Below are 60,948 nucleotides of genomic sequence, written 5' to 3' on the forward strand. Positions count from 1 at the left end.
AAGATGACTATATCTAGACCCTGCAAAATAAGCATCTACCCAATATTTGGGTAGAATATTCTTAATCCAATCATATGCTTCTGGGTCAACACACTGTATACCAAACATTATTTTTTCAAACCCACCAATGGTCGCTTTACGAGCAGCCTTCCAAAACAGCATCATCAATACTTCAGTATTTGCTGACCTCTTTATAAAGCCATTGAAGTTCTCTCCCATATGTCGCATGCAAAATGATGGAAAACATGTATGGTTTTCTCAATATACATGGGGAGCTCATGGTATTGTTGTTTATGTGATCCATCTATCATCTCTTTAGCAAGTCAAGCTTGCATGTAGGAAAGCTTAACCACTCGTGATCATGTTAAACATCCTTTATAATGTCTTTTGCTTTAATTTTTTGTTGGTCAAGAAGGCGGCCTTTAATTTTTTTTGCCACACAATCACTACGAGCTAGTGGCTGATGGACCCTCCCCATTGGGCCACTACATGTGTGCTCCTTAATCATAGACTTCACGTTAAAGTATGCGATCTTGCCAACTCGTAAGCATCGCACTTGCCATGTGCATCCATCTACCTTGCAACTTGCCTATACCCGTCCTAATTCACTTTTGTCAAACTTCAAAACAAAATTGTTGTGGATTGCAAAATCAACTAGATGATGCCGGTATTCATTAACATTTTCAAAAAATTGCGCAACATTCAATTGAACCTCGTTACCAACTCCTCTACATAGACTCTCTAGTGGTTCAATGTCCTCCATATTACGCTTTGGTATGAGCTCAGGTTGGACACCACTCCAATGTTTTGATCTTGCTCAGGTAAAGCGTTACGCCGACTGTTGACAAAAAATAGAGTGTAAGATGAAGCAACAATTTCAGCACATAAACGATTAGAATAAAGCAATTTACAAATGAAAAAAATAAATTGTAGATATACATATTCCTTGAAGATGGCCCCTCAGAAACAGATTATTGTCATGCCTCAGCAATATACACTACAATTCTCGAAAATTCCCTTCCCAGCATAAAAGATGCATCTATATCATCACTAACATCAATTAAATCAAGCCCACTAGATAGACTTATGTTGTGGTACATAATAGCTATTTTGCTTGGATTACACTTGGTTTAAATTGTAAAATGACTTTTTAGTTTCTCCAAGTAACTATTCCCATTATACTTGGTGACCTTCAATTTTTTTCATTTATAAATAACACGTTCGTCATCTGCATTCGTCTCAAATTACCCCCCATATCGGAATACCAGTTGCACTCCCTCAGTAGCCATCATCAATACTATTGTATTAAATGAATAGCAAAGTTAGTGTTACAAAAAATCAATACAAAAAAATTATAAAAAATTGGTATATTTTTAGTACTTTAGGGTTCATAAAATCTGAGTATTGCACAATAGATTGAAATAGTGTACTACTAAAATTCCCAGTAGCCATCGTCAATACTCATGTATTAAATGAATAGCAAAATTAGTGTTACAAAAAATCAATACAAAAAATTTACCAAAAGTTGGGATATTTCTAACTACTCCAGGGTTCATAAAATCTGAGTATTACATAATAGATTGAAATAGTGTACTACTAAAATTGCGAATAATAAATATTAAACAAAAGAAAACAATAAATACTCATATAAACACAAAATAGACAGCAAATTTTAATACAAACAAATAAGTTTAACAATTATTTAGCCAAAACAAGGAATATAATGTATCAACATGATACAAACAACAAATAATTATATAAAAAAACAACTTCATCAATATTAAACAAATTATATTTATTAATAAAAAAATACACAACAAATTTTATTCACGAAATAATAAACAAACTTTAATTAATCAACCGTATAAAAAAGAGTAAGAAGGGTACCAATCATGTCCAAATAGCGAGTCAATATCTTCAGCTCTGTGGTTAACTGTATTAAGGGACAATAAAATGATGCTTCAATGATCGGTTTTTCCCAACTTTATAAAAATAAAAATATACAAATTTTCGCCTATGCATATTGGCGCGCAATATTTCAGATGTTTAACATCTGAAATTTCGGATGTTCAACATCTGAAATTGAGAAAAGTCACTGTTGTAGCCATGGTTGTTTTCGGATGTTGAACATCCGAATTTTTCACAAATTCGGATGTTGAACATCTGAAAAAAGATAAAAGTGCCTTTTTAAAAAAAAAACGTTATGGAAGATAAAAAATAGACGGGTGAGTAATAACATAAATTACTAGGTGTAACTGTAATATCGTTAATATAACAGATATGTATTTATTTTTCTCAAAGTTTTTTTATACTTCAAAGCATGTCCGATATTACAAACACAACCGCACTAAAGTATTTTCACTCTTCAAAAGTAGTTCGTTATTACAAACATCCGACCACTAATACATTAAAGCAAAACCTAAGTTGAGATTTGATGTTTGTTATATCGAATTACCCTATACATAATAGTGGGCCAAAAGTGTAGAGCAGTTGGATTGCCCCAAAATATTCAATATTTTGTACACAGGACAGCTCTGCAAAAGTTTTTTTTTTTTTTTTTTAAAAAAAGGTTTGACATTTGAAACATCTAATTGGACAACCTTGAAAAAATAAGAAAATTTGAGGGGGGTAGGATTTAGTGGCGAAATTATCAAACAAAATGAACCAAGATGAAGTAAGTTACATGCATATACCTCTATATTCTGGCTATTTAAAACATCCCCTCCAACCCTTTTACATTCATACCAAATTTTTTTTTTTTTTTTTTTTTGACAAAATTACCTTTATTTCGGACTTTAAAAGTATGAAGTTCAAGTTGGTTAAAAAACAACCTAAAAGATAACCTTTGGATCTTGAAGTTTGGAAGTTTACGCTAAACAAACAAGCTTTATTGACGGTTAACAACGTCAAAACCAAAATTCAAAACTACAAGTTCCAAAGTTTATTTTCGGGTTAACCTTTTTTGTAACAAAGTTCAATTTCGAACCTTCAAAGTTTAAAGTTTGTATTGGGTTAATTCTTTTAAGCGAACAAGGTAAATTTAAATAGGGGCAATTTAGTCGAAAAAAAAAGTGAAAATCAAGATTAGAAGGGGATGTTTCAAACAACGAAAATTTAGAAAGATATGCGTGTAAATTACTTGGAAAAAAAACCCCCCGTAATTACAACACAATTCATCCACATCTTGCTTCGTAGTTCAAAGGGAGTGTGTGGTAAAATAAAGATTTACGAGGACTGAGCTGGTGCCCGCACGTGTCGAATGGCAGGCGATCTTGGCTGTTCTGCTCTGACTCCTCCCTATAAATAATAAAAGGCGGGAAAATTGCTCACTCCCATTCGCTCTAAGCTCCCTCACTCGGTCGATAGACTCTCTCTGTATCTCTCGGGCTATGCTGAGACTATCGCCATGGGAATCAAGGTAACGCAGTTTCTTTCTTCTTTCCTGGTTCCCTAAGTTGAGCTTCACTAGTTTCACCCCTGACAAAGTTAGGGTTTATCAGCATTTTAAGGACTGCGTCTTGTTGCTTGTGTATCTAGGGTTTGACAAAGTTATTAGCGGATAATGCTCCCAATGGAATGAAGGAGCATACGTTCGAGAGCTATTTTGGTCGCAAAATTGCAATAGATGCAAGCATGAGCATATACCAGTTCTTGGTAATCATATTTGGTTTCAAATAATTATGCTATTCTTCTTTGGTAAATTTGTATTATATGGCATCATGTTTATCAATTAGGGGGTTGTGGTTTTGTCTGTTGAGTTTGGCCTCAATCTCCTTGAATCCATGGGCATTTTTTCATTTCATTGTGCGAAATTCCTTGTTTTCAAGTTAATGAATTTTAATGGAGTTAGCTTCTTCTTTTTAGATTGTTGTAGGAAGAACTGGGAGTGAAATGCTTACAAATGAAGCTGGTGAAATCACAAGGTGAGTTATTTTAGTTTGATTTGTTCACTTAGTTTTATCTTTCTAGGAGTACTTCACAGGCATTGACTTGTACTTGATATGTTATGCTGAACATTCTATGGATTTATAAAGTAATCACGAGATGCATGCTGTTCATTTGTGCAGCCACTTACAAGGCATGTTCTCTAGGACGATAAGACTATTAGAAGCTGGAATTAAGCCACTGTAATACATTTTCTAGCTCTGGTTGATTGAATGTCCACATCATTTTACTTAATGGGCTTTCTTTTTCTTTTTCTTTTTGGCAATTGAATCATTATGCTTCCTTGCTGCTGATTGATTGGTTTTGTTTACAGATATGTGTTTGATGGGAAGCCTCCGGATCTAAAGAAGGAGGAGCTTGCGAAAAGGCATGTTATGCTCTTACTTTCTTTTTTTGTATCTGTACAATAGCTCATTTAGTTGCCAGAAGGATGATTGATGTTAGTTTATTTGCAAAAATATCTCATGAAATACATGTCTGGACGTTGATAATCATTTATTCATTAGGCTCTCTAAGAGGGTGGGTGCAACAGAGGATTTAGCGCAGGCCATAGAGGTAGATTGTGGGGATTGAATGTGCTCATATGGTTTATCATTTTTTTATACCGAATTTATTTGACTATCCTGGCAACTTTTTAAAATTGCCTCTTTGGTTTTATAAATTTTGCAGACAGGGGACAAAGCAGATATTGAGAAATACAGTAAGAGAACAGTAAAGGTGATATTCTTTGTTGTTGTTTTGAGTCCTGGTTGTGATATTGTTATTTTTTGAGAAAAGACAAAGAACTAACATGAAAATCTCTAACTGAAATGCATCAATGGGACCATAGACAGTTAATGAAGCCAGTGACCTTGTCCCTAAAGAATGCAAAAGATTGGATAGCTTTACAGTATTCTGAGACCATTGGTCATGAATTCTTTTTGGAATCCAAATCCTTCCTGTGTGTTGGGATATCTTGTGACCATGTTCGATTTATTACACAGAGCATGCCTTTTTACGCATTGTTTTATGTCTACAATCACATGATCTTCAAATCCTGGCTACTGTAATTTCTCTTCCCATTGAAATATATTAAACTCTGAAAAATAGAAATGCTCATTTACTTCCTATTCCATATAGCTTGATAGAAAACTCTTGAGGTTTTATGTAGAAGATATTCACCATTTCGTAGCTAATAATTTTCAAATGTGCATGTAGTTGTTAATTTTGTCCAATGTGGTAAAGAAATTTTGGAGGCTTGGCATTTATAGGTCTAATAGGGGTCGTTTTACTTCGTTGTATACACTGGATAAACAATCAGGTGAACATTACTTAGTCAGTTGAAGAGGAAAATGTAAACAAAGTACTGCTATATTATGTGCATGTTGGAGTTGGAAGCTGTGCAAAGAAGCAATAATGAAGACCTTGTAAATAGTCTGTGATAGAGTCTATCGCCTCTCTTTTCAGTTATTCACTTTCAAGTATAAAAATCATTATTTCTGTCGTGGGGAATTCCATCATGGGACTCATTCTTCTATTCCTTCTCTTATTATTTGTGTCTGTCTTGGGGAATTCCATCATGGGAACAGAATATTATGTGCCTTCTGCTTTTTGTTTACGTCTCCTCGTTTTAATTATGCGCACCGTAAATAGTGGTATTCTTCTCGCTGTATGAGGTACAATAATTAACCAAGACAATAGTTTGTTCCTTGCATGGTCGAAATTCTTCTTCTTTTCTCTCTCTCTCTCTCTCTCTCTCTCTCTTTTCCTTTTTTCTTTTACATCTCACTTTAAAGTTGTTCTCTAAGGCCCCAAGAAGTGCAATTTTACCATGACTGAGTTTTCTGTGGGTTTTTCTGCTGCTGGTCTATATTTGAATATAATTAAAGGATGTTATCCTTTTGCACAGTTGGATATTTGTATCCGAAGTGTGATTTTCTTTTCCTCTCAGGTCACAAGGCAACACAATGAAGACTGCAAACGGCTTTTAAGACTAATGGGAGTGCCTGTCATTGAGGTGATACAATACAAATATATTCATGCATTTTAAAGCAAAAGTCTGCTTCATACTCAGTTTTATTGACTTTGAAAAGCACATGTGTGATTTACACTAATTCATCTTTTCCCTTGATGTATTTTAGATGATCTGTTATTTCATATTAGCTGATTCATAGGTCTGTTTAATTTGCAGGCTCCATCCGAAGCAGAGGCAGAATGTGCATCACTTTGCAAAAATGGCAACGTATGTGCAAACTTTTGCATGCCATTTCATTTGTCATGACTGTTTTGAATGATTTTATATTTTGTTATACACAATAGGTTTATGCTGTGGCTTCTGAGGACATGGATTCGCTTACTTTTGGAGCTCCAAGATTTCTTCGGCATTTGATGGATCCGAGCTCAAAGAAGGTCCCTGTGATGGAATTTGAAATTGGGAAGGTGAAACTTTTTCCCACGAGTCCTATTACCTCGAATGCTCAACTTGAACATTGCCTGGCTTTGTAACGGAATGAACTTGTCAGCAGATTTTAGAAGAGCTAGACCTCACCATGGATCAATTCATTGACTTGGGCATTCTTTGTGGATGTGACTATTGTGAGAGTATCAAAGGTAATACTATCTTGTGTTGTATATTTAAAGCTGTCTTTGCTAAGGATACAAAGTCATTTTCATATCAATTTGGTTCTTCCATTTATACCTAGATTTGCTTCTCATTGTACATTCTATCTCTTCTTATTCGTAGAAAAAAGAAACGATTTTGTCTTTTTTTCATTGGAGCAAAGGCCCTTAGCTATATGGAATATTTTTTTTTTTGTGTGCATTAAAAATTACATTCTTCCAATATGGAACTACTCCTTTTTCGGATGCTTCCACATTTACTTCTCCGTACTCTTGCTTGTTTTAGTTTCAATAGAGAAAGCCTTGCATATTGGCTAGTAGTTAAGATGTAGAAAGCTCAAAAAAGGAACTCTTTGATACTTGAAAACTTGTGTGATGAAAGCACAAAGAATGCCTTAGCATTCTGCAATTCTCACTGACCTTGTTAAATATGTTCTGAAAGTTTTGAAGCTTTATGAGAAACCCCCTATCTAATAATCTACTTACTTTTCTTCGTTCCACTAAGCGATAGCAGAGAGATGCATACTGCACTTTTCAGATAAGCACTAAAGTTGTGTTTTCCAATTTGCAAATTTACAACCAAATAAAGCTTGAGTTCTTGATGGAACTTGCCTGTTGATTGCTCTTGTATCCTAGACAATCCATGACATACTGCACGTTTGCAATTTAGACTCCTATGAACTGTGATTCTGGAAGTTTGAGATACACTCCCCATTTTCTTGCCATCTGACATAATTTCTTTGCTCTCTTGCCATGAGATTTTTATTAGTTAATGTTGGGAGATCCGTTCTTGAATGCATCTTGTAGAATCCCGAAAGTTGTCTCAATTCAACTTGTTCATGATTTGTTGAATTCGTACTGATTGGTACTTTTACTTGCATAGTCCTCGATAGATGGGATCTACATTAGAAATTGAATGGGTTCCCTAAGATAAATCAAGACTTTCAATTTTTATCTTATTTACATGTATATGTCGTATGCCGTGGTACATTTCATAGCATAAACATAAATAAGATCATGAGCCAGTATGAAATTGAGTGAAATTTTGCAAAAAAATACCCCACCTGTTTTTGTTTCCCAAGAAGAGATGGGGAACATGCTCAATATCATTTGATTGAATAGTTGCCTCGGCTCCTTGTTTGAAGAAACCCTCCACTTCAATTGGTATTTTTTCACAAAAAACAAGCTTGAGATAACAAATAAAGTGTTTAACAAAGATTTCGAATTTGTCCCGAATTCAAGTTGATTATGTTTCGCTTCTTCCCTAGAGAAAGACGATCAAACAATTCCAAATCATGGTCCTTGCGGATCAGATCCTCTGTATCCCTATAGGATACAAAACGATACTCCAGATATTTGATATCTTTCCGTTTGAATGAGATCTCAATTCCAGCTGGTAAATGGAATATACAGAATTGGTGATCGATCAAATATTGCAAAGCACTGGTATTTATTACAGTTCAGAATTGGACCAAAACTGGATTTCTGTTTATTCTGGCACCATATTATCAGATTGGGGAGGAAGATTAGAATTAGAGATTGATAGAAAAGCAAGGATATGGGCCCAAGTGAGCAAGAAACAAAAATTTTATATTCTAGTTCTCCCACCAGCTATGGGTTTGAATCTAAGAGAAATTCTAGACAATGTTTGCTACCCGGAAATTTTATTGTATTTCCTGAGTGAGAAAGAGACTTTGCCCATATCTGCATGTTCTTCAATTATGTTTATACCTCCGAGAGGAAATAAAGCGGTTTGGTGGTACACTATATGTATATGGTTATTGTAACTTCAAATGACCTATGTATTTTGTTATAATTTCCAATTGGACAATCCATCAATACAATTGGAAGATGGTTCTAACTGGATAAATATTTTTGATTTTCACTGGAGACTAGGAATTGATGGACTTTCCCATTTTATTGACGCGATGCATCACTACTTTAGCTACTTTAGCGGCTTGGCCAGTTACTTGAAATTCACGATTATCCCATTTGTCGATGTTAGCAATGTATAGCGGTTTAGTGTATATTGTATTAGTAATTTTTAGATGTTTGATTTTTCATATTCATAGTACTAATATAATATATCCTATAACATATTTTGGAATGAATTTACATCGTGTGGAATATGAAATATTCTATTCAATTCAACAACTATATATTAAATTGAAGGGAAGATATGACTCAGAGAACAATTATGAGAAATTAGAAAGAAAAATCAGAAATTCGGATTAGATCACATTGTATCCAATATGAAATATGAACTTTAAATTGTGATTATGGAGTAACATGTAGTCTTTGAATGTTACGTCATGAGTCTGGGTCATGCCTATTTGGCATTTTGAGTTTTATTTATTTAGTTCAATGAATGGCATGTAATGGATTAATTTATTTTACTTCTTAATTGTTAGCCTCTTAGAGAAGAATAGACACAACAAACTATGTTACCCTTTATCAAACAACTTAAACAACTACTATATTAGTACTAAACTAAACTGCCTACTATCGCATAAATCATGGCCGCTTGGTGCATCGGAACCCCCCACCTTATCGACTCCACATCCCACTGTTGATAACATTGATGCTGTTGAGTGACACTTTGTGCTTTTCTGTGTTATTATGAGTGATTCATTTCTAGTTGTTCAGAGGTTACTGGTACTTTGTTATTTAACTGCTTAGTGCATGGGTTTTTTGGCTTTGGATAACATTGGGATTCAGATGACTGTAGTTTCTCTCAAGGTAGAAGATGCTGTTATGGGCTGTGACTTTCATTATTGGGAGAATAGTACTGGAGTTAATTCAAATTGAATTCATATTTCTTGGATTAAATCTTGTTTTATGTTGTCATCTTGAAGTTCTAAATTCATATTTTCAGAGTGGCATTAAAAAATATTTATCTTCTAGACTTCTGTGTTCTCTGTCCTTAAGGGAACTACTTTTAAATGGTTTCCGTGTACCATGGTGTTATGGATGTATAAGACATTCTTCTCTGTATGGATTATTGAACAATTTTCTTACGGCTCTGACACTCTATTTGTTTGAACCATCAAACATTTTTCTGGCATGCTTGGTAGTGGTTGACAAAGCTCATGATAACCAGTGAGTCGTGCCTACTGTTTTTGCTATGCTATGCTTAATATCACAGCTAAGTAATTCAATTTCTCTATGTTTCTTTTATAGGTATTGGGGGACAGACTGCTTTGAAGCTCATTCGTCAGCATGGATCAATAGAAAATATCTTGGAGAACATCAACAAAGAGAGGTACTGCTTAGTTCTCGTCATTTTAGGTTATGCATTAGTAAATATTTTATGGGGTGTATGAGTGTATGTTAATTTTATCGTTTTAGGTTGTGGATTATTAATGGCTTTAAACTGTAATATTCTTGGTGGGCCTATGTGACAAAGCCTCATACATGAAGGCAGTATGGTAAGAATGGGATGATTGGGATGGGGATCACAATACATTGGCTTGTCATTGTGAATCTTTGTATTTTTGAGATATGTTCTGCTTGTTGAACTCCAATTTGTGTTCGTGTTCCTTTACAAATTCTAACCTGTACATTAATAATTGTTGGAGTTTTAAGGAGTTGTTTTGCATATTGTCTAAGCTGCTTTAGTTTCAAATGAACTCTCTATCAAACTAGAAAATTATGGGCAACATTAAGTTCTGAAGTTGGATTTTTTGGCAATGAATGATGTTTGGGTCTACTTATTTAGAAGTTATTGTTTACCCCTTTCGATGATTAGGGATTTACATGGATGTCAGGGATGTTTTGTTTGGATCTCGTGAAGGTCCATATCTGAGCCTGAAAATACAGTTTGACAGGTGATATCATTTGGGGCTCAATCTAAAGAATACCCTCTTAGTTTTTCTAAACCCACAGTAATTTTTTTCTAAACCCACAGTGATATCTGTTGAGCCTGATGATCCACTGGGCTCTTACGATGACTCGTAAGACACGGCTCCAAACCCTGTTGCTGACAAACTCTTTGATACAATGGTGGCCATATTTCGTCCTACCCCTGAGGATGGTCTGCCTCCGTTTGGGTTACTCAAAGCCCCCCTTTCTCTCTTCCCTGCCCTACTCCCCTGAGGACAGGAAGCATTTTGCTCGATAGCAGTGCCAGCTCTGCACAGGGGTCCTCCACCTCTTCTCGCACTCCAGTCTCGGTGACATCTTCTTTTGTCGACCGAATGGATGAAGCTCAGGGCAAGATTCAATGTATTACGTAGGTGATGGGCTTCCCCCATACCGGCCTGGAGGGGCCTTTTCAAGACTTTTTCAGGGCAGACTTACTCTCCAGATCGAAGGTGAGTAGAAAGGGTAGCCGGCAACTAGCTAATCTAGCCTTTGACATCTCCTACGACCGCTCTATTCCTCTATCTCTCTCTTTTCCTAACCTTCCACTTTCACTCTCCCCGAGTGGTTCAGTAGTCAGGCGTTCCCCTAGGAACCTCCCTCTTAACCCCAGATTTTAATGTTAATCCCTTCTTGGAACATTGGAGGTCTAGGATTGCCCTTCAAAAAGCAATCTATTAGAGATCTTTGCCTCGAGCGTCACCCTACTATTCTGCTCATTACCGAAACCAAACTTCCTGCCCTCACTCTTCAATAGGTCTGACAGGTCTGGGGTGGAAGACCTTGTCATTGGGAGGCTCTTCCAGCCGAAGTGGCTTCAGGTGGAATTTGGGTCATTTGGGACCCTTTGGAGCATGACTTATCCTCCTCGGTTATAGCTTCTTTCTCTGCCACGATAAGAGGATCTCTGACGCTTTGCTTTGGAAATTCTCCGTGGTGTATGGCCCTAACCAAGATACTCTAAGGCCCAATCTTTGGGACGACCTTAACTTTGCTGCAACCCTACCCACTCCTTGGTGGTGTGTAGGAGGGGATTTTAACGTTACCCGATGCTCTTTCGAGTGTAACTCCTCTAGAATCACACTTGCTATGAATCTCTTCTCGGATTTCATTTGCAACAACTATCTCATTGATCTCCCTATCCAAGGAGCTTAGTTCACGTGGTCTAACCACTCCTCTTCACCCTCTCTTTCCAAATTAGACAAATTCCTCATTTCTGTTGAATGCTACCTTTGTGGGATCTCATGTTATTGCCTTACCTAAACCCACATCCGATCACAGTCCTCTGCTCCTGAACACTGAAGCCTCTCCTAGAGGACCTAAGCCTTTTAGATTTGAGCTTTCCTGGCTACAAGAAAGGACGTTGACTCCTGCCCTCCCGGTATGGTGGGCGTCTCTTTCGCAAACGGTGTTCGGGTGGGCAGGTTTCAAATTACAGCGCAAACTCCAACTTCTTAAAGCCCAGCTGAGAACTTGGAGTTCATCTTTATCAGGTTCTTTCGCGGCCCAAAAACACCTTACCTTGGAGGAAATCAGACTTCTAGATGTGGAGTAGGAATCTTGCATTCTACTCCCATCTGAAGCCCAGCGTAGAACCTCCCTCAAGCTTCACAATCAAGCCATTCTCAAGAAAGAAGAGATCGATTGGGCCCAAAGATCCCGGGTCAAATGACTCAAGGCTGGTGATCTCAATACGGGCTTCTTCCATAAGCCGGCGAACTGCAGGAGAAGGGATAATTGTGTCTCACACATCAGGGTAGGCGACAGATACCTTGATCAACCAGCTCAGATTGACGAAGCAGTGGTTAACTTCTTCACTGATCTCTTCTCGGCTCCATCTCACCCCAAACCTGCAATGGGAGATCTCCAATTTAGTATGCTTCCTCCTGAAAAAGCGTCTGGGCTGGAGAGAATGTTCTCTGAGGAAGAAATCCTCGCTGCCATTTTTAGCCTGGCAGTAGACAAAGTGCCGGGTCTGGACGGATTTCCCATAGCTCCCTTCAAAGAGTTTTGGGAATCCTTTCGTCTCGATTTTTTAGCCCTATTCTCTGAATTCCATGCCAGAGGAGTCATTCACCATGCTATGAATGCCATTTTCATAGCACTATTTCCAAAGATAGAAGGAGCAGAATGCTTGAAGGACTTTCGCCCCATTAGCTTGGTACATTCTACTTACAAGATTATCGCTAGGTCCTAGCTTCCCGTTTGAAAGAAGTTTTGCCATTGGTTATTTCCGCCACCCATTCGGTCTTTATCGATCATCAGATTTTGGACGGAGTTCTTGTAGCCCATGAATGCGCTCACTTGCGTCATATCGCCAAAATCCCAGGCCTCAGTCAAATTGGACTGGGAAAAGGCATAGGACCATGTTGATTGGGCAATCCTCGAAGAGACCCAACTGAGGATGGGGTTTAGAAGTAGGTGGAGACTTTGGATGAGTGCCTGTTACACCCAACCCTACTTCTCAATCCTCATTAATGGGTCCCCAAAAGGCTTCTTCCCCTCCACTAGGGGCTTCCGCCAAGGGGACCCTCTCTCTCTTTTCCTTTTTGCCATCGCAGGAGAAGTGTTCAACAGATCAATCTCTAGGATGTTTGCTGCGGGTCTGTTGAATGGCTTCTCGTGTGGTAACAACGGCCAGATTGTTTACAATATGTAGATGACACTTTGGTCTTCTGCAATGCTTTACCGGAGGAAGTAGACTACCTTTTCCTTTTCCTTAGATAATTCGAATATGCAACTGGTTTTAGGGTGAATTTTAAGAAAACCAAAATGATTGGGGTGTCGGTTGCTCCTGAAGAGGTCAAAGCTTTTTCAGATAGTTGGGGCTGCGAGGCCGAGGAACTTCCCTCTACCTACTTTGGACTACCCCTTTGTGTAGGTAAACCAAAGAAGAAGCTATGGTCAAACATCTTGGATAAAGTTGACTGCAAATTCGCAGGTTGGAAAGGGAGGTTCCTATCACCAGCAGGCAGACTTAGTCTTATTAAAGCCACTTTGGCAAATATCCCAATGTACCAGATGTCCCTTTTCAGCATGCCTATTGTTGTGGCACAAAGAATCAAGAAACTTATTCGTAGATTCTTTTAGGCTGGGGATACTTCTAATCACAAATTCCATTTACTGGGATAAGCTTTGTAAACCCGAAGAGGCTGTCTGGTCTGGGGATCAGAAATCTAAGGCACCACAATTTCACCCTCCTCGGTAAATGGTGGTGGAGACTGTTGACCCTAAGGGGTCAGCTGTGGGTAGACATACTTAGGTTTAAATACCGTATCCCTTCTTCTCCTTGGCTACTCGAGTAGAAATATTATCCCAGGGCATCGTGGATGTGGAAGACTATCACTAAATCATTTCATCTCTTCTCCGAAGGGATCAGATTTCAAGCCAGAGAGGGAAACAAGATTCGGTTTTGGTCGGACCTTTGGATAGGTCAGCAGACTCTAAAAGACCATTATCCGAAACTCTTCTCCTTGGCACGCCACCAAAATGCATACATAGCTGAAGAGATTAATCTTGAAGATGGTTCAACATCTTGGAACCCTCTTTTCAGAAGAGATCTTTCTGATCTTGAGTTTACATCATTCTTAGAGCCAGTACATACCCTTGCCTCTTATTTCTTTCTACACCACGGTGGAGACAAAATCATCTGGGCACCTGCTGCCTCAGGTGGCTTTTCAGTCTCATCTCTCTCCTCTTTCATCTCCCAACCACCTACTTTTCCTTTAAACCTCACCTCTTTTGCCAACCAAGCTTGGACTTCCTTGGCGCCTCCAAGACTTAAAACTCTTCATGCGGGTAGCACTACATTCATCATAAATTTTTGGAAGTATTATGTTGAAATTTCTGGCATGGTGAATAGATCAACTAGTTTTCTATTGTGGTGTCTACATGATCTGGAGTGTGGCTAAGGATTTGTAGGATTCATCATCTATTGGAAGTCCTTATCTTTTGTATGACCACGTTGATTTAATCGTGGCATTAGCATCCCATACTTTGTGTTTTCTGACTCATGCCTTGTTCAGTGCAGATATGTGATACCTGAGAATTGGCCTTATCAAGATGCTCGGTGTCTTTTCAAAGAACCGTTGGTTTCTCCTTTAGAAGATCTGCCAGAGGTCAAGTGGGCTTCTCCAGATGAAGAGGTGTCTTGTTATGTTCTGTTTATTATCTGATTCCTTGATTCCTACTCTGCCTTCTCATTAGTGGGATTATGTTTTCTATGCTGCTTTTGAATCATAGGGCCTCAGCACCTTCCTTGTGAAGGAAAATGGATTTAACCAGGATCGAGTGACAAAGGCATGTTCTCTACATTCATACAATGTTATCACTCTTCGATAATTTACTCAAATTTATTTGTTCAACTGACATTGTTCATCTTTACAGGCAATAGAGAAGATCAAAGCAGCCAAGAATAAATCATCCCAGGCCCGGTACGTATACAACCATACCATTTTTTATTAGTATGTTAATGTTTGATTGGTCTGATTTTGTGTTAGTTTTATGCAGTTTGGAATCCTTTTTTAAGCCTGTTGTAACCACAGCAACACCAATTAAGAGAAAGGTATGTCTTCCTCTTGAGAACACATTTAAGCCTAGAGTTTTTATTTGCATTGAGCTGTTGAATTCAATACTAAGGTCCCCTTAAGCTAAGCATTTGAATTTTATTTATTGGGTTTGAAGTTATATACAGCCTGCTAGTCATGATTACCTGCACACAAGTTGATTATATATATGTATTTACCAAATCTTCTACTCAGTGTTAGAAACATGGACTTTGGGTTGGGACACGTTGGGGTCTCTATCCTGGGTCAGGCCTGACAAAGTCGTCCTAGTCTGTCAGAGACTTGGATGGGTCCAAATAAAAAAATGATAAAAATAATAGTAACTCGCCACACTAGGGCAGTTCCCATGTATATTGTTCTAGGCTTAGCAGCTTACTGGGCCCGAGTGACTTAGGCAAGTCTGAGTGAACTTGCCTGAGTCTCGAACACTGCTTCTAATGAATGTATTGGAGTTTTTTTTTTTTTGTTAGAAAATGGATCTGTGAAGTGGATGTGTTGGATATTTTGTGCTTCAGTTTTTATTATAGAGTGAATCTGTGAAGTTTAAGTATGTCATGTTACTTCAAGGTTAAGTATGTCATGTTACTTCAAGGGAACAAAGTATCTTTGTGCCTCATGGAACTCCAAGCTTTGTGCCAATTGTAAAGATCGATCTTATGTTTATTTGTCATTAATGGAGCTGTGTTAAATATGCTCCTCTGACTATGAATGGCCTCTTGATATGTTTATTTGTCATTAATGGAGCTGTGTTAAATATGCTCCTGTGACTATGAATGGCCTGAACTGATTTACTGTGGGTTGTGACTGATTTGGGCATGTTAGCTGTGATACTATGTTTTAGTACGCTATGGCACCCAAATATGATATGCATTTAGGCATGGATAGATTTGGTTTGCAACATTTGACAAGTTGTAAAAGTCTTTATACTTATAGAAATTATAATATCGTTCTACATATGCTTATAAAATGCTCAATCATTGGGCTTGGTGTCAGATATATAAAACATGAAAACTTTGAAAATTGAGTCATTAGATACATCTACATGATATGTTTGTGGTAGCACACATCGGTATTATATAACAATTTAAGAATAAAATTGAAAATGTCATAAAATTTGTAAAGAATTTAAAGCTAAAAAAAATAAAATTATGGGAATTAAAATGACATTATCATATTGTGATGCCTTTTCGTATTTCATATCTAGATATTCTCAAATACAACAACGCTGTTATTGTATCACTAATTATCATAGAAAAATTATCAAACCACACCTAAAAGCACCAAAGATATCAACTATTCTAACTCATGATTATGTGTCCTTCGATGGGCTTTTCAAAATTACATCAAAAGAAATGGGTGAGATGTTAAATAATTCATCACTTGGGTCCTTTTTGAAAAATTTCCCAAGAAAAATTTGTAGCTTCTCACATTGTGATAAGCTATGTTCGTATAAATTTGACTTCTCAGAAAGTATACAATAATGCTGTTTTTGGTACAAGAAGGTCTCAATCCCTTGAGCGTCAGATGTGAAATCTGGTGGCTGGGGGTGCCATTGACCATGCTTGATGTTTGAGTGAATTTTGCTGATACATGACAGACCCCAGCTTTCTGTTTTTAGATCTGGTGGCCTGTGGTGTTTGTGACCTTTGTGTACGAAAGGTAATGGTCTTGTTGTATACAATCCCTATATTTATGTATGTCTATTTATGTACATATTCTATGTTGTCTGCATCGGAGATTTGTACCAATGGCTCTATGTCCATTATCTTGTGGAGATTGGATGTATACCTCTTTAGTATGGTTTTTGTTGAAATAATTGGTCTCATTATGTGCTTTTCTATTGGAATACCTCTTTAGTTTGACAAAAAACCTGAGAAAATGCCCCTATAATGTTAAATATTGTCATGTACTCATGTTGAGTTCATAGCTCAAACCAAAATGCATCTAATATTTAGTCTAGCTCAAACCAAAATGGGTCTAATATTTAATCTCCCCCCTCAAAAAACAAACAATACATTTTGGGCAGTGCTTAGAAGTTAGTAGGCTCTAAGCAGGAATGGTTTTTGCTAGAACATTTGTGGCAATGAAATGCAAAAGGGTGCATTCCAATTATCGTGACCTTGTTAAATTTGATCTAAACTTTTGAAGTACCTTTCCTGATTGTCTTCCTCTTTTTCTATTGTCCACCTTGTGGCAGGAAAAGAGATGCATACTTGGTTCAGCACCAAAGCTGAAATTGTTTAATTTACAAGTGCAGAACCGCATAAAGCCTAAGGTCAATGGAGGCTTTTGCCTGCTGAAGGCACATATCAATCCGAAACACTCCAGAATTTTCTCTTGGGGTGTGTCCCTCGGTGCATAAAGCTGAGACTTAGTGAAAAGCATTATTGGCATAGGGCATCATAGAACATAACTTCCCTTTCTATATATGAAGGTTTCCTTCTGTCTGTAGTTTATGTTACTCTTATTAGAGGAAATGACAATATTTGATCAACTTGATGGGGCATTGTTTTGTGTGTAATGTTTAATTCTATGTAATTTTAAAACTTGTAATATACTAAAATAATTGTGGAAGGAGAAAAACCTGTGGATGCTTTGTTAAATGAGTAATGTCTTTTCTAATTGGTTCTATCTCTACTGCCATATATATTGGATGATGTTACAAGATCCAGCTGTCTTTGACATCGTTCTTGACGGATAAGAATGCTCGTTCCTGTATCCATATCTTGTGACTTACACTGACATTTATGCATGTGTCAACTTGGGTGTTGTTGAAATCAGTAAAGTGGTTCCAGACATTGACTTTGAAGGTCAATTGTCTGGCAGACCTGAGCTGTTTTCACAAGCATTGTAACACAGGCAGCTTTTGAAGGATGTTAACTTTTGAGCGGGATATTCATTTGGGTGATCTAAAGCTTGAAGCGGAGATTTCTTTGAGATCTTCGACCTTGACCTATATTGATTTTTTGTAATTTAGACGTGTCAGTCTTCTAATTGTGGTTCAAAACCTACTGAAAAAAATTGTTATGAATTTAGTTTCTTAAATGTTAGGTTCTTTCTTTGCATTGTTGAGTCATTGTTTGGGTTTTGATTTTAGTTTCCTTTAAGTTTTTAGGTTTTTGTAAAAGTAAGGTTCCAATCCTCTTTGGATTAGAAATGTTTGAGTTGCATGGTTTTGTAGAGTACAGGGCAACTAGAATTGGGAACTCTCTATAAATATCCATGTAGGTCTAGGGCCAATTCATATTCAAGTTAAGAAATAAAAGTGGGTGAGAGGCCACCTTTATAGAAGGATTAGTACACACGTTTTGTAGGGAGAGTGATTCTATAATTCTAGTTTAAGATTGGGCGAGGCTCCTCAACAAATTAGTGCCTTTTTCTCCCTTTCGTATGGTCAAATTGGGAAATCAACTTGATTAAGACTTCAATTCCAATCACAGTTCCTAATCTAACTAGTGTTATCAAATGCAATATGGATTCGGAGCCCTTGGGTGGTCCTTACGATATATGGCTTCAATGCATTCTTGATGCGGGTGCATCACCGCTGATCATCATCATCATCGTCAAAGCCTTTTCCCAGCAACTTGGGATCGGCTACACGAATCATGGTGTGCCATTCTGCTCTATTAAGGGCCATACCATACCCTCAGTGGGGTCATAAATCCCCACATATTTTCTCACTACTTCTCCCCATGTCCTTTTGGGCTTACCCCTTGCCTTTTTCGAGCCCTCCACTTGAACTAACTTGCACCTCATAACAGGTGATGTACTAACTTGCACCTCATAATAGGTGATGTACTGGGTCTGCGCCAGTGGTATAAAAAACATATCGGTGCCCTGAATCGGGCACCCCAAAAACCCATCCGGATTGGTGAATCGGTGTTTCGGATCGGGAATCGGTCGGATTCGGCCATAAAAAAAAGTCCAAAAAATTTATTAAAAATCATGCTAAATGTTGCTTTTTAGGAATCCAATAAGAAATAGGGGTACTATATTAAGAACTTTCATTTTTTTTGCATCAATATGCGAATATTGAGATGTTATTTCCTTGTATGAATAAATTTAAAATTTGCCTTATAATATCACTTAATTTTTAAATTTTTTTATTTGTAGCTATAATAAAAATAATACATTATATAATTTATAATATAAATAAATAAACAAATAAAATACAAGATTTTGTTATCAATGTATAATTATTAATTATAATATTGTAATAAACATGATTCAAAAAACAAAGGTGTGACCCTTACAAATAAATAAATCTACAAAAGTATAGAATTTAGAAACGTAAATTTATAATTACATTATAATAAAATTAGAAAAATAAATAAATATCATAATTGCAGTGTGGGATAATTGAGAAAGCAACTTTAAAATAGATTTTGAAGTGGTTTGAGTCAGTGTTATTTTTTTCTCATAAATATCTCATAAACTAGTAATTTGTTTTAATGGTCAATAAACTAGTATTAATATTATTTTTGTTGTTCTAATATCCTATGAGCTAGTACTATATTTTTCTTTTAATCTCTATTACTAATATCTAATAAGGGGGTTATTTTTTAGGGAAAGGTTTCTATACTTCCCCTACAGCATAGAAGATCTATGCTTCCCCTACCATCTAGCTGTCCAATTTGATCAAGAGAGCCACTCACCGTTTGATCTTAGATCCGAAGTTTCAAAGTATTTTATTTTTACTTTTTTTTTTATACAAATTGTATGAATATGAAATTTGGTACGTGTCATCTTTTCATTGGGGCGCACCTATTAAAAATAATTTTTCGATAAAATATTATGACCAAAATGCCCCTTGAAACTTTTAGGGGTATTTTGGTCATTTTATTTCATTGGAAATTATTATTTTTTATATTTTTTGCTGGTGCGAGTTTAATAGAGGATTGGACGTCCAAACTTTGGTGTCAAAATAGTTTATAGAAAAAAAATTAAGAATAAAATAGTGTAAAGACGTGACATTGTGATTGAGGCAATCTTAGCCCTCCATTCAGAATGGACGGTTGGATAAGGGGTAGTATATAAGTTTTATGCTGTAGGGGAAGCATAGAATGCTTGCCGGTTATGTTTTATAGCAGAAGGGCTTAATTTTAATTTTAATAGTGGACTTTATTAATGCCAAGAGACAATAGACAAAAATTTGCCCTACATCGAAAAGATGTGGGAGCAGTTTACCATATAAAAGAAGCGCTATGGGATGAAGGAGATGGTACAAGGTCACCTGCGTGATTTGCTGGCATAAAAGACAAGTGAGTGATGACTTTAATTTGCTTGCATAAAAGACAAGTGATTTGCTGGCAAAAAAGACGAGGGAGTGATGACTTGATGACGTCAGAATCATTAAGCATAAAAAACAAGGCCGTTTGCATCAGAGTTTTTCAATAGAAAAGGCCAAAAAAAAATGGAACCACCCGGATTATGTTTTATTAGTTGATCCAGACAGTATCACCACTACTCGATCCAAATCGGATTGGCGATTTTTTAAACACTGGTCTGCATCATACAACTAGCCCACCTAAGTTTACTTTCTTTCATCTAATTGTCTATTGGTGCCACCTAAATTTTCCTGAATGCATTCATTTCAAATTCTATCTTTTCTTGTCTTTCCACTCATTCATCTCAACATCCTCATCTCCGCTACAGTCATTGTATGGATCAATGTTTAAAAAATTGTCGATTCGATCCGGAATCGGGCGATCCGAATCGGGTATCGGTAATACCATTTCGGATCCAGTAATAAAACGGGATCCAGACTGTTCCATCTTTTTTTGGCTTTTTCTATTGAAAAATCCGATGCGGGCGGCCTTGCCTTTTATACTTAATGATCTCAACGTCATCACTGCCTCGTCGTTTATGCCAGCAAATCAAAGTCATCACTCCCTCATCTTTTATGCCAGCAAATCATGCAGGCGGCCTTGTACCATCTCTTTCATCCCATAGCGCTACTTTTATATGGTAAACTGCTCCCACATCTTTTTGATGTGGGGCAAATTTCTGTCTATTGTCTCCTGCCATTAATAAAGTCCACTATTAAAATTAAAATTAAGCCCTTTTGCTATAAAAAACCCATTATTAGATATTAGGCATTAGGCTATTGGTTAATAGAGATTAAAAAGAAAAAAATAGTATTAGCTCATAGGATATTAGAATAAAAAAACATAATATAATAATATTAATACTAGTTTACTGACCATTAAAAAAAAATTACTAGTTTATGGGATATTTTAAGAGAAAAAAATAACACTAGCCCAAACCACTTTAAAATCTATTTTAAAGTTGCTTTGTCAATGATCTCACATTGCAAGTATGATATTTATTTATTTTTCTGATTTTATTATAATGTAATTACAAATTTACGTTTCTAAATTCTATACTTTTGTAGATTTATTTATTTGTGAGGGTTGCACCTTTGTTTTTTGAATCATGTTTATTACAATATTATAATTAATAATTATATATTGATAACCAAATCTTGTATTTTATTTGTTTATTTATTTACATTATAATTTATATAATGTATTATTTTTATGATAGTTGTAAATAATTGTAAATAATTTTTTTAAAAAAATTAGATGATATTATAAGACAAATTTTAAATTTATTCATACAGGGAAAGAACATCTCAATATCATATTGATGCAAAAAAATGAAAGTTCTTAATGTAGTACCCCCATTTCTTATTTGATTTCTAAAAAGCAACATTTATAATGATTTTAATAATTTTTTTGGATCTTTTTTAAGGCCGAATCCGACCGATTCCCTATCCGAAACACCAATTCACCAATCCGGATGGGTTTTTGGGGTGCCCGATCCGGGGCACCGATCCGTTTTTTAAACCACTGCTATGGATATATTCTTTTTTGACCGCCCAACATTCCGCCCCATAGGGCAAAGCTGGTCTTACAATTGTCTTATAGAATTTGCCCTTCAGCTTTATTAGTATGTGTCGATCGCATCTCCACTTCACCCACCCAACTCAAATTTTATGTGTAGCATCTTTTTTAATCTTGCATGTTTCCTGGATTATCGACCACATTTTTGGGTATTTCCTTGCCGTCAAACGCATCTCCTCTGATGCAGTCAAATTAAATCATTGTAAAAAATTGTAAAATATATAAAAATGTGTAGAAAAATATAAAAATGTGATTCATGTGATACTAGGCATTTAAATTTACTATTTATGTTTTTCATATTAGTTATTTGAGTCAGTTTGTTTCCTTTATCATTCTCTATATTCTAATACAATGAACATGTAAAAATAAAGTAATCCATTCCATTCACTAAATTAAGTAAATAATCTCTCCGCCAAATAGTCACGAGTCTCAAGGCTCATGGCATAGCATCCAAAGACCAAAGGTACTTCATGAGTACAATTCACAGGTAAATATTGACATCTTATCTCCGAAGTCTAAACTTCAAATACCAAATGTTCATGACATATAAAATCCAATAGATAATAAATACATTCAATGTCTCGACTCTCAACTCTCAATCAGGTGAGTCGTGCTTGGTCTATCCTCTTCCAGAAACCTTCAAAACATACGAAAAACACTTTCACATGATCTATTGCAAAAGCCACATTTTTTTTTTTTAGAACTTCTGATTCAAGAATTATTTCAATTGCCTAAGTAGAAATCCCCTTAGAACCATGTAAAAATGTTTACTAAGGGGTTTTCGGGGGGAGGGAGGGGGGGGGGGAGCATATACCCCCACAAACCCTTCCCCCCTTTTCGGAGGGGTAGGCGAGATCATATTAATCCTAGTCGTCGCCTACTGTTACCCAAGAACTGTGCCCACTGTTACCCAAGAACTGTGGGCATATGTGGGTGCATCACCAAATCTCACATTTGCTGGGTCCCTTCTTGCGGTGCAGGCTGTATAATGCTTTATGTGGCCATAATGCTTGCTGCGGCCATATAAAGCGTTCTGCTCTGGCATTTGATAAAAATGAACCCAACCGGAACTCCTAACACTTTTTTCCATTTCCATACAAGCCCACCAAAGGTTGATAGACTGGTGTAGGGTCCAATTACATTGATTCTACCTCACAATGTGAACAATGAATTTACATTCATAATCAATTGTTATTGCCTATTTACTGTTGGCTTCTTTATTTTTCCCAGCTAGTGCCACCATATCTGTAAGTCATGAGCATTTCTCCTATACAAGAACTTTCCTTTTTCTTTTCTATCCTCGAAGATTTTTCTGTATAGCAGAACATAAGATATTTATTTGCGTTTTTTGGGTGGCTGAGCATGTATTATATAGTTTTGCTTATTATTTCTTCCAAGCGGTTGGTATGTTACCTATTCGTTGGTGTTCTTGATTTATTCTTTGCCATGCCATTCTAAGTACTATATTATTTGGATTTGCTTCTGAATCCACAATCATGTAGGAAGTGCCTGCCAAGCCTGTAAAAGAAACTACAAACAAGAAATCCAAAGCTGCTGGTGGGAAAAAGAAATAGAGGAAATGGATATGAAAGTTGAGAATTCTGCTCTCTTGTTGTGGGTATTTCTTTTTATTCTTTTTTTTTTTAATTTTATTTCTTTTTTGCTCTATCCATATTTTTTAAATTCTATGGGTGGCAAGAATTCCTTTAATTTCATCTCTCTCTCTCTTGAATAGGTGGCAAGAACTTCCTTGGGAAATTTGCAGAAAATTATCAAAAAACAGGGTTGCATGGCTATATTTTGGTGTTAGATGTGGTCTCCCTTCTTGGTAATCTTTAGTCTTTTCTGAACTGCTATGTAGTTGGTTTCATGCATCGGTGAGAACTGGAATACATGCATACCTGGCCTCGGGATGTACTTAAATTTAGACATGGCCATGAAGATGTGGGTTTGGAATTGCACAAAGAGAGGGTGCGACAATGTCGAGAAAGATATTGGGTGTCGAACTGATTCCTTGTATCAATGCCATCTTATTCCCTGTATCATTGAAATGAAGATGTGGACTTCCATTTTTGCTTTGCAGTTTAGCAATACTGGTGGTATCTGAAACCATTACTTAGTGAGATTTTTGTACCTTTTTTTGTGTGGAGAATGTTTACAAATACTATATACTTTTTGTACAAGAAGGTCACAATCCCTCATGTCTCAAGGATGAGTGGTTATAAGAGTGTTATTGATTAGACATAAAGTTCCAAAAACAAAAACTTTCGGATTTCATGACTCATTCAGCCAATTTGACATCTAAAATTTGAAGAATAGTTGTGAACTCCTTGTGTACATAAGGTAAACATATGATCTTTTTTGTGTGAGCATACCTTCCACCCCATGCACTCACGCTGGATTTATTTCTCATTATGATCAAAATTTCTGACTTGGGGGCCTAGTATTAAATTCCTATTGCATCTCTGTCTCATTATGAAAATTTTTGACTTGGGGGACCTAGTACTAAATTCCTATTGCATCTCTGAGTCAGTAGGATGCAAACGATGTTATTTGATTGAAACCATGAACCCCACTAGAAAACCGGTTTCATTTTTTGAGAAGCAAAACCGTAGTCAGGACGAATATTTGTTGTAAGTAAATAGAAAAATATAGTATGATATCATTTTCTCTAATTTAAAGAAGGAAAAAGCTGGTGTAGGTCCATTAGCCTATTACATATGAGTCCAACGGTTTAGATTGAATCTGGTCGATTCAATGGTTACGATTGTATTTCGTATTTGATTTTTAATGTTTTTTTTTTATTATATATAAATTCAATTCATTTGAAATTTTGAGTTTGTTTTTTAAAAATAGTAGAATCTAATAAAAATATCAAAAAAATAATTTGTAAAAAATAAATTGATTAAAATATCATCGAAAAATTTTAAAGGTATTGTAGTAAATTTATATTTTTTGAATTATTATTTTTAATATTTTATTAGATTCTCATTGATGAGAAAAATAGATGTTTAAAATTTTAATTGATTTGGATTTATAAAATAAAAAAATAAAATTAAAATATAAAATGAGGTCATATATGGCCGATCGGTTCAAATTGAATATTTGTTTGTTGATTCATATATAGTTGTAGGTTAATGGGTCTATACTAGCTTTTTCTTTTAAAAAAAATATTATATGTGAGGCATGAGAAATTTGTTACAAGACCTTTATCTTCAATTAGTGAAGAAAGAGGAAAATTGGATGAGGCTGGCAGACCCATAATGCTGCTAAACATTTTACTTCCCTCTGAAAAAGGGCAAAAAAAAAAGAAAAAGAAAATAAAAGGATTTTTCAAGCTTTGTTTAGTGTGAGCCGGCCGACCATGTTGAATTTAGACCAATTCATGGGTGATTCCCAGGGAGGATCTTTAGTTTGAATACTATTAGATTTCAAATGGCGCATGCAATCTCTTTTTTCCTCGTTTCCTTTTCTTTCATGAGATGTCAAAAGTTTACCTTTTACAATGTATTCTTCGTGTGGCAAGTTACTAGGTGGTTCTGCAGGTTTCGTGATGAATTTATTTGGTGCAGCCAGTGTTTAAAAAAACGTCGTCCGGTTCGACTCGGGAATCGTCATGGACGAATCGAATCGGTGAAAAAACCGGGAAACGTCCGGTTATAGAGAGAACAGGACGATTCTGTACAGTGACTCGCCGATTCATGGTACGGAATCGGCGAGTCCCGTACGGAAGAACAATTTTTTTTTTTTTTTTTGTAATCCATGATAGATTTTTTTGTAATACTTGATCGATTTTTTTGTAATCCATGATCGAATTGTTTTTTTTTTTTTTTTGTAATCCATGATCGAATTTTTTGTTTTTTTTGTAACCCATGATAGAATTTTTTGTAATCCATGATCGAATTTTTTGTAATCCATGATCGAAATGTTTGTTTTTTTTTCTTGTAATCCATGATCGAATTTTTTGTTTTTTTGTTTTTTTTTTGTAACCCATGATAGAATTTTTTGTAATCCATGATCGAATGTTTTGTAATCCATGATCGAAATATTTGTTTTTTTTTTTGTAATCCATGATCGAAATGTTTTTTTTTTTTTTTTGTAATCCATAATCGAATTTTTTGTTTTTTGTTTTTTTTGTAACCCATGATAGAGTTTTTTGTAATCCATGATTGAATTTTTTGTAATCCATGATCGAATTGTTTTTTTTTTTTTTTTGTCATCCATGTTGGAATTTTTTGTTTTTTTTTGTTTGTCTTTTTTTGTAATCCATGATCGAATTTTTTGTAATCCATGATTGAATTTTTTGAAACTTTGTGATTTTTTTTTTTAATCCATGATCGAATTTTTTTTTGTAATCCATGATAGAATTTTTTGAAAATTTGTGATTTTTTTTTTTTAATCCATGATCGATTTTTTTGAAAATTTGTTAATTTTTTTTTTAATCCATATTATTCAAAGAGAAAATGAGAGAGATGATGATTCTGAGGCCACCCTATCCCAGCCATATTATTCACATATCGAGTCCCAACAGCAAAGAGAAAATGAGAGAGATGATGATTCTGAGGCCACCCTATCCCAGCCATATTATTCACATATCGAGTCCCAACAGCAACAGTGTAGGGATGAGCACGACAGTGCAGGTGAGCATGAAGGATGGACAAGCGTCGGGGATTTTGGATTGGGAACACAAAAAAACACTAACACTCAGGGATTTGGGAATAGTCAGACGCTTGCTAATATCGATGATTCGCTTTTAGATCGAATCAATGAATTGTTAAACGAATTCAATCAATGGCACCAGCGTGACCAAGAAGAACAATAACGTCGTCTATCATTTTATTTTTAGATCATATGTTACTAATTTTATGCTTTATTGTAGTCCATGTATGTTGATATACTTATTCCATGACAATTCTATGTTTATCCTATTGTGTGATGTAAATTAAATGCTGAATGGCGGTTCATGCAGGGAAATAACATATATTCATTCAAAAACATGAAAATTCTTAATGAAGTACCCCATTTCTTATTGAATTCTTAAAAAACAATATTTATAATGAATTTTAATAATTTTTTCGGATTTTTTTGAAGCTTTATTCCGATCGATTCACCCGATTCCCGATCCGGATCGCCGATTCGCCGATCCGGATTGGTTTTTTGGGTGCGCGATGCGGGTCACTGATCCGTTTTTTAAACCATTGGGTGCAGCTGAATATATTGTACATTTATAAGCATGATAATTTTTTTTTTAAAGAAAATATAAGCATGATAATGATACCCATATACACTTAATTGGAAAGCATTAATGTTGAGGTCTGAGGATAGGTGGCTATCGAACAACTTCTCATGCCCAACTTATTAATACGCACAAACTTGCACGTGAAAGGTATTGTAGATAATTGCAAATAAATTTACTTATATACATATTTTGAAAATATTTTTTTATTTGTATTTTTTTTTTTATTGATTTTCTTAAAGAACATTTTTGACAAAAAAAAAAATTCTCTGCAAGTGCACACGCAATTTTATTGGGAATTGATCAAAATTTAAAAATGGCTCGAGAATTCTATAGGTTTGATAGAAAAGTATGTTGGGCAATATTTTATCTTATAAATGGGTGAATTTGGAATACGTTTTTATTAAGAAAAGCCTCTTAAGCAGCGTTTTAAAAAACGCCGAGTTGAACCGGACTCGCCCGGTTCGACTCGGAAATAGTGAAAAAGGAACCGGATCGCCCAAAAATCGGAAATCGTCCGGTTCTAGAGAGAAACGGACGATTCTGTACAGTGAATCGCCGATTCACTGTACGGAATCGGCGAGTCCGAACAGTGAATCGGCGATTCCGTACGGTTTTTTTTTTTTTTTTTTTTTTTTTTTTTGTGGTAATCCATGATAGATTTTTTTGTAATCCATGATCGAATTTTTTGGTTTTTTGTAACCCATAATAGAATTTTTTGTAATCCATGATCGAAATGTTTGTTTTCTTTTCTTGTAATCCATGATCGATTTTTTTGTTTTTTTTTTTTTTTTTGTAACCCATGATAGAATTTTTTGTAATCCATGATCGAATGTTTTTTAATATATGATCGAAATGTTTGTTTTTTTTTTGTAGTCCATGATCGAAATGTTTGTTTGTTTTTTTTTAATCCATGATTGAATTTTTTGTTTTTTGCTTTTTTTGTAACCCATGATAGAGTTTTTTGTAATCCATGATTGAATTTTTTGTAATCCATGATCGAACTATTTTTTTCTTTTTTTGTAATCCACGATTGAATTTTTTGTTTTTTTTGTTTGTTTTTTTTTGTAATCCATGATCGAATTTTATGCAATCCATGATCGAATTTTAATTTTTTTTTTAATCCATGATCGATTTTTTTGAAAATTTGTTTTTTTTTTTTTTTAATCCATATTATTCAAAGAGAAAACGAGAGAGATGATGATTCTGAGCCCACCCTATCCCAGCCATATTATTCACATATCGAGTCCCAACAGCAATAGTGTAGGGATGAGCACGAAATACTGTAAATTAAATGCTGAATGGCGGTTCATGCAGGGAAAGAACATATCAATATTCGCATATTCATTCAAAAACATGAAAATTCTTAATGGAGTACCCTCATTTTTTATTGAATTCCTAAAAACCAATATTTATAATGAATTTTAATAATTTTTTCGGATTTTTTTGAAGCTTTATTATGACCGATTCACCCGATTCCGATCCGGATCGCCGATTCGCCGATCCGGATCGGTTTTTGAAATGCCCGATCCGGGTCACCGATCCGGTTTTTAAACCATTGCTCTTAAGCAGCGTTTTAAAAAACGCCGAGTTGAACCGGACTCGCCCGGTTCGACTCGGAAATAGTGAAAAAGGAACCGGATCGCCCAAAAATCGGAAATCGTCCGGTTCTAGAGAGAAACGGACGATTCTGTACAGTGAATCGCCGATTCACTGTACGGAATCGGCGAGTCCGAACAGTGAATCGGCGATTCCGTACGGTTTTTTTTTTTTTTTTTTTTTTTTTTTTTTGTGGTAATCCATGATAGATTTTTTTGTAATCCATGATCGAATTTTTTGGTTTTTTGTAACCCATAATAGAATTTTTTTGTAATCCATGATCGAAATGTTTGTTTTCTTTTCTTGTAATCCATGATCGATTTTTTTGTTTTTTTTTTTTTTTTTTGTAACCCATGATAGAATTTTTTGTAATCCATGATCGAATGTTTTTTAATATATGATCGAAATGTTTGTTTTTTTTTTGTAGTCCATGATCGAAATGTTTGTTTGTTTTTTTTTAATCCATGATTGAATTTTTTGTTTTTTGCTTTTTTTGTAACTGTAATCCATGATCGAATTTTATGTAATCCATGATTGAATTTTTTGAAAATTTGTGATTTTTTTTGTTTAATCCATGATCGAATTTTTTTTTGTAATCCATGATAGAATTTTTTGAAAATTTGTGATTTTTTTTTTAATCCATGATCGATTTTTTTGAAAATTTGTTTTTTTTTTTTTTTAATCCATATTATTCAAAGAGAAAACGAGAGAGATGATGATTCTGAGCCCACCCTATCCCAGCCATATTATTCACATATCGAGTCCCAACAGCAACAGTGTAGGGATGAGCACGAAATACTGTAAATTAAATGCTGAATGGCGGTTCATGCAGGGAAAGAACATATCAATATTCGCATATTCATTCAAAAACATGAAAATTCTTAATGGAGTACCCTCATTTTTTATTGAATTCCTAAAAACCAATATTTATAATGAATTTTAATAATTTTTTCGGATTTTTTTGAAGCTTTATTCTGACCGATTCACCCGATTCCGATCCGGATCGCCGATTCGCCGATCCGGATCGGTTTTTGAAAAGCCCGATCCGGGTCACCGATCCGGTTTTTAAACAATTGCTCTTAAGTGATCCCTTAATTGAGGGTGATTTAATTTTATTTGAAAGAATTAGAGATTTATAACGAGAATCCTCAAAGCACATGAGGGACGACAGGCTCTCAACTTTGAATGAGAAAAGTAAAATCCAAGCATTTCCTCAAATTTGAATGAGAAAAGTAAAATCCAAGCATTTCGTCAAGTGCGGTGACACGAGTAGTGAGTTCATAGTCATGATTTAAAATTCCGAACGCGCACTTGGCGTTGTCATGCTCGCACGTGCCATGTCCACTTTGTCACTCGGGTGTACCACGTAAGCTTTGTTGGGTTCGATGCCAACAGGTTCTCTTTAACTGCGTAACTCGAACACGTGCGAATAATTCCTATTCCAATCCTCAACTTTTCGAATATTCCGATTTCCCCAAGGGAATGAACCCCTTTCCCTCCCTAAGATGAGGTGGAGCATCGCTCTCTCTCTCTCATCTTACTCTTTTTCATCTCTCCTATCCATAAGAGGTGGCAATGGGCCTTGGCCTTGGCTCGGCCCTTGTTCCCGTAAGGCCGGCCCTAGCCCTGTTTGGGTTGGGCTCGCCCGGGCACAATTTGTGGCACAAGCCTTCTACCCTTCATTTTTCGGCCAAATCCATATTGCGGGGTATCATCTATCTTACCGGTGGCCGATACCGCACAGCATTATTCTCTGCAAGTCTCTTAATGTCTTATGCTTTAGATCCATTTCCGGCTATTCCATTTTGGCTATTCCATTTTTTTATAAAGTAGATACCATTATTATCATTATCTCCTTCTTGATTATTATCATTTTATTTTATCTTCTAGTGGACAAAGTATATTCAGCATTTAGAGGATGCACTAAAGTTGAAATTGAAGGCATTTTGAAGATCTACAAGTTTTTTATACACGAGTTTTTCGCAAATTCGATGTTTCGAACCTCAAATTCTAGTTTAAAAGCAAGCTAGAAAAATTTGGGATGGATTTCCTTTAAATGGTGTGGTAGGTTACTTTCTTTTATTTTATGTATAATTTATTGGGTTAATTGAAAGTTAGGTTCGACTCTTGCTTCGATTAAGTACTTTTAAGCTAGATAATTTTCTAGAGTTTTTATTAATACGTTTTCTTTAGGCGACGGCAAACCAGTTAGGGAACAGTCATATAAACCCAAAACCCTTACAACACCATTAAATATTAAATTGATTTGAATACCTCATTTTATTAATTTTTTTTTTCTCAATCCTAACTTAATAACATCCCGGCCCTTTTATTTTGTACCGCGCGTCTCAATCCATCGAACGTCAAAAAGAAGTGGATAGAAGATGGCAGCCATTATTGGGAAGAAGAATCACTATCTTTGATGGCGACAGCGACCAAAAACATAAGTGGTGGGGCTTAAACAATTCCAAATTCTGATAATGTGCGACTCCAACTTTTAACGCGGTGGGATTCTCTTGCCATATTGTAAGTGTCGCCTGCTCTGCATTTTTCTACGTTGTGTTCCTCCGATTTTATATAAATAGGCCTTCAAGGGACTGTTTCAGCCAAGTATTCGGTTTCAGGCTCTTCTTCATTGTTTAATTTCAATTAGGTATGGCTTCGTTCTTGTCGAGCTTTTTCTCTCACTGATTTTTCCTCGTGTCGAATTTTCTTGGTTTTTTTAAGCTTCTTGAATTTTGATTTTGCTCATGATTCTTTGGCTGTAAAAGTTCTGGTTTGGCTTTGTTCATGTCGAACCTTTTTGTATTCTCTTTGCATGGCCTTTACTTCCTTTTTCCATGTGTCTTTCCTCCTATTTATTAGTATTCTTGTGGTTTATTAGTGCATTTCTTTGTTGTTTTCCAAACAATGGCTTTGGCTTGAATATGGGTTTTGCTGATGATTCTTTGTCTGTGGGTTTTGGGTTTCCAGACCAGTCATCATGTTTGTGCATTCTAAGACTTTAAACTTCATTTAACCCAAAAAAACTTTAAAACTTCATTTCTTCTGTCTCCTGTTCTTGGGGTTTTTAAGCTTCTTGAATTTTGATTTCGCTCATGATTCTGTGGCTGTAAAAGTTCTGGTTTGGCTTTGTTCATGTCGAACCTTTTTGTATTCTCTTTGCATAGCCTTTACTTCATTTTTTACATGTATCTTTCCCCCTATTTATGAGTATTCTTGTGGTTTATTAGTGCATTTCTTTGTTGTTTTCCAAATAACGGTTTTGGCTTGAATATGGATTTTGCTGATGATTCTTTGGCTGTGGGTTTTGGGTTTCCTGACTAGTCATCATGTTTGTGCATTCTAAGACTTTAAACTTCATTTAACGCAAAAAAACTTTAAAACTTCATTTCTTCTGTCTCCTGTTTGGCCTTTACTTCCTTTTTTTCATGCATCTTTCCCCCTATTTATTAGTATTCTTGTGGTTTATTAGTGCATTTCTTTGTTGTTTTCCAAATAATGGTTTTGGCTTGAATATGGGTTTTGTTGATGATTCTTTGGCTGTGGGTTCTGTGGGTTTTGGGTTTCCTGACCGGTCATCTTGTTTGTGCATTCTAGGACTTTAAACTTCATTTAACCCAAAAAAACTTTAAAACTTCATTTCTTCTGTCTCCTGCCCTTTTTTATCTTCTTTTTTTTTTTTGATCTTATCTTACATTTTGGGGTTTTAATTTTCTTGGCTACCTACAGCTAGGATTGTCAAGCATGGATTCAGTTGACAGATCAAGTGAACCCAAATACGAGTGCCTCCTTTTCGGTATGGTCTTCTCCATTCCTTTATAATTTTATATAAGATTGTTTCAATTGCTCTTGATTGCATATAACATTTTATTTATTTCTAGGAACCATCCTATGGGTGATTGCATGTCTTATATATTCACCCCAAGCTTCACTTTGAATGAATTATGATGTTTCAGATATGGATGATACCCTGTATTCCCTAAGTTCTGGTTTGAACTTGGCCTGCCGCAAGAACATTGAAGGTTTGTCCAGTAATTTCTGAAAAATTACAAACTTATATTTTTTACACATTTTATAGAATGTATATTTCAGTACTACACGGCAATGTATATTTCAATACTACACTGCAATTGCAATATTATATGGGCAATCATGATATTAAATTGGATAAAAATATGTAATTATTTCTAATTATGGTATTTGTGTCTGTTAATTTTAGAGTACATGCTGCAAAACCTTGGCATTAACGAAAATGAGGTCCCAAAAATGTGCCTTGATCTGTATAAGGAGTATGGAACAACAATGGCTGGTCTCAAGGTATTGAAGGCTTTGATCCCTTGTTTTCATATCTTTCATTTACAAAACAAAATATCTGTATGAGCGCATGGGTCGCTGGAGATTTGAAGACTGTATTAAACTTTTGCTAATTAATTGGTTTTTTTCCTCTTTATTTGTTGGCAGGCCCTGGGGTATGAATTTGACAATGATGAATTTCATCAATACATTCATGGAAGGTTGCCGTACGAAAAATTGAAGCCTGATCCTTTTCTTCGCAGCCTGTTACTCTCCATGCCTCAAAGGAAAATCGTACGTAAAAATTCTAACTTTGCAGACTTATGATTTCTATCATTTTCTTGCAATTGATTTGTGGCCTGCCTTATTCTTCAATTTGAAAAAGCAATATGGCATAGATAAGAAAATTTTGAGCTCATTTGAAAAAAGGTTAAAAAAAAGTTGTCCTTTTATTTTCATCAATGTAATTTAAATTCAAAGGAAGTGTTCGTGTTTTGATCAATGTTCCGCTCTTCACTCATCAACATGGAGTAAAGATGGTTCTCAATTAGGTGGGGCCATTTCTCTCAAACTGTTGTAGGCCCCTGATTGTCAATGTTATTCATGATTCTGCTACTTCGTAACAATTTTAATCTAGTTTACTTGTAGAATGCAGAAATGGACAAGTCGTCATATTTTTCAAATAAAAGATCTTCAAAATATAATTTCATCAACTGAAGCATTCTTTAGAGTGTTACAAGAATTACTAAGTTCCATAATTTTAGATATTCTATTTACGTATTTCCATATCCTTTTGTTTGTTTTCTCTGCAGATATTCACAAATGCGGACAAGGCTCATGTTGCCAATGTTCTGGCTAGACTAGGCCTGGAGGACTGTTTTGAAGGAGTCATATGCTTTGAGACGCTTAACCCACCTGTGGAATTCACTGAAGAAAATTCATATGGTTTTGAATTTTTAACCAGTGATATTCAAGTTGAACCCAAGAGGCTAAGCTCTTTAGTGGATGAAAATTTTGATATTTGCGAATCAAGCAAAATCAGCCTTCCCAAATTGCCAATTCTCTGTAAACCATCTGTAGAAGCGTTTGAAGCTGCCATACAGATTGCAAATGTCAATCCCAAAAAAACAGTATGTTAAATGCTAAAGAAACCTGTAAGAGAAAAAACAGTCTTATTTTCTTGCTTCTAAAATCTGTGTGTGTGTGTGTGTGTGAGAGAGAGAGAGAGAGAGAGAGAGAGAGGGAGGGCGGGAGGGAGGGAAGGAGATATTTGGCTTATTTTTCTTGCTGAGGGAGGGAGAGAGGGAGATATTTGTCTTATTTTTCTTTCTGCTTTCTCTTTGACATGAGAGAGAGGAGGGAGGGAGGGAGGTACTTTTCTTATTTTCTTGCTGCTATCTCTATAACATCCTTTTTTGTGTTACAGATTTTCTTTGACGACAGTGCTCGAAACATAGCTGCTGCAAAGACTGCAGGCCTTCATACTGTGCTGGTGAGCTCCTCTGTTTCCAATATCTCCACATGGATTTATTTTTATGGACAGAAATTAACCATGGTCATATTCTATGGATTAAGATGTCTAAATCAGCATTCTGTGACTCGCCCAAGTCCACTCGGACTCAGACGAGTTCCTCGGCAACTTGCCCCACCCTTGTAAATGTAGAAAAAAAATGTATAATAATTGGGGCATACCACTGTATTTGTTAGAAACAAGTTTTAGATGACAGATGATTTGAGCAGTTCCATATTTTTGACCCTTTTAAAAATTTTTCTGAAATATTCAAAATCTAAATAAAAAATTTTGATAATCCATATTTTATAGATGTTTTTCATCCTTTTAGTGTTCTAATGCTCTCTATTACCTCTTTTATTTTTTATTTTTTTTTTAACTATTTTTGAAAAAATTTACCCCTTTTTTAACCTTTTTTGGTTGTATGTGACTCGGCCAAGTCCACTCGGACTTAGCCGAGTTACTTGCCTTGGCCAAGGGCGGAGTAGCTTGGCCAAGACAAGTTTCTGAACCTTGGTCTAAATTATCAAGAATTTCAATTGTGTTATAGTCATTAGACTTCAGCATAATTCGATATAGCCTGTTATTTACATTAGTTAAACGAGTCTATGAGCTACACGGTTAGAGCTAAAGAAGTTGGCTGCCCTCATTGGTTCTCTTTCTCCTCATTATCTCTCTCCTTCTTCTCCACGTGGGAGAGAGATTTCTGTCTTCACTTATTTCTTGGTTATTTTGTTTCGCTCCTTTATTTTATTTTTGGTATGCAATTTTATTTGTCTCGTTTCATTCCTTGTCTTTCATTGGATCTAGAGTCCGCTCACTTGCATAGAATGATGAGAGGGAAAGAGAGATATTTTGGGCTCTTTTATCTGTCTGCCATTTTGTTCTCTCTTCTTCCAATCTTCCTCTTCCAGTGGAATTACAGGCTCTAGTATCATGAATTGATATGCAAAGCTTGCATGATTCAGGTTGGTGGCTTGGTAGTAGTACAAGGAGCAGATGTGGCACTGACAAGCATCCACAACATGAGAGAAGCACTTCCTGAGATTTGGCTCTCAGAGGAAGAGAAAGAAGAAGAACAGGCCGAGCTCCTTTACCCTGCAACTCCCATCGAAACCTTCGTCCTTGCTTAGCTAGGCAATTGCCACCATATATACATGACAAGATCTGATGGATAGGATCCAGCATACATACATACATAACAAGATCTGGATAGGATCCAGCATTAGGATTACAAGATTGAATGGAAAGAGTCCATACTGGTGTTTTCTGGTTTATATGCAGTTAAGATATAGCCATTAGTAGAGTAGCAATTGATGTGCTCCCCCCTTGTACAATGAGGGGCATATAGTTGTGAAATTGTGATGAAGCATCGGATAGAAAGAAAAGAATCATTTCAAAACGATCTTCCTCTCCTTTGGCTCTCTTTTTTTTTTTTCCCTGTACTTTTCTCCTCCTTCCATGCTTATTTGTTTGAATGGTTTGTTACCTAATTTTCATTCGACAGATGAAATTGGTTTGTCACCTTTTTTTGTTGTTGTTGTTGTACTTTTCTCCATCTTCCATGCTTATTTTTTGTGTACTGTCAAAATGATCCTCCTCTCCTTAGGCATGGACTGAGTCACAACTTGCAACCAAAATATTTTTTTGCTTTTGTTTTGTTTTGGTTTGGGTTCAACCCTCAACGATGTTGAACTTCTAATTGTGCCAGAAAGTATGCTATCTTTAACCAATATCAACTGTCTATTCCCATAGATTGATGGCTGGGATTTAGTTGTACCCGGGGGAATACCGTATGGGCTCCACTCTGAACTCTATCCATCAGTGATCATGGGCAATGGATATAGCCTTGGTTCCCTTATGGGGGGTAGATATTTTTTTGTTAGAAAATCGTGGACTATTATGCTCTGGCACTACAGTATGAATGTGTGGTCGTGTGAGCTCCTTTCCACTAACTCATTTCTCAATTGGTTGAGCATCTTTCATCTTTTTTGAAGTAGCTCTCTCTCTCTCTCTCTCTCTCTCTCACAGCGCAAATAGGTGTTTCTGTCTCAATTGGGGTATAAATGGTCCGGGCAGGCCCAATACAAACCCGACCTGACAAGTCTAAGTTCAGGTCCGAGTTCGGTCAGGGACAAAATATATAAAAGAAAAAAAAGAAAATGGTTTAATGGGGTTATCACTCTATTAAAATAAGTAAAGTCTCACCTCATAACTCATTGAAAATTGCAATTCAAGTATTGAAAAACCTTTACATCGATTATTTATATTATGTTTGTGAAAAAAATTAGGATTTAAAGCTTTAAAAGGAATGTATATTGCAACAAATTATCTAGGTCGTCTATTTCGCAGTATTTATAGATTTGCAAGATTTGTTCCTTTTTTTGAGTTTCAAATTTTGTTGTTGGTGTCGAAAATTGATTTTAGAGCTATTATAAAGATTTTTGTTGCCGTACTTTCTAGAGAAGGATTGTAGGGCTTTATTTTGTTTTCATGGAGCTTAGGCCATATTTATATTTTAAAAATAACTAGGTCAACTTGGGCTTCTTTTAAGTATAGGTGTGGTTTCCATAAGTAAACAATCCAACTAAGGTGCACTTTCAAATTTTATCATAATATATAATTTTGATGTAAAATGTTCTTAGGATTGTTTCAAAATCTAATTTTATATTTAATTATAAAATTTTAAATTTCAAAAGTGGTTAAAATCAAGTAAATCTATATACATATGAAAATCTTGAAAATGGACAGTGTAGATAATATGTTGTAAGATGCACTATTTCTGAGACTCAAAATCTTTTTATTTTTCATAGTCATATATCCCGATGTCGAGATGATCAATCATAAGGTTTTTCAACATTAAAATAACATTTTCTGATGAATTTTTGAGGTGCATCCGGAGTTGTACATTTTAAGGTTGCGACCTTTTTCCATTAAGTATTTCAGCAGGGAAGGGGTCGATGGATTTCAAGGCGTCACTTTTAGATAGTGTTGCATAGACCCCGATAAGGGTCTCGGTGTCCAATATGATTGGGGTGCAGATCCGTACAATTCTCAAAGATGATATATTATGTGTAATTATTTAGCTGTCCATATTGGACATCAACTCAACCAAGATCAAATTCCCTCTTGAGCAGATCTTTTAATCAAATAGAAGAGGGAAGCTATGGTAGAGGGAAATTTGTTTTAATAGCAATGGTAATCCTTGACCTCTTTTTGCTAGATAGATTTCTTCTTAGTTAATAAGATAGATCGGCCATCATGTAATGACTATAAGGTTATTTCAGGAGAGAATTTATTTGCCTAGTATAAGCTTGTGACTATGGACATTTGCATAAAGAGATGGAAGAGGAGTGAAATTATAGGTGTCCAAAAACTAGATGGTGAAATTTAAACAATGGAAAAATAAATTTATTTAGAGATAAATTAGTTAAAGAGGGAAAATAGAACTCTGTAAATGAGGTAAATGTAATGTGAAATGAGATAGTTGACTGTATTAAGAAAGTGGCAAAAGAAGTTTTAAGAGAAACTAGAGGGAAAATAAATTTTGATAAGGAAACTTGGTGGTGAAGTGATGAGGTTGAGAAGGCAACTAACGAAAATGATCATGTTATACAACTTTGCAATGTAATAGAAAATATCAAAACTTAGAAAAATATAGAAATACTAAGAAAAATACTGAACAAATAGTAAAGAAAGCTAAACTTAAGATATATGATAATTGGTACAATAAACTACGGATAATAAAAGGTGAAAAACATGTCTTGAAGATCAAGGGGGCGAGTACTCGGTCCATGCTCGATCCAAGTACTTGGAGTTGAGATGATGGGAGAGCTTGGGGAGGAAGCTAGTGAGGATGATGGGTTTGGTGCTCCAGTGGTGTCGGTGAGGTTTGATTTATCAGAAAGTTTGCTTTCAGGTGCGAAATTCCCAATTTTGGGTTCTTTCTCCCCCCCTTCAAATAATATTTTTGGCTTGAGTGATTGGGTTAAAAGGGGATGGGGATTATCGTATGCACCGGAGGTAAATATTCTGAGGGAGAATAAGATTGTGTTATTTATGTGTGCCAAGGATGAAGCGTTGGTGGTGTTAGAAAATCGATTTGCTAGAATTAAAGGAAAGCTTTTGTCGTTAGATCTATGAAAAGCTTCGTCCCATTTATCCTACTTGTGGAAGGAGAGTTAGTGGATAGGTTGTCAGGTATTCCTTTTCATACTTGGAGGATAGATACGATCAGAAAGTTGGCTAATAGTTGTGGGGAGTTTTGTGATGTTGATAAGAATTCCTTTTGTGGGGCTGATTTAAGGTGTGAGAGTCTGTATCTAAAACTTGCGTGGGGCCTCTATTCCCAAAATGGTAATATTACAAGTGGGTCAAGAATCATTCTCTATTAAGATATCCATAGAGGTTAAGGGCGTGAATAAGGTTCTTCCAGAGTTTGTCTCTGAACAACGTATGGAAGTCGATGGATGGAAGGTGGTTTCTCACTGCTGTCTTGTTGCTCCGGTGGTGAAGGCTCAAGCAAAACTTAGCAAAGTAATTCGGGTGGATGATCACCAGAATTATCCGAGTTGGCACGGTCGATGTAATAGAAAAGTTCAGTTAGGAAAGATGGGAATTCAAAATTTGAAAATTCGGAAATGTTGGATTCCAGTGGGTCGTTTTGCGGAGAGTATGACACGTTTTTCGACTTCTACTATGCTGAACGTTTCTTCGGGTGGTGAGGGTCTACGGCACTCTGACGATCGGGAGGGATCACCAATTTCTCCAAATGTTGATGAGTTCTAAGCTGATAGGGAAGGCGGGGTGTCTCTGCCATTAGGATTTGAGGCACAATTTTCAAAGAAAGGAACGGTGGTAAGGGAAGAGAATGTGGTGACTAGCCCAGTGTTTATGCTGTCTCGATTTGAAGGGGGAATGTCACCTTCTTCTTCCCCAAAAGCTTTGTTCCCTTATGCTGGTGCTCAGGCGGTGGTTTTAGGTTGCAAACAGGGGAACTTGATTTGGTTTGTCCTTGTTTTTTCCTTGGTGCATGCAGGCCATCGTCTCTGCTCGTCTTTGGTGCTACAAGTAGTGCTAGTGTTGCTGGGTAGAATGTATCCTCTTAAGCACTGTCGTGCAGCTAGGAAGAATCGTTCACATCTAAGGCCTTCTTTTGATTCTTTAGAGATCGATCATCTGGCTATTGTGGTGGTTTAGGAGGTTGAAGAGAAGACGGTCTTGGAAGAAGGGGAATTTGTGCTTGAGGCTATAGAAGATCATGGAGGAGATAGCTCTGTTGCTGAGGATTTGGCTCAGGTTAGCTTTGGTGGAAGTGGATGACACCCCCCCACTCAATGTTATTCGATAGGAGGATAGGCCTCTTTTACTTCATTTGATTGTTGAAAATCCTCGTGTTTCAGTTTATGAGGTAATGCCAGTGCAGGTGAATCCAGAGGGGGAGGTTCAAGAGAACCCGGAAGGCACATGGTCGCCTTAATAGTGACCGATAGTGGTGTGGACTTTGACGTTCCGATTGGGGTGGTTTTTAAAGAAATAATTGATAAGAAGAAGGCGGAAAAAAAAGGAGAAGCAAGTCGATGGGAAGGAGCATTTGAGTGTTAATGGGAAGACTCCTATCAAAGATGGGAAAGATGAAGTCCAAAGGTAAAAGCTTTGTGAAGGGTTCAAGATCCTTTGCGAGGCTGCTGGCTTGGGGATTTCTACCTGCTGATGTTGCTGTTAAAGGAGTTATTATTCCAGATGAGATGGTAGTGGAAGTGAGCTCAAGACTGTCTTCATCCTCAAAATCGTCAGCTGTGGAAGAGATATTGGATGAGGCCACGAGGGAAGCGTTGCTCTTGGAAGAAGTTTATTTCGATACGACCCAACCCAGGTTCATCTTTTTTTAAATGACTATTATTTCATGGAAGGTAAGAGGCTTGGGCGACCTCAAGTCACTATTCAACGTCTACGGCGAAAATGAATAATATTTTCACCCATAAATCCTTAAAATTTGAAATTAAAAATTTATTTTTTAAGATATTTTAAGGAACCTGCATATGTATGGTATGAGTAGGCTGACTCACAGAAACCCCATCCAAAGATACATACAACAAGTTGGGGTGTAGAGGGAACATCATCACATCCAGATCCAGATCCAGGGGACACATATCGAGTACTCTCTATGTTAAAAGTGTGAACACGTAAGAGAAGGGCATTGGAAGGGTAGCACTAATAATGCTTTTGAGACAATGTGGGTTTGTTGCAACCTTTTTATACTTGATCGATGGCATCTTAGTAACCTTTGGCATCAAATCTTTAACCACATATGCTTTTTCTACATTACCCTGACACATATCCATTACAAATTTCAAATTTAGAGCCAATTAGGTAGGGCCGTATTGGGTTTTTATTTCCATTTAGAGATCAATATACGAGCACCACCATCCGGCTTTTGCTTTTGGTTTTTTTTTTTTCTTCTAAGTTGTTCTTTTGTTCGGTAATGAACCGGATGGCCTATTTTACTTTCAAACACAAAGAGCTGTCCAACGTTCTAGCTTGTATCGTATAAAATTTTTTAGTTTTTTTTTTTTGGTACGATATTCGAAATATCGGATAGCTATTGCAATCTCCCAAAACCCAGTCTATTTTTTTTTTTTTTTTTGTCATTTTTCTTATTTCTCACGCTCTCTTTCCTCTCTCTCTAACCCTGACACTTCTTTCTCGTACTCTCTTTACTAACCTAAGCCCTCTCTCCGAGCGGAGCAGCCATATGAAGCCACAACTTCGTAGATTTGGGCTGTTAATAAGGTTGGTTTAACATCCACATTATTTGCGTTTCATTTTGTTAAATTTTTTTGATGGGTTTCTATATTTTTTTTTATGGAGGTTTCTATCCTTTTTTATTAACTAGTTGAGCCAATCATCAAGAAAATCTCACGTGTTGTCAAGAAAACCTCACAAATGTGTAAAGGTTGGGCGACTAATTAGCGAGCCAGAGCCAAATCTGCGAGGTCGTGGCTTGAGATGGCTGCTCTGCGGAGAGAGAACTCTGGATTGTAGAGAGAGAGGAAAGAGACTAGGGTGAGAGAAAAAAGAAATGACATGAAAAAAGGTGAATTGAGTTTGGGGGATTTCGAAAGGTTTGTCTAGTATTTCAAACATCGGATATCTAAAAACTAGAAAACTTTAACCGACACGACTTGTACAGCAATACAAATGCAGAACAACTCTTTGTGTTTGAAATTAAAATAAGCATTCATGTCCAGTATTTTCATTGCGAAATACTATAACAACTTAGAAAAAATAAAAAAGAAAAAAAAAGAAAAAGAAAGAAAGAGCCTCGGTTTGTGCTATGGGGCATCTTGGCGACCAAATGGTAATAAAACCCAATATGGTCGGTACGTATACCCCAGGCTCTTCGTAGTGGTGGATGAAACCATAAGTAAACTGAACCAATGGAAAGCAGCGGAAAATTGGAACTCATCCATAAAAATGGCAACCTCCCCTCACAATTTCACGAGTACCATCCTCTCTCTCTTGCAAGGATGCAACAGCATGAAAAAACTACAAAAGATACACACTCAAATTATCGTTAATGGCTTCGAAAACCATCTTTCTCTCTCTACAAAACTCCTCAACTTCTGTGCTGTTTCGGCAGCCGGAAGCTTATCCTACGCCCGCCTAGTCTTCTCTCACATGAAAGACCCAGGAACTCAAGCCTATAACTCCATGATAAGAGCTCTTTCTCACTCTTCTTCACCATTAGAATCTCTCTCTCTCTACAACACAATGCATAGCCACTCTCTCTCTCCTGATAATTTTACCTTCACATTTTTGCTCAAGGCCTGCGGTAGAGCAGGTGCAAAGAAAAAGTGCAGAGAGGCGCATGGAACAATTTTGAAACTTGGGTTCCTATCAAATACCATAATTCAAACCAATTTGTTGAAATCTTATGCTGACAATGAAGAGATCCAAACAGCAAGACAATTGTTCGATGAAATGATCCATAGAGATTTAGTGGCTTGGAATGCTATGATTGCATGCTATGGCCATCTTGGACTTCACTCTGATGCTTTGAAACTCTATGACATAATGAGAGATTTTGAGCAAACACCTGATGAATTCACCGTTGTTAGCCTTCTCTCTTCTTGTGCACACACTGGTGCGCTGAGTCTTGGTTCAAAATTACATGAATTTGCAGCGAGAAATGGGTTGCTTCGAAGAAATGTGTTTGTGGGTAATGCGCTGATTGATATGTATGCAAGAGCAGGAAGCATGGAAGATGCTCAGCGTGTTTTTGATCGCATGCCCATGCGTGATGCCTTCACATACAATTCCATGATCATCGGGCTAGGCATCCATGGCCATGGCCATGAAGCCATCAAGCTCTTCAGACATATGGGTTTAGCTGGACTAAAGCCAAATTCTATCACTTTTATTGGCTTGTTAAGTGGGTGCAGCCATCAAGGTCTGATCGATGAAGGGGCCGGAATTTTTGCTAGAATGAATCCAATTTTTGGGGTTCGACCTGATATTAAGCATTACAATTGCATGGTTGATTTATATGGACGAGCAGGCAAACTTGATGAGGCTCGAGAGTTGATAGAGAAAGCCTCAAATGAGTCTCACAAATCAATAGAACACGCCTCAGAGGAGGCTGATCCTGTTCTATGGCGAACGTTGCTCGGGGCTTGTAGAATTCATGGAAATTTTAAGATGGGTGAGCTTGTTTTTCAAGAACTTGTTAAGAGAAAAGCATATAATGCTGGTGATTGTGTACTTCTTGCTGGAATTTACACGTCTATCGGGAAATTTGAAGAAGCAGCAAGAATGAGGAAGATGATCAAAGACCAGGGAATCAAGACTTTGCCTGGTTGGAGCTGGATTGATGTGGCCGGGGAAGTTCGTAGGTTCATGGCCGACGATTTCTCTCACTATGATTCGGAAGAGATTCATAGAATGGTGGGGATAATGATGGAGAGGGTCCAGAGAGAAGGCTACAGAGAAGAGAACTCTATGGCTGGGGCGAAGGATACTGAGGAGGGATGGTTTGAGAGTCCTTTGTCTAATCATAGTGAGAAGTTAGCGATGGCTTTTGGGTTGTTGAGAACAGGGGAAGGATTGCCTCTCAGGATAGTGAAGAACTTGAGGGTGTGTAGGGATTGTCACACTTTAACTAAGTTTGTATCGAAAGCCTTTGGTAGAGAGATTACAGTGAGAGATCGGGTTCGTTTCCACCATTTTAGAGATGGGGTTTGCTCTTGCAAGGATTATTGGTGAATTTTGTGTCATAATATCTTATTTTTAGCTCTTATCATGGATATAATTGAGCCTAGACTGCTTTCGAAAAGGGTGGTTGAATTCTAAACATAAAGTTTAAGCATCAATGGCAAGAAGAATGGGAGTTCTAACTTTAAGGAGAAACGTGAATATATGCATGACCAAAGTATGACAAATGAACTGGAATGGTTAACTGGACATGGACATCGGGCCAGAAGCGGTTACTCGATACTAACCGGCTGAGAAAATCCCGAGTGATAAAAAGAAGTGTCAAAAAAAATAAAAAAATACAAAACAAATCTAATAAAATATTAAAAGTATAGTTGAAGCATGATTAAACAGAGCACATTCAAATGAAGTTGAAAGTTAATGAAAAAACTGGATTTTAAAGAATCGATTTGTGTCTAGGGGTATTTTGAAATTTTTCAAAAAGAAAAATATAAAAATAAATATCAATGGCCAAATGTTTTTCCAATTTTTGCTCAAATGATGAAAAATATTTAAAAATGCATTACAAACAAAATTGCTTAAATTTTTTTTTTTGAGATTTTATATAATTTTTTAAAATTTCTTTAAAATACCCTGTCGGTTCACCAAAATTAGCCAGTGCCCGGTTCCGATCTAACAAGGCAATTTCAACCGTGATACGTACATTAGGTTTTTCGTTTTGTGGTGAACATTCTTGAATGGAAAAAGTTTATATAAAAGCTCAACCTTATACTACATAGGTACATTATACTTAAAAAATCCATTAGTGAAGGTTGTTCCTAGGCTTGAAAAGCCTCAATTCAGTCATCTGGACCTCAAGATTCATTGACATGAAAAAAAAGAGGATTTCTAGTCCTAAAAATAGTTCATCTTTCACCATATTATCTGGTTCATCAATTTTTAAGATTTTCAAGTATGTATATATCTGCTTGATCATCAACATGTCTAGAACTTTAAATTTCATAATTAGGGTCAACAATAGATTTTCACATCATTGCAAGGCTTTGCGGTACCAAAACTATATTTTCGCCATAGTTTTGAGGTACACCTAGCTTCAATAGAATAGGGTTCACACCTTATACAAACCTCACCCTTCTTGAATTCTTTACCAAATCAAATAGAATAAGTTCTAATAAAATATGAAAAGTACAGTTAAAGCATGATTAAATAAAGCACATCTAAATGAAATTGAAAATAAATGGATTTTAAAGAATTGATTTGTACCTAGACGTATTTTTAAAATTTTTTAAAAAGGGAAAAATATAAAAATAAATATTAATAACCAAAACAATTTTCAATCTTTGCCAAATGATTAAAAATATTTTAAAAATTCATTACAATCAAAATCCCTATTTTATTTTATTTTTGAGATTTTATATAATTATTTTGAATTTTTTAAAACACCGGGCTGATTCACCAAAATCAGATTGTTCTTATCTAAGTCCGATTTGAATCACCTTACACTTATACAGGCGCTAGGTTATCTGTTTTTTTTGGTGAACATCCTTGAAATCTTTACATTGGCTTGGCGGTTCCGATTTGAATCACGTTACACTTATACAGACACTAGGTTATCTGTTTTTTTGGTGAACATTCTCGAAATCTTTACATTGGCTGGGCGGTTTCCGATTTGAATCACCTTACACTTATACAGACACTAGGTTATCTGTTTTTTTTGGTGAACGTTCTTGAATTCTTTAGATTGGCAAATCAAATAGAAATGAAAACCATAAAATTGATGATCTTTTGGGGACAACAGGTACGGTTTTCTTCACAGAGAATAAGAACTTAGTTCAAGTCACAGACTCGCATGAGTTGATTCAATCTACAATTGGGCGAGTTTTTGCAGTGAAAAACTCGGTATACGCTCGAGTTTTTTCATTTGGCAAGTCAATGGTTTTTTTTGGAAGGGTGTGGTTTGTATAGCGCTTAGGCTCTAAACAATAAAAGTAAAACGCACTTTCAAGTAGTATCAAAAAATATAGTTTTAATACTGAAAATCTTTGTGATAGCCTTAAAATATTTTTTTGTCTTTAAATATAAAATTTAAAGCTTGAGATCCATTTTTTTCTGAGGTCCATACATCTTGATGTTGAGATTATCAATTTGAAGATAGATGTTCTTGTTTCATTATTATTATTATTTTTCCTTTCATTGCTTTTTTTTTTTTTTTCTCTAGTCCTCACTGTCAAATCATGATAACTGTTATGATGTAACGTAGCATGAGTCCTGAGTTCTTCCAGTTTTCCATTACCAATATTTAATACCGTTGAGAATACTTTGAATTAAGATCGACTCTTCCTTGGGAATAAAGAGGACAATTTAATGACAGATGGTTGATTGATTGATTCCTATACCTTTATTTGATTAATTTTCAAAACATACCTTGGTGGGTTTATTCTGTTGAAAAATTGTTACTGAACTCTCATTTGGACAGCATGGGTTTCTGCAGGCAAGGTTCTTTGGGCCTTCAATGAAGCAACACATGAGACCTACCTGTCTCATTCTCTCTGTGGGAGTGGCTTGAATGGGTAGTTGTAGTTTGTTATGAAATTGGGTTTTCATATGGTTGAGATGGATGGATTGGGTTTTTTGTGTGGCCCAGATAGACGGATGTAATCAAGTTGCTTCTTGGCCCCTTTTTATTTATTTATTTATTTATTTATTATTATGTTTTGAATTTGGACACTAAGATCTTTTCCAGCCACCAAGTTGGAAGGATAATTTTGGGGTTTAATTTGAATAAAAGACTAGCCTATAAAAGAATTTTAGAAAGAGAGGTTAAAAAAAAAAAGAAAAAAAAAGTCAGGGCCTGGGCCACTGTTCGTAAAGCATCTTCTGGAGAGGCGTAAGCGGATCCGATGCCCGTAAGGAAATTAATTTTTTTGAGCCAGCCTTGGTTAGTAAATATCTCGGGCTGACCGAGCCCGGCCCGGTGGCCGCCTTAACTTCAGAGCGAAATAATACGACAACGTTTGGAAAGAATAGTAACTAATAATGATATGAGCAGGTTAAGTTTAGTTTGAGAAGGGACAAACTTTAAGGTTGAGGTGGACACGTGGCCTTCCTCGTTCAAATTCCCACTATCGAACCGGAAAACTTCTTCGAAAATAGATACGTGAAGAAGAAGAGTAGGGGAAAAAATCTTTTTAATCTTCTTAAACGAACCTACGATGGGGTACCTAGGATGCAAATATATTAAATTTCGACAAAGTTTGTCATATAATGATGGACCTTGGTGTGGGGTATGGTAGACCAAAGGAGAGTTCACTCCTTTGAACATAACAATTGTTTTTTTTTTTTTGATAATTAAGGGGGAAGACATTCCCTACATGAGTTAGATTTTTTAGGGTGTTAGTAGGATGATGCTATTGATAGGAATGGAAACTACGTTGTGTTGGCTGTTAGGATTTAATAACCTTATTATATGTAAAAAGAGGTATTTATCCAGCTAGAAACAAAATAGGAGAGAGCACGAGCCACAATACGAGAAATAAAGCAACATCATCATAAGAACACAAAGATTTACGTGGTTCATCCCAAGAGGGCTACATCCATGGGTATGGCAAACTGAAATTCACTATACCAAATTTACATGATTCACCTCAAGAGGGCTATCCATGAGTACGACAAACGGAAATTCACCATACTAGATTTACGTGGTTCACTCCAAGAGAGCTACATCTATAGGTACGGCAAACTGAAATTCATTTTACCAATAAAGTTACATTACAGATTTTGAGATATAGAGTTATCTCTATAACTCTTGACAAAACCCAGTCTACAGGAGGGACAACGTGGAATTTCTCTCCATGGGAAGCTCTCTTTTCTCTAAAGGGAGGCGGTGCTTTTGAAGCAGATGATGCCTAACCTCTCTCTTTATAGGAATCCCCCTTTCTATATGGTGACTCAAATAGGGCACACAAATTTTCTGCTCTTCTATCCCATATATATATATATATATATATATATATATATATATATATATATATATATATATATATATATATATATATATATATATGTATATATATATATATATATATATATATATATATATATATATATATATATATATATATATATATAAGGATAAGAGTCCATACCAAATATGAAACTTCTTATAAGTGTTATATATATTTCAAGAACCAAACGATATATCCAAAAGTCCTAATCTTTTTGGATTTTTATTTCTTTTAGAAAACTTATCAATATCAATCTCAATCCTACATAATATGGGATTTACTAATTTAGGTGGTTTTGGATATCACCATATCCAACAATGACTACGTGTGAGGATGCTACCACCACAACCCGAGCCCCTTTCCTGGAATTGTAAGATTGTTTATCTATAGATAGTACAAGAAGATCCCAATCACTTTTAATCATCGGATGCGAATTCAATAGTTTGGTGTGTATCACAAAGTTTTAATTTATTTATTCTTTTGGACTTTGAACCCTATCAATGACACACCTAATAGCATAAGATGATTATGCCATCCTCGTATTTAAAGTAAATAATCTTGTTATATGTTTTTTCATATAACAATCAGTGATAGAATCATCTTTAATGTACCTTGTTATATCGTCCTCTATGGTGTAACTAAGTATTCAGCTTGGACTGAACCGGTTCCAAGGTGCCGTTCCCAGCCCGTTCCCCTAAAACCCCCCATTTCATTATTATTATTTTTTCTCTTTTAAGCATATCTAATGTCCTTTTAGGTCCTTGTTAAATCCTCACTTTATAACCCCTAGTTTAATTTTTCTTTTATTTTTAGTTTAAATATTTTATGGATTGCTGATTTAGTATGCTCCTAACTAATCCGGATCGCTGATCCAACGATCTAGATATGTGAGGTGCTTTCACCGTTCGTATCTGGGTTTTGTAAAAGTGGCAATGTTTAGAACCCAAATAAATAAGGCAGACCATTCGCCCACATACCCTCGTTGGATCGGTGATTTGGATCATATAGATAGGTCCAAATTAGTGATCCAAAAAGATATTAAAAAAATAAATAAAATTAAAATAAGGGTTTACATAGTGAGGATTTAGAGGGGATCTAAGAAAACATTATATTATATATATATGAAGGGGTTTTAGGGGGGAACTGGGCGTACTTATACCATTGTAGAACCAGTTCGATCCTATCAAATTGGCAATTTAAAGCAGAAATCGTCGGGTTTTTAAACATTGAATACTAGTGTAACCATAGGGTAACATTTGTCTCTTTTCTTTTTGTTTGTTTTTTCAGTGTAACGTGATACTTTTTCATGTTACCAGGTGGGGTTGGCCAAAAGAATTGTCTATACGCCCTTGTCTTGCCAGCATGGTGGCTTCTTCCAATATGCATGAACATAGGTGATGTTTTCCCCCCTGCTCGGGTCCTGAATTTCATCCTAGCTAAGAGTCCATAAAATACATTGCTCAACCTCATACCATTTTATGGAAATGTATAGAATGAGATAATTTTTTTTTTTTTGTACATGGAAGTCACAATCATCATTGATCGATAGATTTGACAGCAAGTGGTTGGGGATATTATTTGGGCACAAAACTCAAAATAAAATTTCTCGAATGTTGTGACACACTTTCATCTATTATATTTCACATCTAATGATTAAAAATAATTGTGACCTCTTTGTACTGAAAATAAATCATCTCATAATATACAATCCCCCATTTTACTACATTCATGGAAACCCCTCAGGTATGTTTTTCAGTTGATCTTCCGCAATGAAAAGTAATGCCCTCATTTGTGCTTCAATTGCTGCAGTATTACCCACAGGCCCAAAATAGGTAACTAAAATTGCACCATTGTGATATCTCATTAGGCCCCAGTACCAGTTAATAACAGTGGTCAGATTTTATTATTGAAAATGTGCATCCATAGTCATATGTCTCCTTCCAAAAATCTATGTCAAACATGGATTTTGGATCTAAAATTTCACATGGTTATTATTGCAAGTTTTTATGAATTTGACAAAAAAAGAAATGGAATTTAACCTTAAAATAGGTTATTTTGAAATAGCAAAAAGATTAAAAAATGATCCAAAAAGAAAACTTAAAATCATTTGTCTTAAATAAATTGTCTTTTCTTTTAGTTTCATGATCACTATGGTTGAGTTACCTGCCTGTAAAACTTTAGATCCAAAATCCACCTCTAAGATGGAATGCGGAAGGAGATGCCACTTGAATAGAGTGCATCGGCTGATGCACCAAAAACCCCATCCTTTATTCTTACTAAAAATTTAATTAACCATTAGTTTTTATTGTAAGGGAAATTTGTTCTCAATGCTTGAGTGGTTCTCTAACAATAGTGCTCCCACATCAATGGTATTAACTCTTATCCATATGCACCTTGCCTAGAGTCATTCTTAGTCAAGGTCAGCCACCAGTGCCCATCCTTTACTCTTACTAAAAATTTACCAAAAACTTAATTAACCATTAGTTTTTATTGTAAGGGAAATTTGTTCTCAATGCTTGACTGGTCCTCTAACTGTAGTGCTGCCACATCAATGGTATGAACTCTTATCCATATGCAACTTACCTTGACTCATTCTTAGTCAAGGTCAGTCACCAGTGCCACCCACCTTCTTCCCCACCTCATCATTTTTTATTTTCTTTTGGGGTGAGTCAGTGGGGACAGGGCCCTATCCTTCGTAGAAATTCAGCTTAGAATTAAGCCCAGGTTCTTCCCCACCTCATCTTTCTTTAGAAAAATGGGAAAAACTTCAAAAGCATATGAAACTACCTCAAAAGGTTTATTGAAGCCCAAATAGAACCATAAAAAATAGCTATTAATGAAAGAAATATCCTATTTATACTTTTTACATGAATACTATACACAAATGTCGACATAAACTCCAAATTCACTACTATTGACAAATCTCTTAAGATTGTATTGCTTTTATTTTTGTCCCCTCCTTGTGCAACGCACATGAGGTTAGGTGAAATTCAATATATTTATCAATCAAATATGTCAAAAACCTTTGTCATTGTACCACAATGAGTTGTTATATAAAGGACAAATCATATAAAGCATTTAATTCTAAAATAAAAGCGGCTAAAGTACCTACTCTTAGGAATCATCAGTTAATATTTGTTATTGCTAAGGAAAGAAAATTGAAGATTGTTATACGCCTACTTGCTTGTTGATGTGGGCCCATGAGCAGGAAAATGATAATACTTCTTTGGCCGTCAGGTTTGAAGACCCTTATGTAAATCCATTTGTTTATTCTTACCACATATATCATCTACATTAAATTTTTGATAAATGACATTTTCTCTACCATGAAGAAAAAACCATTTAATATTGCCTAATGTAACTATTTTGTTTTCCCCTCTCTATCCCTTCCCTGCCCTTTATCGTTAAACTAAGGAGCACCTAACAAATTCATTAAAAAAGGCTGCTTTGATGCCGAAAGACCCTCAATTCGATCATCTCGAGCTCAAGACGTATGAACATAAAAAAAAATAGATTTCAAGTATTAAAAATAGTGCATCTTGTAATGTATAATTTATCTTGTCAATTTTCAAGATTTTCAAGTGTTTATAGATCTACTCGATCTACAATATTTTTAACTTCAAATTTTATAATTAGATATGAAAATAAGTTTTCAAGCTATTATAAAGATTTATAATACTGAAACAATATATTTTGATACTATTTGAAAGTACGCCCTACTTTGATTGTTGAGGGTCTCAACCTTATACAAACCACACCCGGAATAAAAATAGAAATCTTATTTCCTCCTATAATCCCATGACTATTTCCTATCTCCAATTATCACTTAAAATTTATTTAGGGAATTAATGGAGGCACCCTTGATGCATCTCATATCCCACTTTCTCATAAAAGGGAAAGCCATAGGAAATTTCTGAGATTTCATAGCTTCTAAAATGATAGAAAATTATTATTGTCTTGGCTATATTAATTAAGGTTTGCAAATCACAAAAAATAATCCCTTGCTGTACTTTCTTCTAGCTTAGTCTCTCTTGTTTTATTCCAAAGTTTAATCAAATCATGCTTTACATCGGAGAGATTCCTCAGTTATTACCTCTGATAGGCATGAAAAATCCAACCCTCAAATTTTGGTAAAACTGGAATTTTACTCCTGAACTTTTAGATAGTGATAATAGAATAAAAAGCACTAATTGTTATAGCTTCATTTTTCTCGTATGACTATTAAAGCTTCAGACTATTTTCATTTTTTTTTTAATGAACTAAGTGTTTTTTTTTGCCTCAAATACAAAGAATTTGTGTGAAACAAAAGCACTTCCTTTCTTCTTCTTTTATTGTACGCATGCTTCTCCAAGTCTCCCATACTGGTAAAAATTTACGAAAGTTTGATAGTGTAGATTTACGACAGATGAAAATCATTAGAATAAATGGTCTAGATAACTTAATACATGATATAATTTTTTTGGGACTTTAAAATCTTTTTTTCTTCTTCACATCCATATATTTCAATGTCAAGATGATCATCAGTTAGAGGATTTTTCGACATCAGAACAATATAAATTTTTGAAACGTGCCTTTTTTTACAGTACAAAATTTCAACCCCACGTGAACTTATTCCATTATGAAAGGGTGTTTGTATAAGGTGTCAACCTTGAACAATCCAATTAAAGTGCACCTCTGAAGCTCGTCGTAATTTTATAATAAAAATTTCAACGATGACCTAAAAATCTACCTTTCATTTAAGAATTTATTGAGGCGTCCAAAAAAACCAGCCAAATATATTAATTTAAATTCTCTAATTGTTACACCACTCACCCTTAATAAAAAAATACCGGGTCTTGCTTTCACATATACTGTCCTCTCTTAAAAAATATTTAAATAATATCGCTTACTTGTCCACGCCCCTCATTCCTCCTAGCACGCAACGACCACTCTCTCAAATATCACATTCATATATTTTTTAATGATTTATGCCCTAAAATCACTCTCAATCTCACCAACCCACACTACTTTCATCTATAAATACCTCTCTATCTCTGCACTCATCATCGTCATCCTTTCCACAATCTCTATCTCTATCCCTTTCCCTTTCTCTTTCTCTTGTTTGTTTTTACAGGAATCGGAAAAAATGGTTGCCGGCACTCTATCCGATGAGTATGTCTCTCCCCTCCCAGCCGCGAGACTGTGGAAGGCGAGCATTAAGGACGTGCACAACATCGTCCCAAAGGTGATGCCTCACATAATATCAAGTGTTGATATATGTGAGGGTGATGGTGGAGTTGGCACCGTCAAACAGTTTAACTTCACCGAAGGTTTGCACCACCAATGTCTTTCATTTTTCTGCAACTCTCTCTCTCTTTCTCTCTAGACTCGGAAAACTTCGATTTCTCTCCCCCGATCTTTAGCAACCCCGGTGAATTCAAATTCTCCCTCTCTCTTCCCGATGCTTTGCACTGAAAAAATTAGCTTAAATTACCCTTGAGAATGAGATCAGGTGGGATTGGTTGGCTGTAGCTGCACCCCAATAGAGTTTTATTTTTAAGTCTCATGAAATCAATCTAGTGTCCCGGGTATCAGGAATCGGGTTGAGGTTGCGGTGGTAGCGCCATTTGAGTCTCAAATACTGATCGATAATGTGATCCAAAGCCGATAATTATTTCTAAAATCGGGTAGGCCCCTTCGGTTAATCTACCTAACAAAACCCTATATTTCCTATTGATCTACCCAAAAAAAAAAAAAAAAATGTTCCCTGGATTTCAACAAAAATAAAATAAAAAGAAAAAACTTAAATGAGGTTCCATTTAAATTCAAATGGGTCCCATTTTAAAAATTCCAGCCTAGTGATGGATCTAGGGTGGTCTTAAACATATTTTATTAAATATTTTCGAAAGAGAAGAGTCTTAGACGTTTAGTACCAGCAAGGAAATGGACCCCACTATTTGATTAATTTCATAGTTGTGTGGGTCCCTCTCTGTCCATCGTTATCCAACCATTTGAATGGACGGTGATGTACCCCATGGCCATGGATTTTTATGGGCAATACATATTGAGAGATGCCCCCTTCGGAATGCAAGGTCAACTCAAATCTTCAACACAATCTAAAGACAAAGTGACATCTTATCATAGCGTGACAACTTTTGCAAATGGTGATAAGTGAAAAAGTCCTCGAAAATCCAAGGCCTCAAGTCTAAGCTTGAAATATTTAATTATACATGTATGGAAAAGTTTATATAAGGTTGTAATTTTAAAATGTAGAATCATATAAATGCATCACAAAAATCTACCGAAAATATTGTTTTAATGTCTAAAAAAACCTTTTAATCGAAAAACCTTCTAATCGATCATCTCGACATCGAGATGCATAAACATGAAAAAAAACGGTTTTGTGTTTCGAAAATAGTGCATCTTGCAACACAATATCTAGACCGTCCATTTTTAAGATTTTCATATATTTATAGATCTATTTGGTTTTAGCTATTTTTAAAATTTAAAATTTTCTAATTAGGTATGAAAATAGATTTTAAGATAATACCAAGTATTTTTTACAACAAAATTATATGTTTTAATAAAATTTTAAGGTGCACCTTAATTGGATTGTTTAAGGTTGCAATCTTTTTAAAACTGCATATATATATATATATATATATATATATATATATATATATATATAACAATTGGCAGTCCTGAAGAGTCGTTGTTTGAAATTGTCAATCCTCTCTCTGTCTCTCTCTGCAATTGGCAGTCCTGGAGAGTCATCGTTTGAAACTGTCGATCCTCTCTCTCTCTCTCTCTCTCATACCATAGAATTACTTCATTTAAGGCAAAATCATTTTCTTCTTCTTCTAACATGATCATCTTAAAGGTAATAGGAGATACAGTTATGTCCTAATTTCTCATCTTAACATAGTATTTTTCTCTCCTCATTGCCAGCGGTCCAAGAATACCGATTTGTTAAGGATAGGACAGATGTGTTCGATGAGGAGAAGTTTTTCCTCAAATACACTGTTATCGAAGGAGAGCGCCTCGGGACCAGGTTCAACTCTCTAGTTTACGAAGTGAAGTTCGACGAGGCTGCTAATGGCGGAACAGTGGCCAAGATGAAGGCCGACTACGATACCATCGGTGATGCAACTCTCTCAGATGACGAGGTCAAACAAATGAAAGAGAACCTCCTCTCTCTGTTCAAAGCTGTTGAGGCCTTCCTCTTACAAAACCCTGATGCATATGCTTAAGATCCTTGTTTTGCATCTATACCCACTGTGCTTGCTTTCTTTTCTATACCTTTCTCTTTCGTATAACCAGCGTGGTTTGGATGATAATAAAGTGTGCTGTAGTAATGTGTGTGCGGGCATTGGCTTGTCGAAAAGGAAAAGATCAGAGTGAAATAAGTTTTGTGTTTTTTACTTCTCGAATTTGTGTATGAGAAGAGGGATTTATCCTAAATTGGAAAAGTAAGTTTTATACCTCCTTTTATTTGTATCAATTTTGTGTACGACCAAAGATTTACCATTTTTTGTGCGTGTTTAGAGTAGTATATTTTGTTTATTGGGAAGTTTATCAATATACCCCTGAGAGAGATGAACTATTTAACAATTTACCCATGTTGAAATATTCTAGCTCATGTTCATGTGTTTTCTCATATGTATTATGAAATAAAATCAAAAGATATGGGTACAATGTTAAATAGTCAATTTCCTATGGGTATTTTTATAAATTTCTCTTATTTAATTGATTCCCATTGGTTGAAATTCCAACCTTGATACCAACATACAAGCAAGATATTCTTACTAAAAATTTAATTAACCATTAGTTTTTATTGCAAGGGAAATTTGTTCTCAATGCTTGACTGGTTCTCTAACAATAGTGCTCCCACATCAATGGTATTAACTCTTATCCATATGCACCTTACCTAAACTCATTTGTAGTCAAGGTCAGCCACCAGTGCCCATCCTTTACTCTTACTAAAAATTTACCAAAAACTTAATTAACCATTAGTTTTTATTGTAAGGGAAATTTGTTCTCAATGCTTGACTGGTCCTCTAACTGTAGTGCTGCCACATCAATGGTATTAACCCTTATCCATATGCACCTTACCTAGACTCGTTCTTAGTCAAGGTCAGTCACCAGTGACACCCACCTTCTTCCCCACCTCATCATTTTTTATTTTCTTTTGGGGTGAGTCAGTGGGGACAGAGCCCTATCCTTCGTAGAAATTCAGCTTAGAATTAAGCCCAGGCTCTTCCCCACCTCATCTTTCTTTAGAAAAATGGGAAAAACTTCAAAAGCATATGAAACTACCTCAAAAGGTTTATTCAAGCCCAAATAGAACCATAAAAAATAGCTATTAATGAAAGAAATATCCTATTTATACTTTTTACATGAATACTATAAACAAATGTCGACATAAACTCCAAATTCACGACTATTGACCAATCTCTTAAGATTGTATTGCTTTTATTTTTGTCCCCTCCTTGTGCCACGCACATGAGGTTGGTGAAATTTAATATATTTATCAATCAAATATGTCAAAAACCTTTGTCATTGTACCACAATGAGTTGTTATATAAAGGACAAATCATATAAGCATTTAATTCTAAAATAAAAGCGGCTAAAGTACCTACTCTTAGGAATCATCAGTTAATATTTGTTATTGCTAAGGAAAGAAAATTGAAGATTGTTATACGCCTACTTGCTTCTTGATGTGGGCCCATGAGCAGGAAAATGATAATACTTCTTTGGCCGTCAGGTTTGAAGACCCTTATGTAAATCCATTTGTTTATTCTTACCACATATATCATCTACATTAAATTTTTGATAAATGACATTTTCTCTACCATGAAGAAAAAAGCATTTAATATTGCCTAATGTAACTATTTTGTTTTCCTCTCTCTATCCCTTCCCTTCCCTTCCCTTTATCGTTAAACTAAGGAGCACCTAACAAATTCATTAAAAAAGGCTGGTTTGATGTTGAAAGACCCTCAATTCGATCATCTCGAGCACAAGATGTATGAACATAAAAAAAAATAGATTTCAAGTATTAAAAATAGTGCATCTTGTAATGTATAATTTATCTTGTCAATTTTCAAGATTTTCAAGTGTTTATAGATCTACTCGATCTACAATATTTTTAACTTCAAATTTTATAATTCGAGATGAAAATAAGTTTTCAAGCTATTATAAAGATTTCTAATACTGAAACAATATATTTTGGCACTATTTGAAAGTACGCCCTACTTTGATTGTTGAGGGTCTCAGCCTTATACAAACCACACCCAGAATAAAAATAGAAATCTTATTTCCTCCTGTAATCCCATGACTATTTCCTATCTCCAATTATCACTTAAAATTTATTTAGGGAATTAATGGAGGCACCCTTGATCCATCTCCATATCCCACTTTCTCATAAAAGGAAAAGCCATAGGAAATTTCTGAGATTTCATAGCTTTTAAAATGATAGAAAATTATTATTGTCTTGGCTATATTAATTAAGGTTTGCAAGTCACAAAAAATAATCCCTTGCTGTACTTTCTTCTAGCTTAGTTTCTCTTGTTTTATTCCAAAGTTTAATCAAATCATGCTTTACATGGGAGAGATTCCTCAGTTCTTACGTCTGATAGGCATGAAAAATCCAACCCTCAAATTTTGGTAAAACTGGAATTTTACTCCTGAACTTTTAGATAGTGATAATAAAATAAAAAACTAATTGTTATATCTTCATTTTTCTCGTATGACTATTAAAGCTTCAGACTATTTTCATTTATTTTTCCATGAACTAAGTGTTTGTTTTGCCCCAAATACAAAGAATTTGTGTGAAACAAAAGCAGTTCCTTTCTTTTTCTTTTATAGTACGCATGCTTCTCCGAGTCTCCCATACTGGTAAAAATTTACGAAAGTTTGATGGTGCAGATTTACAATAGATGAAAATCATTAGAATAAATGGTCTAGATAATTTATTACAAGATATATTTTTTTTTGAGACTTTAAAATCTTTTTTTCTTCTTCACATCCATATATTTCAATGTCAAGATGATCATCAATTAGAGGGTTTTTCGGTCAGAACAATATAAATTTTTGAAATGCGCCTTTTTCTTACAGTACAAGATTTCAACCCCAGGTGAACTTATTCCATTATGAAAGGGTGTTTGTATAAGGTATCAACCTTGAACAATCTAATTAAAGCGCACCTCCGAAGCTCGTCGTAATTTTATTATAAAAATTTCAACGATGACCTAAAAATCTACCTGTCATTTAAGAATTTCTTGAGGCGTCCAAAAAAACCAGCCAAATATATTAATTTAAATTCTCTAATTGTTACACCACTCACCCTTAATAAAAAAATACCGGGTCTTGCTTTCACATATACTGTCCTCTCTTAAAAAATATTTAAATAATATCGCTTACTTGTCCACGCCCCTCATTCCTCCCAGCAAATAACAACCACTCTCTCAAATATCACATTCATATCAATTTTTTAATGACTTATGCCCTAAAATCACTCTCACTCTCACTCTCACTCTCACTCTCACTCTCACCAACCCACACTACTTTCTTCTATAAATACCTCTCTAACTCTGCACTCATCATCGTTATCAGTTCCACAATCTCTATCTCTATCTCTATCCCTTTCCTTTTCTCTCTCTTTCTCTTTCTCTTGTTTGTTTTTACACCAATCGGAAAATATGGTTTCCGGCACTCTATCCAATGAGTATGTCTCTCCCCTCCCAGCCGCGAGACTGTGGAACGCGAGCATTAAGGACGTGCACAACATCGTCCTAAAGGTGATGCCTCACTTAATATGATATTATGTGAGGGAGATGGTGGAGTTGGCACCGTCAAACGGTTTAACTTCACCGAAGGTTTGCACCACCAATGTCTTTAACTTTTCTGCAACTCTCTCTCTCTCTCTTTAGACTAGGAAAACTTCGATTTCTCTGCCCCCCATCTATAGCAACCCCGGTGAATTCAAATTTTCCCTCTCTTTCTTCCCGATGCTTTGCACTGAAAAAATTAGCTTAAATTACCTTTGAGAATTAGATCAGGTGGAATTGGTTGGCTGTGGCTGCACCCCAATAGAGTTTTATTTTTAAGTCTCATGCAATCAATCAAGTGTCCCCGGTATCAGAAATCGGGTTGAAGTTGCGGTGGTAGCACCACTTGAGTCTCAAATACTGGTCTAGACTATGATGTGATGTGATCCAAAACCGTTAATTATTTCTAAAATCGGGTAGGACCCTTCGGTTAATCTACCTAACAAAACCCTATATTCCTTATTGATCTACCCAAAAAAAAAAAAAAAAAGAGTTCTTTGATTTCAACAAAAATAAAATAAAAGGAAAAATCTTAAATGAAGTTCCATTTAAATTCAAATGGGTCCCATTTTAAAAATTCCGCCTAGTGATGGATCTAGGGTGGTCTTAAACATATTTTATTAAATATTCTTAAAAGAAAAAGAGTTTTAGACATTTAGTACCAGCAAGGAAATGGACCCCACTATTTATTTATTTCATAGTTGTGTGGGTCCTTCTCTGTCCATCGTTATCCAACCATTTAAATGGACGGTGATGTACCTCATGGCCATGGATTTTTATGGGCAATACATATTGAGAGATGCCCCCTTTGGAAGGTCTATTCAAATCTTCAACTCAATCTAAAGACGAAGTGACATCTCATCCTAGCGTGAAAACTTTTGCAAATGGTGTTAAGTGAAAAAGCCCTCGAAAATCGAAGGCCTCAAGTCTAAGCTTGAAATATTAAATTATATATATATAGAATAGTTTATATAAGGTTGTAACTTTAAAATGTAGAATCATAGATGCACCTCAAAAATCTATCAAAAATATTGTTTTAATGTTGAAAAAAACCTTCTAATCAATCATCTCGACATCGAGATGCATGAATATGAAAAAAAAAATTTTGACGTTCCGATAATAGTGCATCTTGCAACACATTATCTAGACTGTCTATTTTCAAGATTTTCATATATTTATAGATCTACTTGATTTTAACCATTTTTGAAATTTAAATTTTTTAATTAAATATGAAAATAGATTTTAAGATAATAATAAGTATTTTTTACAACAAAATTACATGTTATAATAAAATTTTAAGGTGCACCTTAATTGGATTGTTCAAGGTTGCACCCTTATAAAAAACCGCACCTATATATATATATATATATAGCAATTGGCAGTCCCGGAGAGTCGTTGTTTGAAATTGTCAATCCTCTCTCTGTCTCTCTGCAATTGGCAGTCCTGGAGAGTCATCGTTTGAAAATGTCGATCCTCTCTCTCTCTCTCTCTCTGATATCATAGAATTACTTCATTCAAGGCAAAATCATTTTCTTCTTCTAACATGATCATCTTAAAGGTAATAGGTGATACAGTTATGTCCTAATTTCTCATCTTAACATAGTATTTTTCTATCCTCATGGCCAGTGGTGCAAGAATACCGATTTATTAAGGGTAGGACAGACGTGTTCGATGAGGAGAAGTCTTTCTTCAAATACACTGTGATCGAAGGAGAGCGCCTCGGGACCAGGTTCAACTCTCTGGTCTATGAAGTGAAGTTTGACGAGGCTGCTAATGGCGGAACAGAGGCCAAGATGAAGGTAGACTACGATACCATCGGTGATGCAACTCTCTCAGATGACGAGGCCAAACAAATGAAAGAGAACCTCCTCTATCTGTTCAAAGCTGTTGAGGCCTTCCTCTTTCAAAACCCTGATGCTTATGCTTAAGCTCCTTGTTTTGCATCCATACCCACTGTGCTTGCTTTCTTTTCTTTACCTTTCTCTTTCGTATAACCAGCGTGGTTTGGTTGATAATAAAGTGTGCTGTAGTAATGTGTGTGCGGGCATTGGCTTGTCGAAAAGGAAAAGATCAGAGTGAAATAAGTTTTGTGTTTTTTACTTCTCGAATTTGTGCATGAGAAGAGGGATTTATCCTAAATTGGAAAAGTAAGTTTTATACCTACTTTTATTTGTATCAAATTTGTGTATGACCAAAGATTTACCATTTTTTGTGCGTGTTGAGAGTAGTATATTTTGTTTATTGGGAAGTTTATCAATATACCCATGAGAGAGATGAACTATTTAACAATTTACCTATTTTGAAATATTCTAGCTCATGTTCATGTGTTTTCTCATATGTATTATGAAATAAAATCAAAAGATATGGGTACAATGTTAAATAGTCAATTTCCTATGGGTATTTTTATAAAT

At 35.6% G+C, this 60,948-nt stretch overlaps 5 protein-coding genes and 1 pseudogene across 13 annotated transcripts; all 6 read left to right on the top strand.

Moving 5' to 3' along the window:
• The first annotated feature begins 3,334 nt into the window (after positions 1-3,334).
• Positions 3,335-24,138, top strand: LOC18431337 (5'-3' exonuclease family protein). Of its 8 annotated transcripts, none has more exons than XR_016049757.1 (19): positions 3,335-3,418; positions 3,538-3,654; positions 3,865-3,923; positions 4,068-4,127; positions 4,259-4,312; positions 4,452-4,500; positions 4,615-4,662; positions 5,876-5,941; positions 6,116-6,166; positions 6,244-6,363; positions 6,450-6,534; positions 9,724-9,805; positions 14,435-14,549; positions 14,647-14,703; positions 14,791-14,837; positions 14,914-14,968; positions 17,167-17,403; positions 23,377-23,492; positions 23,610-24,138. XR_016049757.1 is itself a non-coding variant. In XM_011623937.3 (19 exons), exons 1-19 carry the CDS (start codon positions 3,407-3,409, stop codon positions 23,682-23,684), a joined length of 1,413 nt encoding a protein of 470 aa, XP_011622239.1. In that variant the 5' UTR covers positions 3,335-3,406; the 3' UTR covers positions 23,685-24,138. The 8 variants fall into 8 exon arrangements, 6 of the variants coding, with proteins under 6 accessions (XP_011622239.1, XP_020521209.1, XP_011622240.1 ...); XR_016049756.1 differs by having other exon boundaries at positions 23,377-23,488; XM_011623937.3 differs by having other exon boundaries at positions 17,167-17,311.
• On the top strand, positions 7,800-9,099 carry LOC110007006 (uncharacterized). The gene is given in 1 exon segment (XM_020665552.2): positions 7,800-9,099. A coding segment is annotated over 1 exon segment (615 nt). The 5' UTR covers positions 7,800-7,943; the 3' UTR covers positions 8,559-9,099.
• Positions 24,139-31,108: 6,970 nt separating the features above from the next.
• LOC18431336 (Haloacid dehalogenase-like hydrolase (HAD) superfamily protein) lies at positions 31,109-35,917 on the top strand. Of its 2 annotated transcripts, none has more exons than XM_006841461.4 (8): positions 31,109-31,362; positions 32,442-32,508; positions 32,669-32,734; positions 32,932-33,029; positions 33,174-33,299; positions 33,818-34,135; positions 34,432-34,497; positions 35,484-35,917. In XM_006841461.4, exons 2-8 carry the CDS (start codon positions 32,457-32,459, stop codon positions 35,646-35,648), a joined length of 891 nt encoding a protein of 296 aa, XP_006841524.1. In that variant the 5' UTR covers positions 31,109-31,362; positions 32,442-32,456; the 3' UTR covers positions 35,649-35,917. The 2 variants fall into 2 exon arrangements, with proteins under 2 accessions (XP_006841524.1, XP_011622237.1); XM_011623935.3 differs by having other exon boundaries at positions 31,109-31,235.
• A 3,382-nt stretch (positions 35,918-39,299) lies between these two features.
• LOC105420436 (Pentatricopeptide repeat (PPR) superfamily protein) lies at positions 39,300-43,883 on the top strand. The gene has a single exon (XM_020665410.2). The coding sequence runs from the start codon at positions 41,758-41,760 to the stop codon at positions 43,777-43,779; it is 2,022 nt and encodes a 673-aa protein (XP_020521069.1). The 5' UTR covers positions 39,300-41,757; the 3' UTR covers positions 43,780-43,883.
• Positions 43,884-52,776: 8,893 nt separating this feature from the next.
• On the top strand, positions 52,777-55,212 carry LOC18431334 (major allergen Pru ar 1). Its single transcript, XM_006841459.4, has 2 exons — positions 52,777-53,041; positions 54,660-55,212. Exons 1-2 carry the CDS (start codon positions 52,858-52,860, stop codon positions 54,959-54,961), a joined length of 486 nt encoding a protein of 161 aa, XP_006841522.1. The 5' UTR covers positions 52,777-52,857; the 3' UTR covers positions 54,962-55,212.
• Positions 55,213-58,154: 2,942 nt separating this feature from the next.
• On the top strand, positions 58,155-60,717 carry LOC18431333 (major allergen Pru ar 1-like; annotated as a pseudogene).
• Positions 60,718-60,948: the final 231 nt, after the last annotated feature.

The sequence above is a fragment of the Amborella trichopoda genome, chromosome 2 (assembly GCF_054954075.1).
Source record: "Amborella trichopoda isolate Santa Cruz 75 chromosome 2, AtrichopodaSantaCruz75HAP2 v2.0, whole genome shotgun sequence".
Taxonomy (NCBI): domain Eukaryota; kingdom Viridiplantae; phylum Streptophyta; class Magnoliopsida; order Amborellales; family Amborellaceae; genus Amborella; species Amborella trichopoda.

Coding starts and splice junctions, on each gene's coding strand:
- LOC18431337 (XM_020665550.2), top strand. Junction 6,167..6,243: donor CACTTTGCAAAAATGGCAAC/GTATGTGCAAAC, acceptor TATACACAATAG/GTTTATGCTGTGGCTTCTGA. Junction 14,838..14,913: donor AATAAATCATCCCAGGCCCG/GTACGTATACAA, acceptor AGTTTTATGCAG/TTTGGAATCCTTTTTTAAGC.
- LOC18431334 (XM_006841459.4), top strand. CDS start 52,858: ATGGTTGCCGGCACTCTATCCGATGAGTATGTCTCTCCCCTCCCAGCC. Junction 53,042..54,659: donor ACAGTTTAACTTCACCGAAG/GTTTGCACCACC, acceptor CCTCATTGCCAG/CGGTCCAAGAATACCGATTT.
- LOC18431336 (XM_006841461.4), top strand. CDS start 32,457: ATGGATTCAGTTGACAGATCAAGTGAACCCAAATACGAGTGCCTCCTT. Junction 33,300..33,817: donor CCATGCCTCAAAGGAAAATC/GTACGTAAAAAT, acceptor TTTTCTCTGCAG/ATATTCACAAATGCGGACAA. Junction 34,136..34,431: donor ATGTCAATCCCAAAAAAACA/GTATGTTAAATG, acceptor TTTGTGTTACAG/ATTTTCTTTGACGACAGTGC.
- LOC105420436 (XM_020665410.2), top strand. CDS start 41,758: ATGTCCAGTATTTTCATTGCGAAATACTATAACAACTTAGAAAAAATA.